Raw genomic sequence first — 70,771 nt, 5'->3', positions numbered from 1 at the left:
TAGCGAAGAGTCAGATGACCTGCTCCGGGTGCGCCTGCGGCAGGCGCAGATGAAGAAAAGGGTCGGCAATGTGACCACTCTACACCAGCAGAGCCCGTCAATGCAGATAAAGTTCGACTGGACAGACCTGCAGCGTGTTCAACTGCCTCATGACGACCCGTTGGTAGTCAGTTTGACAGTGGCAGATTGCTTGGTGCGCAGAGTTCTGATCGATCCTGGGAGCAGTGCGAATGTTATGCCGAGGGACACATTTGACAGGCTCGACATTAAACCAGAGAGGCTCAAGCCCACCGGAAATCCCTTATTAGGGTTTGATGGGAAGAGGGTGGAACCCGTCGGGATGGTGAAAGTGGAAGTTCAAGCTGCAGAACGAGCTCTTATGGAAACTTTTGTGGTCGTGGAAATTCACCCCTCGTATAATCTCCTGATGGGAAGAGGATGGATTCACAGAGTCCGGGGTGTACCCTCAACTCTGCATCAGGTCATGAGGTGCCTCGGGCCCGATGGAGATAAAGTAATAGACATTCGGGGGGATCAGGTCGCAGCCAAAGAGTGTTATTCCGTCACACTAAAGCATGCTGGGAAAGGAAAGGCGCCCGTCCGTTCGACAAACCCCAGATAGCAATTACAGAAACCTCCGCCCGAGCAGAATAGGGTGGAGGAGTCAGTCAATTTGACCGAGGAGCCCCTTCTGGATGTGCAGATCGATCAGTCCAGGCCAGAACGAACTACCAGAGTAGGTATAAGACTGACCAGAGAAGAGCAGCAAGAGCTAGTGGATTTTTTGTCCCACAATGTCGACGTATTTGCATTGAGTCACCTAGACATGCCTGGAATTAGTCCTTCCGTATCCTGTCATTCCCTGAATGTCAATCCCAGTTTCAAACCAGTGAAACAGAAGCAGCGAAGATTTGCTCCAGAACGTAATCAGATCATAGCGGAAGAAGTCGATAGGCTGCTTGATGCGGGATTTATCAGAGAAGTGCACTACCCTGAGTGGTTGTCCAACGTCGTCGTAGTGCAGAAGAAAAATGGGAAATGGCGAGTATGCATTGATTTCACCAATCTGAACAAAGCCTGTCCGAAGGACAGCTTCCCGCTGCCTAAGATTGATCAAATGGTGGATGCCACCACTGGGTATGAGCGTTTAACCTTTCTGGACGCATATTCGGGTTATAATCAGATTCCTATGGACCCCGCAGATGAAGAAAAAACTTCTTTCGTCACCGAGCGAGGTACATACTGCTACAAAGTTATGCCTTTCGGGCTAAAGAATGCGGGAGCAACTTATCAACGACTTGTTAGCAAAGTTTTTAAGAATCAAATGGGTAAGATTGTCGAAGCCTATATTGATGATATGGTGGTAAAGAGTAGGAAAAAGGATGATCATCTGAAGCATCTGCAAGATGTATTCGATGTACTAAAGCGATATGGAATGAGGCTCAATCCGGCCAAGTGCTCGTTCGGTGTGAGTTCCGGACAGTTTCTGGGACACGTGGTCAACCGCAGGGGCATCGAAGTTAGCCCCGCTCAAGCAGAAGCTTTGATTAAGAATGCCGAGCCAAAGACGATCAGAGAGGTGCAAGCCCTAACAGGACGAATAGCTGCATTAAGTCGATTTATTTCAAAATTGTCAGATCACTGCAAACCATTCTTTGACACGATTCGGAGCCATGGAAGGCAGGTCTGGGGGGATGAGCAACGACAAGCATTGACTCGTTTGAAGCAATATATGCAGAATCCACCAATCCTGTCAGCCCCAGAACCGGAAGAAAAGTTATTTCTATATCTTGGAGTATCTGGTGTCGCGACGAGTGCCGTTCTGATTCGTTGCAAGGAAGGGGTGCAATACCCGGTATTTTATGTAAGCAAAACGCTGATGGAGGCAGAAAAAAGATACTCAAAGGCCGAACGGGTGGTACTTGCACTTGTAAATGCAAAAAGAAAGTTGAGGCATTATTTCGAATCCCACCCCATAGCTGTTCTGACAACTTTCCCAATCAGAACGCTTATGCACAAGCCAGAGCTCTCGGGCAGAATGACAAAGTGGGCCATAGAGTTGAGTTCATTTGACATAACGTATGAGCCGAGAACAGCTGTTAAAGGGCAAGCGGTAGCCGATTTCCTACTAGAATGTGACGCCGAAGATACGGAAGAGGACCTTAGAAGCGGCTCTTGGAAACTTTTTGTGGATGGCTCCTCTAACCAGACGGGGGCTGGGATTGGGATCAAACTGCAAACCCCAGAGGGTACTTCCTTGAGCCAAGCACTCAGACTTGAGTTCCGAGCCACCAATAATGAAGCGGAATACGAGGCGTTGCTAAATGGATTAAAGTTGGCCAAAGAGCTACAGATTAAAAGTTTGACAGTGTATAGTGACTCGCAGCTGATTGTTCGGCAGGTAAATGGTGAGTACGCGACCAAGGATGACACGATGGGGGCATATCGTTCTGCCGTTCTGCATAGAGCCAAGGACTTTGCAACGATTGAATTCATACAGCTGCCGAGGGAACAGAATGCAGATGCAGACCGTTTAGCATGCAGTGCTTCGTGTTGCGGTGAAACATTGGCGAGGGTGATTCCAGTAGGGATAGTGACCCAGCCATCTATTTTCGAAGAACCGTTGGACTCTGACCCTTGGCAAGTCAACGTCATACCGTATGAACCGAGTTGGATTGACCCAATCATTGCCTATATTCGAGATGGCGTTCTGCCTATGCAAAGGGATGAAGCTAGGAGACTCAAAAAGAATGCTGCCAAGTACGCCATCGTGCGGAACCAGCTGTATAGAAGGTCCTATTCTGGCCCATACTTGAAATGTGTCACCCCCGCGGAGTCGCAGCAGGTATTGCGGGCTATTCATGAGGGAGTGTGTGGCAATCACTCTGGCGGCCGATCATTAGCGCATAAAGCAATAACACAAGGGTATTTCTGGCCAAACATGTCAAGAGATGCGGAGGAGTTCTCTCGAAGGTGCGATAAATGCCAACGATATGGACCATTGATCCACCAACCACCTGAGGAATTGCACGTAATGGCCTCGCCGTGGCCTTTCGCGCAATGGGGGATGGATGTGGTCGGTCCTCTGCCAACTGCAAGAGCTCAGAACAAGTATGTGTTACTGGCCACGGATTACTTCACTAAATGGGTGGAGGCAGAACCGTATCCTAGCGTGACTCAGACTCAGGTGAGACGATTTATTTGGAACAACATTATCTGCCGTTTCGGTGTTCCCAGATCGATAGTCATGGACAATGGCACAAACCTCGACAGCAGGCAAGTAAGAAAGCTGCTGGAGGAGTATGGAATCAACCAGAAGTTGGCTGCAGTAAATCATCCTCAGGCCAACGGACAAGCAGAAATCACAAACAGAACCATTTTCGCCTGCATTAAGAAGAAGCTGGAAGATCATAAGGGGAAGTGGTTGGATGAACTCCCGAACGTTCTATGGGCTTACAGAACCACCCCAAGGCGGCCGACTGGGGAGAGCCCGTTCGCAATGGCGTATGGTACCGAAGCAGTTATACCGGTTGAGCATTTAGTCCCCACTATCAGAAGCTTAGCATGGAGTCGAGATCAGAACGACAAGATGTTAAGATTGAACCTCGACATGATAGACGAAAGGAGGGACGCAGCGGCTATAAGGCTAGCATCGTATCAGCAAGTGCTGGCGAATAGTCACAACAAGAGAGTAAAACACAGGGATTTTGCCCCGGGCGATCTGGTTCTGAAAAGAAAGGTGGGGATGGTCAAAAAAATGATGCCACCCTGGGAAGGCCCATACAGAATTGCAGAAGTCATTGGCAAGGGGGCATATACGTTGGAAACCATGGCGGGAAGGTTGGTCAGCAAGCCCTGGAACGCCACGTCTCTGAAGAGGTACTACCAATAAAAGCTAAGTTCTGGCTTTAATTGGATGTTGTTTGTTGTCAATCAAATACGTATGAATGAGCAAGTTACTGGAATTTACAAAAAAGAATTTTCTTTTCCAACGGTCTACTGTAAAAATTTAAAGCCAAGTGGCCAGTGGCATTCTAGCCGAGCGCCAGGCACTTAAGCAAGATAAGTGGCAGCTGGCACTACAAGCCGAACGCCAGACACTTGCTAAAAATTTAAAGCCAAGTGGCAAGTGGCATTCTAGCCGAGCGCCAGGCACTTAAGCAAGATAAGTGGCAGCTGGCACTACAAGCCGAACGCCAGACACTTGCTAAAAATTTAAAGCCAAGTGGCAAGTGGCATTCTAGCCGAGCGCCAGGCACTTAAGCAAGATAAGTGGCAGCTGGCACTACAAGCCGAACGCCAGACACTTGCTAAAAATTTAAAGCCAAGTGGCAAGTGGCATTCTAGCCGAGCGCCAGGCACTTGCCGTACAAACACACGACAAAGCTAATATAAAAGAAAAAAAAAAGAGAAAAGATATGTATGTACTGAAGATGAGTTGAATAGAGCACAACACATAGGGAAAAAAGAGTTCTGTCATTTCATTAATATTGAACATTGAGTTTACAAAAGAGAGATGTCCATCATTACAAGAAGATATGAAATGGAAGAATTCGAAGGAGCCCTAGCTGGACGCCTCAGTACCAACAGCATCCTGGTCGTGCCGACTCGCCTCCTCGGCCCCGTCAGCCGCCTCACCTTCATGAGGTGGGGAATCAAGGTGAATGACTGAATCGTTCGGCTGAGGTTCAGCGTCAGCAGTGGCTATAGAAGGAACCACGGTTGACGATTGAGGAGCAGTCAGTGGCAGAGCGGTAGGAGGAGCTGTGATGATCCTTGAGGATGCGATGTCCTGGCACTCATCAAATATACGCTCCGCTTCGGTAGGTTCTGGGTCGACATAGACCCCCAGAGGTTCGATCCCCAGATCCTTGTCTACCTCATCCGGAGTGGAGCTGGTCTGTCCCTCATCCGGAACCCGGTCGGTGAAGCCTTCCCGGAATCCTTGAGCATACCTAAGAGCACCGACTCTTGAGAACCGGGCGTGAAGGGCCAGCATCCCACCACCCACTCTGCTGATCGCGTCGATCAGAGCGGTACGCTCGTCCAGAGCTCTTCTTTCAAAGGCCATCCGAGCAGATTGTTCATCAGCTAGAAGGCGCTGGAGTTCTGCCTTCTCTTCTCTAATTGATTCCCTCCCGGTCTGCCAGACGCTCTTCTCAAGCTGGAGGGCGTCCTTCTCATCCTGAAGGGAATCGTTCTCCTTCTTCAGGGCATCTCTCTCTTGCTCGGTTTTGTCAAGCTGAACCAGCACCTCGGTATTCTTCATGGCAAGGAGGTCGTTTTCTTTATTAGCCACCTCCAGGCTGTCAGAATACTTACGGGCCCTGGCGTTCCCCATCTCCACCTGCTTCTGCATGGCCATCATCCCGAACAATGTCTGCATAGGTGCACATTAAAAACGGTTAAACCAATAGTCAGAACGGGCGAAGGCAGGACCAAGTAATATGAGAGAATTCATGAGTTAGAAAATAAAAGTCACCTCCATAGCAGATTGGGGAAAGCGACTGAACACGTCCTTCTGGGAAAGGCCCTTTGCCGCCTCAAGGTCCTTCGGAGTCCACATGCTCCTGTAGTAGGCCATAGCGGTCTGGCCATCCTTCAGCATGGTCTCGTTCGGTTTCACGAACGTCCCATCCGTTCGGGTGTACCGAGGGGCCCATGGCGGTAAGCTGGGGATAGAAGGGGGGCCTGAAGCAGAAGCAGAGCCACCAGCTGCGGGAGGCCCAGAGGGAGAAGGAGCTCTGATCACTCGGTGCAAGAGAGTACCCGGCCCAGAGACCCGGGTCCTTCTAATGAGAGGCTCCTCCTCAGGATCGATTTCACTGTCAGGATGAGGCCTTTTGCCTCGTTCTTTGTCCCGACCGCCCCCCGCAGCAGCAGGAGCTATGGTAGCTGGGGAGGGCGCGTTCTGGTTGGCAGCAGGGGCGCTGGCAACAGGGTTAGTAGCCACTGCGCTCGGAACAGTGTCAGATATGGTGGCTGAAGAAGAAGCTGACGCTGGAGAGGAGGTCGCCCCAGCAGCAGGAGTGGCTGGGGGAGTATTTTTCCTCCTGCCAAAAGAGGGAATCTGAAGTCTGCTCATGTTGTAGCCGAGTGATGAGAGCGCAAAGAGGTTGTCTGAAGTGAGGAGATCTGAGCAGGAAGGAATATCGTTCAGAACGTATCTCTTCAAGTAGTTACTCCTATCCCTGCAAACACTATAGCTCAAGTCATCACAAGGTATTCCCAAGGAGCGGCATAAGTAAGTGCAAAAACGAGGAACGCATGTTTCACAGGGGCAGTCATGTTTATGGGATTTGAATTTTTTATAGGAGGAGACAGAGCAGACACCAAAGGCGCTCGGGATTGGGTAATCCTCTGCAGCCGGCGAAGACCAAGCCCCACTAATGCCCACTATGCTATCCCTCTAACCCTTTTCAGATTTTATTGTGTCAGTGCATATGGACATCTTCTCGAACGGGTAGAGGTGGTAGAAGGGCTCGTTAGTACGGATCTTACTGACCTTATAGCACAGAAGGAGGTCTATGAGGTCGAGGTCCAGATTTCTGTCACGCATCAATAAGAGCATAACAGATATGATCCTACAGAAGTTGGGGTTGACCTGCAGAGGGGATATCCCCAATCTATTGAAGACATAACTAAAGAAAGGGTGCAGAGGGAACCTAACAACATTCAATTGAAGGTTCGTGAATAAGACTTCGCCGGGCAGGAGGCCGGCGCCGGTCGTAATATTAACGTCTTGGGGGCAAACCCTAACTTCGATGTTGTCAGGAAGTCTAAGTCTCATACGAAGAACATCCAGATCTACAACCATGGTGGAAGTGCTAGAAGAATCTAAAAGAGGGAAAATGGAAGCCTGCCGAAAGTAAAAAGAACGAAACTAACCTCGGAGGACTGCAAGATCGCTGGAAGAATGACTCTCGAAGGATTTCACCGGAAAAAGCTTAGCACTGTTCTAGAAAGAGAGAGACTTGGCTGATGATGGAGACGGTAAAGGGAAGTGAAGTGGAATTCTAGAGCATTATAAAGGCGAGGGGGCCCGAGGGCCGAAGCGTCGGGAAGGCGAGAAATCCCTCGAGCCCCGGAACATTGATTCTGGATCTGACCGTCCGCTCCCCCACGTGGTTATCTCGAGCCGTCAGCGTCATGATGAGACGCCATCAATAATTACCCCTTATTAAATAAGGGGCAATTATGGGGGCAGTTGAGGAGGCCCCGGATGACATGGGCCAGGTCCGACTCGCAAAACACAACATTCAGTCCGAACAGCTGGGTCAGCCCATAGAAAGACACTGCCATATGGGCCGAACGGGAGTAAGCCCATCAAGGGTGACCAGGGCTTACAGAGGAATAGGCCCAGATCCAGCAATCAGTAAATATCTTGTAAATATCTTGTAAATATCTATAAATAGGAGTTGGAATGAAGAGGAGAGGGATCTTTTCGGGTTGAGGTGTAAGAATTCTAGAGAGAGAAAGAATAGAAGGAGTTTCTTGCATCTTCAATTATATATATATAGGCACTTACTAAGACCTAATTTTTAATTCCCAGCTAACTATAAGTCGGCTACCACAACCTCCTAAAATAAAACCCTAACTCTAAATTAAATATACGACACATAAAAAAATAACAAACAATTAAATTAAAACAAATAGACAATTACAATTAAGCACAAAACCAAACAATCACATTTAAATGTACATAAACCAAATAATCCACATCATTAAATAAAAATGAAATAAAATTCAAAGAAAACTTAATTTAAATTTCAATTATATCCTTTTTAAATATTAGGGGTATTACACATACAAACTTAACTCAATTCAGCATACTGTATTTGGTAATTACGCCACCATTTATAAGTACATTTCACCACCATTTATAAGTATCTTTACCCTCAAATTAAGGTGTGCACATAAATGGTGATGTTACTTGTAGACTCCTGTGATGTTAATTTTTTAACTCCTGTGATGTTATTTATAAATGGTGGTGAAATGTTACTTATAAATAGTAATGTAATTGTCAAACACGGTCTTAATTGTTAAATGGTCGTGAATGACGTGGCCAACTATAAATCACATAAGAACACACTGCAAGGGACCGCATAGGAATCCACAACAGAGGATTTGCGCCCAAACTAGAGGGTTCAATAATAGTAAGGTGTAAAATCACAAAACCCTAAACTAACACCCACCGAATTAAAAAAAAAAAATTATCAAGGCGTTCTACTCATGTGAAATGACAAAATTATCCTTATAATTTAATATTAAATTAAAAATTAAAAATTATTATTGTAAAATTACAAAAATACTCACGAGCTTTCTTCCTCAACACCATCTGTTTCTAAAACTCTCACCATTCCCGTTTAGGATACTATCACCTCACTCGATAATAATCGATCTCCATTTTTGAAGACCCATATTCAAATTATGATCTCAAAGAAATTCCAAGTAAAACGATTTACTCTCAAATTCAATCGTCACATTCATAGACGTCAAATTCAATCAAGTAATTGAAGCTCTATAATGGGTTATCATTCTCCACTACTTTGTCCATGACAGGGGCGGTTAGAGGCTTACGGTTTTGCTTGAGTACACTCTCTCTCATCTATGCCCACAGCAATTAGGGGCAAGGGTTCTCTGTTGATTAAATCTTTATTCTGGGTCTTCATCCTCTATTGTTTCATTGATGCCAGTGGCAATTAGGAGCTTGGGTTCTCTGCTAATTGAAGCTTTGTTCTAGGTCACTACTTTGTCGATGCCCGTGGCGAGTGGGGTTCGACTTGAGTTCTCTCTTGATTGAGTGTACTCTCTCATCGATACCGGCGGTGATTGGAGACTTAGGTTTTTTACTGATTGACTACACTCTCTCTCATCGATTCTGGTGGCGGTTGGGGGCTTGGGTTCTCAACGGATTGAAGCTTTGTTTTGGGTCATTGCTTCGTTGATGCCCGTAGTAGTTGGGGATCAACTTGGGTTCTTTGTTCATTAAGTATAGTCTCTCATCGATGCTGACTGCGGTTGGGGGCTTGGGTTAGTGTTGGGAAGTGGTGGAATACTTCATTGTTGGTGGCGGCGATTGGTTTGGGTGGTGGTTAGGGCTGTAGATGAACTGAGCTGCAAATGAACCAAGTAAACAACTTGGGCTCGGCTTGGGCTCGTTCCTGAAGCAAATGAACCAAGCTTGAACAATACTGAGCTCGGCTCGTTAGGCTCGTGAACAGGCTCATTTAGTAAAAGACCCAACTTTATTAATTTTATATACAATTGTTTAGCCCATTTTAATATAAATCTAGCCCAAACTTCATAAGCCCAACTTCATTTAACCTTTAGCCTAACTCCACTTAACTTACTGTATACACATCATCTCATACATGTCTTCTTATCTGCCGTTTGATTTGTCTGATCAAGTTCACTCTATTTATAATACAAGCTGATCATATGCAGCCACAAACGGACCTCGCAACATTCACCCTAATCCTTTCATCGTAACATTGTTTTTTTTTTCTTGCTAGCCAGCGACCGTCTCCAATAGACCTCTGAAATATGATGAAACATTAATTATAGGTAGCTGCAATAGATCTTGCACCATCAATACTCTAATCCCTTTCAAATTTCAAAACAACATCCCTTCTTTTCTAGCTCATCGACGATGGTCTCTAACAGATCTTAGCATCGCAATCCCATTTTCGTGTTGGTAGGATCAGAGGAAGATGATCGGTGGATGGAAGTCGGTGAAAGAGAAACAACAATGTTCTTCTATCTTTGAACATAAAAATGATCGGTAAAAGTTTTCATTTACCTTTATTTATTTATTTATTTTTTTCGGGTGTGGTTTGAAAGCGAGCCCGAGCTTGCCGAAATGCTAGCGAGTTGAGCCCGAGCACTCTCTTGGCACTGGCGAGCCGAGCTCGAGCAAGGTAAAGCTCAGCTCAGCTCGGTTTATTTGTAGCCCTAGTGGTGGTGGAACCTATGTTGTAACTGGTTGTTAGTGGTATTAGGTGGTGGTGGAATACATAGTTATTAGTGGCGGTGATGGGTCTGGTTTTGGTTTGGGAGCTTTGGGTGATGGTGGAATTTGTGTTGTAACTAGTTATTGGTGGTGTTAGTTGGTGATGGAATACTTGCTACCAACACTTGGTTATTGGTGGTAATGGGTATGGTTTTAGAGAGAGAAAATGTAAAATTCTAGAGAATGGGGGGTGAAGAGGAGGAAGAAGACCATGGGTATTTTTGTAATTTTACAATAATACATATTAGTTTACAATTTAATATTACATAGCAAGGTCAGTTTTGTCATTTCATAACCAAATTAGCGGGTCGGGTACAGGGCTAACTTGATAAAATTTTATAATTTAAGGGTGTTTTAATTTGAGTGGAGGGTTTTTGATTTTGATATTAGGGGTTTTGTGATTTTATCCCTAATAGTAATTGTTTTCTGTAAATAGATAAATTTTTTACTTATATTTTGAAAAATCTAATAAAAAATAATCAATTCTAGACAAATTTAATCTATTTTGTAAGAAAATAAATCAAGTATGAACAAATATACATCAACTATATGTATAATTTTTAACTTTGTAATTAAAAATAATAAATGGGACGAATTTTTATTCATTTCTCCACATTTACTCTTGCATAAACTGTCTAGAGGGAAATTCTCCCACCAATCAAAGGTACACCGTGTACAGTGCCAAGCTCAGATATAGGTCCATAGAAAAGAAGTTTGAAGCTAGAGACCCATTCATTAGGATTAGCCCCCTCGATAAAAGGCAAATAAATCTGATCCTGCACAGTATGCCGAATAGGCCTAAGGAGAGCTATTAGGCCATATGGCCCAGGTATAAGACCTGCCGAACACAGCCAAAGAGCTTGCATAAAAAAAGGAAATTGCATCCTATAAGGAAGCAATCTGTATAGTAAGGAGGAGGATTCTAAGGAAACTGGATTAAGGTTTTTTTGTAGATTATAAATATGGGCTAAAGTCCCCAAGAAATGATAAGCAATTCTCCGCCCTTAAACTCTTTTTCCTGAACATTTTTTTTTACCTTTCAACATCCATCTGTACTGAGTGTTGGTAGGCATCCCCTGAGGCAAACAACTTAAACCTCCAAAACTATGAAGTTTGAGCCCACTTCCGTAAGAAGATGGATGAACAGATAAGAAGACATGGCGAAGGAGTTTACCTGGTAAGTACCCCATTCACCGATGAGATTGCACAGGTAGAAAGGCCAGGAAATTCTCCATGCTAAAGTTTGTTTAGTTTGATGAAACTGGCGACCCTGCTCAGCATCTAAACACTATACTTAGGAGATGACGCTGGAAACACGCAATGATCTGTTCATGTGTAAACGATTCCCTTCCAGCTTAACGGGGGTAGCCTTATAATGTTTAAAAAAACAAATCGCATAAGTCCATCCAAAATTTTGAAACGTCGTGCTCCGTATTTTTGGCTCAATATTACGGTAAGACGAAACAAAAGACCATATTTAGTTTCTTTACCATATGATAGGTAAAAGGAAAAAAGCTGCAAGCATTCCTCACCAGATTCAACATGGAATCCTCAGGAATATCAGATTGCAACTAAACCACTGCAGTCAAACGTTCAAGATAGCCATCATCCAGGGAACGAAGTTCCACTCTTCCCTGATCAAGAAAACTCATTCGGACATGTCCATATTGAACATCATAGAATAGAACTACATAAGACTAGAGGAAGATGAAGCCACAAGGCAACAAAGAGCAACCTTAGTTATGGTGGAGAATCGATCAAAAGAACATGTGAGCATCCCAAAGGTTTAGAAGGATCTTCTAGGCGGTGACAATAGGGTTCTTAAAAGAAATTGAGTGTGATGGAAAAGAGCATTCCCCTCAAAACTACGCTGGCGAGACTGTACCAAAAGAATAAAGGGAGAAAAAAAAAATTCCAACTTCCTTCACCCATCAAACAGCCAATGGAGCAAAGGGATTGAAGTAAACATTGCACCTTCCATAACGATTTTGGTCACTTGATCAACGATTGTAGAAGCTCAAGAAAGTAGGTGAAATCACTAATAACACAGGGAGAGTTGACCAACCCGATCCCTCAAAAACCTACCAACAAGTCAGGCTTGGGCTGAAGGCACCATTAGACAATCAGCCCGTTCGAGTCATTAATATGATCCACGGTCAACCTAAAAAAGATAAAGGGCCGGAGAAGCTCAGGCAGGCAGACAAGCTATGAATCGTTGGAGAGGTGAATACAATAGAAGACCGAGTAGGGTCCATACAGATTACTTTCATTTCAAAAGAGTGCAATTATCGCATGGGGAACCCTTGGTAATAAGCTTGTTGGCGGCCAACTGCCTGGTTCAAAAGAGTTCTTGTGGACCCCGGAAGTAGCGCTAATATAATAACCAAGTGAACCTTTGAGCAACTGAAGTTGGATACCGGTTAGGTTAGGCCTACGGGTAATCCACCGGTAGGATTCGATGGGAGACAAGTAAAGTCAATCGGACATTAGTGCTTGTTCCGAAATTTCATGTATCTACACTGCCACACATATATAACCTAAATCTTACCAAAAAAAAAAAAGAAAAGAAAAAGAAAAATTAAGGGCGTTATCTTCACGTTGTGCATACACTTTTGTTCTCAATCTTACCATGTGTGGCATCTAGCATATTTTCAATGTGACTTAGCTTATAACCATCGAGGGTGAGGGTTAGAGACTAAATGAGTGAAAATTTGTTATCTTAATGCCATGACAATGAATTTGGTTAGATTAGAGAATGAAGTACAATCAAATCAATTTTAACAATTTAAACAAAATTTGAACTAACTGAATTGATGAATGGACTAAACTGACAATTCTAATAACATGTTTAATTCATTAACTTATTATTTTTTTCACAAAAAATTCAATCCACAAATAATTCAATCCATTTGCATATTTGCCAGGGGCGGCTCTAGCCTTAGGCGGCCGCATAAGGCCCCAGCCAATAAGAAGGCCCTAAAATATTATAGTTTCCTTATATAAGTTATATTGTAATTGTTTCCTAACATTATTAAACACTAATTTCATAGAATTTATCTCCTAAAATAACTTCTTCTTTTTTTCTTTTTTTTTTTCTCATTCCTCGTCATCATTCACACTTTTTAATTAAACTTTAACCAAGTTTATCTACTAAAATAACTCCTTTTTTCTCTCTCAATTTCTCTCTTTCATCCTCATTCACGTTTAGTAAACCCTAACCAATACACACACTTAATATGGGCCCAAATATTTATATTTTTAAATAATATATATATTTTTTCTTTCTCGGTTTTGTACACTTTTTTTTTTACACACATTTTTTAACACCAACACTATATATATATATATATATATATATATATATATATATATATATATATTCAGTAAGTTATACCGCAATAAATATTAAAGATGTTAGCCGTTGTATGGGGACGTTAAGAAACTTTCTATATTCTCTTTTTTTAGTTTTTATTTTATTTATTTATTTTTTTCTTATTCTTCACGCTTATTCTCTCATCTCTCAGCAAACTCAAAAGTTACAAGTCATCTCCCTCCCCAGTTCCCTCTCATTACAGCTTTACAATTTTATTTCTTCTCGACTCAATATTCATTAGTCTCAATTTAAATGCACTTTTCTAAATCAGGTTATACTATTCTTTTTCTTTAATTATTTTTTTAGTTTTACTAACTTTTGTTATTATAAATTTGTGTATATCTATATTTTTCATATATTTGTATATTTGTTTATGAGTTATGACTATTTTTACCCATATTGTACGGTTGAATATGTCGGCTAGAAAGTGTGAATTTGGATTTGAAAAACTGAAAAAAAAAAAAAAAAAAAAAAAAAAAAAAAAAAAAAAGAAGAAGAAGAAGAAGAAGAAGAGAATAATAGATCAACTAATTCAATCTCAAAAGGGAGTTATTGATAAATTTGTTATAACTAATAATCAAAACCTAACAAAAATATTAGGTAAAAGTTCAGCAAATGAACAATCAAATCATCTAAAAGAATTAGAAAATTATACAATATTGAAAGAAAAAAGTACCAGTGACTTGGTTCACAATAATAATCAAGAACAACAAAAAGGATCGGAAGAAAGTGAAACAAGTAATCAAAAATCATATTCTATTCCCACAAATATATATGATCCTGGACAATAGAAAAATATTGATACAAAAGTAAGAGATTTATTAGTAGAAAATGGTCCAATTAGATTTAAGGGTAAAGTACACCAACACCCCTCTGAGGTTTGCCAAAAGGACACACAGATGTAACTTACCCTATTTTGGGACAAAAACACCCCCTCAAGTTTAATACAGCTACCAAAGGCATCCCAATAGTAATGAATTGACATTTTTGCCCTTTAACTTTTATATTGACCAATTTAAATATTGAAATGACCTTTCTATCCTCTATTTGCAGACTCGTTTCCATTTCTGTCCTTCTCTCCGTTCTCTCTTCCTCCTTGTCGCCCCAACACCAACCGAGCCGGCACTAATTCCACCAAACCACTTATTTTTCCTTCTATTTTTTCCTTTTTTATATACACACATATATACATATATATATGTATATACAGATATATACATATATATATCCACACACATATAAGGATAATTATATATATATATATATATATATATATATATATAGTTTGGAGACCTTGCTCGATACCCGTTAGTAGTATCAGTATCCAACCGGCCGATTCTAGGCTCGTAGGATGTTTGTGATGTTTTCGGTGTAATTGATTCCGTTGCCTCTCAAGAAAAGTCAGTTTTCTTCTTGACCCTTTGAACATTGCTTCGCAGAGGATGCTCAGATCAGAAAAGAAAAAGAGGGCGTTATATCCACACACACACATATGGGCGGCAGCGACAATAATGTTGCAATAGAGGTGGTGACGATGACATTATAGTAGAGGCGGCAATGGTGGTTGCAATTCCGCTGTCCTCTAAGCTCACCACACCGTTGAGCCACCATCATCACCGCTTCGAACCACCGTCTGTAGCTACAGTTCCAATCCTTATTCATCGCTGGTCACTCCTTCATCAGCGTTCAGTCATGCCGTCGGTATCCTTGCTCATCGCCGCTTTTTAGTTCCTCACTACAGTTCTTCAACACCGAACCTACGTAAAGACTGTCTCATGTCGTCAATCATCTTCTTCCCCCAGATCGCGTGTCCAACACACGCCGATGCACCACCATGCGCCCAACAACTTCTACAGCAAACCGTCCTCACTGTTCATACCTTGGTCTTTAGAATCACCGACGTTGTCTCATCTCACCGTCGGTGATCCCAATAACCTTTACGTCGGCGATCCCACTACACCGAAACCATCTGTTCGTTGACCAATCGGATACGGCTTTGCCGGTGTCGGAATCTCTGGCCGCCATTGAAATCACCAATTTATCCCTTTAAAGTAGGGATTCACAGAGGCTGAGTTCGCTCGAACCGAGGCCGAGCTCCGGCGAGGTCGAGGAGGTGGTGGTGACAAAGCTCCTCTTCGGCGTCTTATTTAGTGGGTGGTGATTATGGAAGTTGGGGGTGGTTACTATAGAGGTTGGGGGTAGTGGTGACTCTAGTTGTTTGTGTATATATATATGTGTATATATATAGAGAGAGAGATGAAAAGGGTAAGTTAGTCATTTAAGTATTTTGATATTTTATAATTAAAATTAATAAAATAGTGAAGGGAAAAGTGGACTTTTCACATGTTTTAAGGCTCTGTTTGGATGATAAATTTCACAATGGGGTGTTGTTGTCCAAAAATAGACAAACTTTCATCTCCATGGCCTTACCATAAACGAGCCATTTTTCTGTCGTGCTTCTCTCCATTTGGTAATTTTCAAACATAATAAGAAATAAGTATAACACAAGTCAATTAGCTAATGATGGAACTAGAGATTCGCTAAAAAATAATAAAACAACAAATTAGCATATTACTAACATGAACACTTGGGTAGATTTAGAAGTAAGTTTGTTAAATAATAAGACAATTAATAAAAATATCCAAGATCAAATTAATAAACAGAAAGATCATTGGAAAAAGGTTTTACAAAGAATTATTGTTATTGTGAAAAAGCTTGCCAAAAATAATTTATCATTTCGTGGAATTTTTTTAGCCTTATTGAAATAATTGCAGAGTTTGATCCAATAATGCAAGAACGTATACGACGTATTCAACACAGTGAGACTCATAATCACTATCTTGGACATAACATACAAAATGAACTAATAAATATGTTAGCATTTGAAATAAAAAATTGTTGGAAATAATTTAGTCTTTATTTTTTTCCTTTATTTTATTTTACTTTTCTCCTTAATTTAAGGCTTGCTTTACTTCGTAAATTAAGGCTTGCTTTCCTCCTTAATTTAAGGCTTGCTTTACTCCTTAATTTAAGGCTTGATGTACTCACTAATTTAAGGTTTCATGTACTCCATCTATATGTGTATTAAGAGTGGCTAGTCTCATTAATAGACTAAGTTAATTACACACATTGTTTGTAATTATTAGAGCCAGTGCCGGAGATGACGGCATAAGCTTCATCTCCGGTGGCGATCCATCATCATCCCCTTCTTACATATTTAAAGTCTCTATCTCTGTTGCTATTCCATTTTGGTAGCCATCACCACTTGCTTGGTGTCATTTTTCAGATTTCTCTTTCGTCGTTTGATTTCATTGGAGCTCTCTGTTTTGGGTTTTTTTTTTTTTTTTGTTCTGGGTAGTGTGTTTTCTACCTCTATTTGGCTGCTGATCCATGGTCTGAGGAGACGTGGTAGCAGGCTATTTTTGCATTGTTGTGGCTGTCGGTATGTTTAGTAGCATCGTCATTTGCCTCGTTGTGGCTGTCGGTGTTTGTTTGGCAACATATTTGCAGGAAATCGCCGATTTTTCCAGCTTTGTTTTTACTCTTTCCTCCTACTTTGACGTGTGGACCAACCTTATTTTGGTACTACGACTGATTCTAGTAGCCAAAATGATACTTTATCCTCGATCTAGCATACTTTATCTTCGGCACTATCGTCCTTTGCCATGTTGGGCTGCCGGTGTGTTCGGTAGTATGGTGTTCACCGTTTCCATATCTGCAACAGTATTTATTGCCTTATTTGGGCTGCTGGTGTGTTTGGTAGCATTGCAATCTTATTGTGGAAAGGATACGGTTGTTTCACATCTTGATATAGTCAAGCTGAGCTTGGTAGATATCTTCTCTACAGCTTGAGGGGGAGTGTTGGAAATAATTTAGTTTTTTTTTTTTTTCCTTTATTTTATCTTACTTCTCCTTAATTTAAGGCTTGCTTTCCTCCTTAATTTAAGGCTTGTTTTCCTCCTTAATTCCTTAATTTAAGGCTTGCTTTACTCTTTAATTTAAGGCTTGATGTACTCCCTAATTTAAGGCTTCAAGTACTCCATATATATGTATATAAAGAGTGGCTAGTCTCAATAATAGACTAAGTCAATTACACATATTGTTTGCAATTTGGTATTAGAGCATAAAACAAAAGTGAAGAGAGAAATGAAACACGAAGAACACAAGGATATTACGTGGTTTAGCCACTAGGATCTACATCCATGACACAAAGAGCCCAAAGAACTATATTACTTTGTAATATTTTCTCTCTTAATATTTGTATACAATGATCACCTCTATTTATAGGTAAAAGAATAGAGGTGATAAATATGAAAAATACATTAATGGAATATTCCTTAAATTAATACCATAAATCACCCCAATCAATATTCTATCATAGTCTAAAATCTCTCATACGATATTTTCATATCAAATATTCTGTCAAGGAGTAATTTAAGGGTTTCTATAATAATATTTTTCAAATATAACATATTCTAACACTTTTCCTCAAGCTGAAGGGTGTATCAAATATAATTATTAAAAAAATAAAAGAAGCAAAATATTTTTCAATTATACTTGATTGCACTCCAAATGCAAGTCATCAAGAGCAAATGTCTTAATGAGCGCTAAAAAGTGCGTATTTAAACCCCTTAACCTCGAGTATTCTAAGACATTTATCTATCTTACTTTCCCATTTTAGACTAATTTCATGTTATTGCCCTTTTCAGGTGCTTATCCCCAAAATAAGTCAATTTAGCCAAATTAGAGCATAAAAGAAGCAATCTCAAGCTGAATAGAAGAATGGAGCAAAGTGGTGGAAATCAGCAATCTTCGATTGATCAGGAATACTTTCGATCAATCTCACCTCACCAAGATGGATCAGACCCCTTGTCCTTATCCTCAAAGAATTTCCATCTTCGATCGATCCAACTTTCTTCAGATCGATCGAATTTCCTTGATTTTATCCTCACCTACCACTTTTGTCTTTTTCCCAAAATATCCCAAAAATATCTTAGATTTGTCTTATTCCAAAAAAACGCCACCAAGGATTGATCGATCTGGCCTAACTTTGATGGATTTGGCCACAGTTCGATCGATCTCATCTGAATTCGATTGATTGAACCTCCTCAAATCCGAATTAAAATAGAGTCCAGCTCATTAAAAGATGGCTCATGGTGCAATTATTGAAGGGACCCTAGTGCACGAGACCTGACCATTGGGTGTCACACTTGAGCTACCTATAAAAGGATTTTGAGTCATTTTTACATCATAATCTTGATATCATCGTATCTTGAGAGAACATAACTTAGAATCATATATCTTGGAGAGAAGGCTAGAGCTTAGAGAGACATACACTATTTGGGAGTTCTTCCATTCTTCTAGGGTTTCCATCAAGGAGAAGAACATTTCTACCATGGAGATGGCCCTTGAGGGTTGGATGACTACATCAATGAGTGGCTAAACATCTTCTTGGGGCTAGAGTTAGCCCTAAGCATGCCTTCTAAACCTTAATGCTTTGTATTTTGAGGGGATTTGTGTTGTAATGTTGTCTTGACACTTGATTTATATATGAATCTTGTTCTTACAATGATTTGTGTTGATTAATACTTCTAATTGATTATTTCATTCTATCCATATGTCTATGTATGCTAGAGTAGATGTTCATGTGTTTATCTCTTGGTTTTTGTGATATTGATGCATGTCTATGTGTATTGATGCTATAAATCTAGAGATTGTCAAGGCATAGTGCTTAAATAGAATACTCTTGTGGTTTGTTTGATGGTTCATACTCATTTCTTGATGGATTGTGCCTCTACCTTAGTTTAATTAGTTTAATTTTCATGTCTTTAGCTTAGAAGTAGTGTAGTTGCTTTATTTTCTTAGATGTGAGGACAATCCATGCTTGTTGTTTGATGTTCCATACTTATGAATGCAAGTAGTATAATTCTCTAACTTGTTAGTGTGTTGATTGTGAGCTTAAAGGAAAGATTAATGGCTTAGTTTGATATATTATGCTATTCACTAGGTTGTTTAGACAATGTATGTTTAATTAGTCAATCCATGCTTGCTGATTTAATTAATCACACATCTTTGTATTGCAACACATGTTTCCCCTCATTCATTACACATTGAATGTCTAGAATGGTAATGTTTAGTGGTGACCTCTAGATCCCAAGACCCCTCTCTCTTGTTTTCTACCCTTTTATTTACTTTAGTTGTTTAGTTTTAAACTCATTTACATCGTAGTTTAATTAACCAACAAACAATCTTTTGATCATTCGACCTACTAATCCGATCTTGTTTCCATATTAACATAGCCCTCAATCCATTGGGACGATCCCTACTCACCCTAACTATATTAGTAATTAGAGGTAGTAGTGGCTTTTTATAAATTTAAACTTGACCACACTTTCATTGCAACTTTGGTTGGTCGACACGACTAGAGACACACCATGTCTCTTATATTACGATGTATGGATATTTCGACAACTCCAATAAAAGTACAAAAATATTTTTTAGAATTTCTAATAGTTTTTGACACATCTGAAAAAGGCCTTTCTTATGAACTTATAAATATAATAATAAATCTTAAGCTCGATATTAATAATATAAGAGGACAAGGATATGATAATGGATCTAACATAAAAGGAAAAAATCAAGGTGTATAAAAAAAACTACTAGACAGAAATCCTAGAGCATTCTATCACCATGTGGTTGTCATAATATTAACCTATTACTTTGTGATATGGACAACTCTTGTCCCAAAGCTATATATTTTTTTTTGGAGTAGTACAACTTATAGATTCATTATTTTCTTCTTCCACAAAATGGTGAATTTTTTTAAAAGATAATGTAGCCGGTTTAACTATTAAGTCATTGTCGCAAACCCATTGGGAAAGTCGAATTGAAAGTGCTAAAGTAATAAGATTCCAAACTCCACAAATAATAAATACTTTACTTCAATTATAAAAAGTAAGTGAAAATCCTAAGACAAGAAGTGAAGCTAAATGTTTAGTAATGTATGAATTTGAAAATTTTGAGTTTTTATCGGGGGTGACTATTTGGTATGACATATTATTTGTAGTTAATTCAAATAGTAAAAATTTGCAATCTCAAGATATGCACATTGATGTTGCCATAGATCAATTAAAAGGTCTTATTTATTTTTTCACAAAATATTGAGAAAATGGATTTACATCGGCTATTATTTTAACTAAAGAACTTGCTAATGAAATGGAAATAGAACCTATTTTTCATGAAAAATGTATAATTCGTAGAAAAAAATAATTTGATGGGAATGTTGATGATAAGCCAACTCAATCAGCCGAAGAATCTTTTAGGATCAATTATTTTTTATATATAGTCGATCAAGCTATTTCTTCAATTCATAGTAGGTTTGAACAATTTAAAATATACGAAGATATTTTTTTATTTTTTGTTTAATTTTAAAAAGCTAAAATCATTGGATGATGATAGATTGAAAAAATATTGTCTTAATTTAGAACTATTTTTAAAACATGATGAGTCTTATGATATTAAAGATTTAGATTTATTTTCAGAATTAAAAATTTTAAAAGAAATTTTACACGTAGAAACAAACACTCCAATTGAAATATTAAATTATATTAAAAACTAAATTCTTTTCCAAATTATTGACAAGAGGTTTTTGGAACATTCCCTTCAAAAGACTCTTTTTGCCGCGTGGACACGAACTGTTGAACGTTGTAATCTAAAATCAGACTGTGTTACAGCGAATGAGTCCTCGTGATCTCTAAAGGGACCGCGTCACAAATTGGGGAACTGATCGGATGGTTTCACCGAAATGAAATGAGGAAAATCTCCTCCAAATAGACTACATTTAAATATAAGAATTTAATTATTAATTTGCATCTCAAAAAACAAAAAATTAATATTTAATATATTATATATTATGATATAAAAATACCATTTTTTATTTTTCGCCAAAGCCCAAGTTACATCGAGAGCCGGATATTCTTAATTGCATTGAATTGAAAATTTTGTTAAAAAATTAATATTGAATTATTCACTCTTATTAAAAATTGTTTCTAGCTCATAATAACTCAATAAAAATTATTATTTTAATTTATCTTTTAAGACATGAGATATGCATAAGAGAAAAAACATGGACTACAGACTTAATACAGAAGATGTATTCACTGATGCGCAAAACAAAAGCAATGACATGCCTAATCCCCCACACACTAACACAATTACTTCCTTCTAGTTCTAGTTTTATCTACAGCACCAACAATTTCAATTCCTCTCGCTCTCTCCACAATCTCTCTCCCATTCCTCTTTCGGTAACGTACTTTTTCTCTTTCTACATATATGTATATATATGCACACACATACATATATCAAGTACGTCTAGCACATGAAATTCAGATTAACTATGAAACAACTGTTAATTTAGGGTTTATTCGGACAACAATCGAATTCTGCAATTCTAAGATATTGTTGGTGTTCTGGTGAAGTGAGAAAAATGGGGGATAGATTGTTTTCATCGTTGCAGAGCATTCAGAGTACGGACTCACTGTCGTACCTATCACAGCGCGAAGCGGCCGATATCGATGAGCTCCTCATGGGTCCACTTGGATTCAGCGTTGATCAGTTAATGGTCAGTGTTTGGTTCCATATATATCTTTTCCTACATTTCTCAAGATGTTTCCTAGTTGTTCAGGTTTCAATGAAATGGTTTAAATTTGCAGGAATTGGCAGGTTTGAGTGTTGCAACTGCAATAGCAGAGGTAAGGGTATTGAATTGCCTTGTGTTTTTTTCGTTATTATTATTATTATTTATGTTAAGCTGTGTAGCTAAATATAATATTCCAACAAAATTGTAGTTTAGCTGAATATATAAATTGTTGATATTGGAAGTTATTGATTAGACCCAAAGATTTGTGTTTGAAAATGTTTTATTGTTTACATGGTGGTGTTTCCACACGGTCGGCTACATGAATGCTATGTTTCTATTCCGCTCTATGTAATGCTATAACCTTAGTCAATCCACATGTATCATATCCTTCCTTACTAATTCTACTTTCATTAAATTTGGTCTTCCTCTCCCCAGAGTATTACTCTCAATGTGGACTGTGTCACTTTTCCTAATTGACGCACTTAAAGTTCTTTCTTTGCACATGTTCAAACCATATTTGCTTTAGTCATTGTAAGATAAATTTATAAGTTAGTCAATGTGTTCCCAACAACATACAATTTTCACGCCACGTAGTTTTCCACTTTTCCCCCTTTTGCCTTCTGAAATTCAACCCCAAACAAAACTGTGACTGATGATCCTTGCTGATGATGATCTAGTTTGAATCTTAGGATGATGTTTTTAAGGCATATAGAACATGAATCCAGTGCAAATGCATAACGTGCTGGCCTAATGCTTTGTTTGGTTAGGAGAATGGAATATCAGATGTGAAGGTAGGATGGATAGAAGAGGTATCCATAAGGAACAGAAATCTGTTAACTAAGTTTAGTAAAAAGAAAATAAGTAGGGAAGAATTAATGCATGATTTGACCATTATACCATTATGCAATTGGAAAGATGCTTCTTTTTGTTTTTTGAAGGGTAAAAATATAAGAGAATGAGAGAAGATGCATTCTGTTAAGCCAACAGGACTTAGGTTGAAAAATATTTGTACAAACTGGAGGCTTTAATCTTTGATTTATGTTTGTAAATATTTTTAGAAGTTGGTCGAGTTTATTTGGTGTTACCCCAATCCAAGTATTTCAAGGATTTAACAAGCATAGAAAGGTAATTTCACCAATAGAGTTCTCACTTTCTAATTTAGGTTTTTTTATCATGCTTTCAATGATTATTCATATTAAATTGCATACTTGTACCTTTAAAAAGGTGTTTTGAATGCATAAAATTGTTTTAAAAAGAACAAACCTAAAGTTTTCTTAGTACAAGGGCTTCGATCAATCGAATGCATCTTCATTGGATTAGGTTTGGTTGAACTCTAGATTCATATTTGATATCAAACTCCTAAAACTGTACTTAATTCTGTTTAAAAATTCTATGAAAAGACTTATCAAAAAAAAAAAAAAAAATCTATGAAAAGAGAGGCATAAATAGAGCAACTCAAGGCATATTGATAGCATAAAGGCAATCAATAGCAACCTTTCTTTCATCAATGTGTATAAATGCTGAGTATTTTTCTTGAGTGTTGATTCTAGACTTCATCAAAGAATATCAACACCAAGATTCCAGACAAATCTGGACTTGGTGACTAGGCGATTGCCTAAGGACATCAATCACAAGAAGAAGAGTGAATTGCATGCGGGGTGAACTCATAGACTGTCAGCAGAGTTGGTGGAGGCTGGCGTAAGTCTGGATTTGAGGTAACTAGGTATTCTAGGGTTTTAGGTATTGATACTTTTAAACCTTCTATGCGTAGTGGGTTTGATCTACTTGGACTAGGTCCTGTAGTTCTTTCACATAATGGTTTCCGCATAAAAATTAGTTTTTTGGTTTGGATTTTTTTATGGTTTAATTTTTTACACTTTATTGGTTATTACTGTGATGATTGATTGTTAGTTGAGATTTAAATTGTTGTTAAGATCAATTACTTACAATTTGAATTCCTGTTAGATATCATGAATATAATTTTGACACCTATTCAGCCCACCTCTGGGTATTAGTCTGCGGTTTAGCATAGTTTGACGTATTAGCGCTTAGGGTGGTGGTCCAATTTCTCACTTTTCTCCCTCTTCCCTTCCACTACGTTGGGCTTAGAGGAAAGGGTTTCTCTCCTGCCATCCATTTCCTTTCTACTGCCCATTTTTGAAAAAAGGAAGTAAGTTTTATCCCTTTCCTTTATTCTCCTCTTCGTCCCTACCATATAGGCTATAGGAGCTCAACACATTCCAATTTAGCGGACATGCCTCTTCTATTGCACAGATACAAATTGCATTTCCTCTCTTTTTAGTGGGGTGCTTTGTCTTCTTTCATTGCCTTCTATGGATGTGTTGCCATTTTTATAGATCTTTAATGTAGCGTGAGTTAAACGTGCAGGAATAGTGTTTCTAAGGTGCTGGCTTCCAGTTGCTACTGAACATAATTAAGTTTATATGTTCAGTTAATGTATATTAGAGAAGGTGTGACTTACCATATAATTTTTTGAGCCCCCTGCCCCACCAAAATATATATATATATAATTTGGTGCATCTGTCCTGTGGCGTATGATTGTTGGAACCTTATCTTTGGCATTTTTGGCGTACACTGGATCATGCCTCAGTCCTCCATAGGACTGATTAATGCATGGAGAAGATGCCCAGTGAAAAGTCACGCTCGTGATTATTGGAGGATAGTTCCACATTGTGTTTGGTGGTGCATATGGAGAGAGAGGAATAGCAGAAATTTCGAAGGAAAGGAATCGTCTTTGGCAACCTTGAAAATTCATATTCTTCGTTCAATTTTTTGTTATGTGAAAGGAAGCGCTTGCTCCTCAACTGATGACTTAATTGATCATTTGGACTCTATTGGTCCTTAGGTTCAACTTTGGTTTTTTGTATTAGGGACGCGTTCCCCTTTTGAACGTTTTTCTAATCGACTCTTACTTATCAAAAAATATATATTATTTGGTGCATTAACAAGGGGAACCATCAAAACAATTAACGAAGAACTACTGTCTGGTCTTTCTTTGAGGTGTTAAACTTCTCTTGATGTTAGATGTTGACCTATGTATGCAGTTTTCCCAGTTTCATTTTTTCCTTTTTTTGCCCCCTTTAGAGATAGATGAATTTACATAGTTAGGAATGAAATAATAAAAACATTCTTGAGAATTCGAAGGTAGCACTAATTGGGGATATGATGAGAGAGTGGGAAAGTTATTGAATGCTTGTAGGTTTAGGGTGAAAAGGTAAAAGAAAGATTATATGCTATGAGAAGTTGGTTGGTCTCAAAGATGATAGGCTGTTGGAGTATGCATTCTAGTTGTGACAGGTTGGTTGGTTTGAGAAAACTCTATTAGGTGAGGTTTCAACACTCTCTAGCGGGATTCTTTATTTTCGCTTTGGCAACGAAGGTGACATACTCCCATAATGAGAAGTGTTATAGTTTATGCAGGCCTAGATTGGGTAAATTTACAACTATATATACATATATATCCCTTCATCCTTGTCGAGTTTAATTCCAGGAAACTAGTTTTAAGGAAAGAGGACCTTGTCACTGAATTCTTAAGCATGTTACAAGTTGTGGGCAGATGCAATGGGTTTATTTTTTAACCCAACCCCCCTCCCCCTCCCCCTCCCCCTCCATATCTATCTCTTGGAAAGAAAAATAATGGGGAGGGGGTGGTAAGATGGTAGTTATTGTTGAAGCAGAAAAACAAAGTCAATTCTGGTTCAAATTGTATGATACTTTTTTCCGTGTGATATTAATCTTTTGACAGGTGTACAAATCAAGTGAGTATAATCGCGTTCTTGCCATTTGCGGTCCAGGGAACAATGGAGGTGATGGTCTTGTAGCTGCTCGTCATCTACATCACTTTGGATATAAGCCATTTGTTTGTTACCCAAAGCGTACTGCTAAGCCTCTCTATGCTGGCCTGGTGACTCAGGTCCAGAGATGGGTCTCAATTTGATATTTCTACAAGATAGTAGCTTATATATTTTTGTGGGAGTGCTTATCTATTGTGAAATTTTGTAGCTGGAATCACTATCAATTCCATTCCTGTCAGTGGAAGATCTGCCTATGGACTTCTCAAATGATTTTGACATTCTAGTAGATGCAATGTTTGGATTCTCATTCCATGGTAATCTCTCCTCTTCAATTTCCGCTAACCTTTTTGCCCATATGTACTGAAATATTGTATATTGTTTTTTAAAGTTATCTGTTTACTTGTACTGCAATAAAGAAGTTGAAAAAAGAACAAGCTTTTCAAGGTATTGCATTAAGAATAGATAATCCATATAGTTATACATTCTTCAAAAAGTATTCCAACAACATTATTTTGACGCATATTTCAAAACTATATGAATATGCAATAGGAGCCCATTCTTCTATTCCTGCCCTGCCCTTTAAGGGCACTCCATTCAAGATGATCATCATGTATCTCCTCATAGCAACCCAACAAAACAAACCGAAGTCTTTTTGTGGTAGTTACGTGCATCCTTTCTATAGGTCAGACTAAAGCTATGTACAATTTTATCTGTCAAAGAAATTTATATTGACTATTAAGGTTCACTCAATTAGTGATTCCAACATCTAATTCTTAGTATACTAATATCTAAGTCTAGGATTTGAAATCCTTCAGGTGCTCCAAGGCCACCCTTTGATGATTTGATCCAAAGGCTGGTGTCTCTACAAAATCACAAACAAATGCATCAGAAATCACCTGTTGTTGTCTCTATAGATATTCCATCTGGTTGGCATGTTGAAGAAGGAGATACCAGTGGCGAAGGGATCAAACCTGACATGCTGGTATACTTCATATGATAATCTCTGTTGTGTCTTGTATCCAACATTTTGGCAAAGGACACATCATCTGGAATATTTTTTTTGGTTTAAAAGTATACTTCCAATTTGAGCGAAATGATCTTATGGATGCAACTTGGTATATTCTAGGTTTCTTTAACTGCACCTAAGTTGTGTGCCAAGAAATTTGGTGGTCCGCACCACTTTCTAGGTGGGAGATTTGTTCCGCCATCAATCGTGGAGAAGTTTAAGCTTCGACTTCCACCATATCCTGGCACTTCTATGTGTGTTCGAATAGGAAAGCCTCCACAAATTGACATATCAGCTCTAAGAGAAAACTATGTTTCACCTGATCTTCTTGAGGAGGAGGTGGATGCTAATCCTTTTGATCAGGTATGGGCTCACTTAAAAACAAAATGGCTTGTCATTGATCTTTCTTTTCATTGCTTTTACCTGAGGCTCTTAGAACTAAATATGCAAACCACTTTAGAATTGTTGGTTGCAAAATTGCTTAAATAATATATCAAAACAGATTTATCTGCTATTATCCTGCCATAAGAGCTTGCAAATCTCTTGATTTTATTAGAATAAAGGATTTAGTAATCTTGCAGTTCCAAAAATGGTTTGATGATGCTGTGGCTGCGAACTTGAAAGAACCAAATGCTATGGCCCTATCAACTGCTGGCAAAGATGGGAAACCGTAAGTTTCTACCATTTTGCTTATTTTATTCATGATGGTGGTAAGTGCAGCTGCATGTTCAGTCTAAAGACTGAAGTATATTGTTGAGTACAGATAATCATTTGATTCTCTTCATTGCTTCCAATTCCTTTTCCTTTAGTTGCAATTATTGAGATCCATTGTGGATTAGAAGGTCATTTCCAGTTGGTAGTCCATGTTGATTCATAAGGTTAGGAGGCGGTACAGATGTAAGCTTTAAGTTATTTGATGAAGTGGGTGACTCATACTCAAATATAACATGGGAAGGATTTTTGCTCATTTATTATGATATTCAGATATCTTTACAAATATTTTTGTTAATATATAATGTATTCAACATTCTTACATTAGTTATCCAAAAAATAAAAAATAAAAAAATCTTAAATAGAATTATTGTATGCTTTATATATTTGTTGTATGCCTGAGTTCGACTTTTTCGAAATTGACAAACTATGTCAGATACTTGTACCCATATTGAAGCAACATTCTGGCATGGATATCAAGCAGTGAGCTTTTATGTATTGTTTTATTCATGGAATGTCTATTCAGAGATCGTCAAATGTGATTACTGTTCTCAACATCATTTTTATGATTATATATCTATTGAAGATGGATTCTGGATTTCTTTTTTATAAAATTCATCGACCTTTCCAAATTTGTCATAAATCATGTTCTTCTTTGCTGCAGTTCATCACGAATCGTATTGCTAAAAGGAGTTGATAAAGATGGTTTTGTCTGGTTAGTGCTGTTCTGTATCCCTTTATGGTAGAAGGTATAATATACTTTTCTGCTCACACTGATCAACTTTTTATACCATGGCTACTCTTCGCGTATGTAGGTACACCAATTATGGAAGTCGAAAGGCTCAAGAAATATCTGAAAATCCTCATGCATCACTTATCTTTTACTGGGATGGTTTAAATCGCCAGGTAAACCACATTTCACTCTAATTCCATCCAAGCATTTTGAGACGGGGATTCTGTTAGTAGGATGTTCTTCTGCAAAGTTAAATCTTATTCAGTTGATGTGAAAAACACACAGACTAACTTTAATATGCATTGGATCTGAATTATCTTTGTTTACTTTCCTAAGCCTTGTTAGAACGGGCAAATGGCGGTTGAAGAAATTTATGGAATCGATTATGACTGATTGTGAAGAAATGACTTGATTCTTAATTTTTATGCCTTATCAGCAGAATTGTCATGAGTTTTAATAATCTTTCAAGGAGAAAATAATAATAAAATAAATAACAGAAGAAAAGAAAAGAGCCCCAAGCCTAGGAGTGGGGCTGGGAGGAAAAAAAAAAGGAAACTAGGTTAAGGAGGCTTATATTGTTGGATTGCTGTACTTTTATACTGTAAATCGTGCTGTCCATGGCATTTGAACTGTAAATAAAATACAAACAATTTGATCTGGTAAATGCATTAAATACTGCAGGTAAAGCACCATGGATAAGTATGACTATGGTACTAGAGCTTGAATATCATTTAACTTCTTGTTTTCAAGCTTCCAACTGCAACCTAATCTACTATATAAGGTTCCTAGTTATCAAGAGAAAATTTTGACCAACCTAATAGTGTAAACCTCTTTCAATAATGTTTCTATGTGGGACAACACTAAATATCACCATGATCTCTAGGTAAGAGTGGAAGGATTCGTGGAAAAAGTTTCTGATCAGGAATCTGAACAATACTTCCACAGCCGTCCTCGAGGAAGTCAAATTGGAGCAATAGTTAGCAAGCAGGTTTTCTTTATTTATTTATTTCTTTCTTTTTTCCTGTAAACATTTTTTTCCCAGCTTTTAATGTTCAATTTCTGCATCATACTGAGACCATTCTCTTGCTTATCTTCAGAGCACTATAATACCTGGACGACATATTCTCCACCAAGAATATAAAGAATTAGAAGAAAAATTCTCTGATGGGTCAGTATTTCTAATTTGTAGTTTTTGGATGACTCTGTGAATCAATCTTTGATAATTTGGTTCTGCAAGTGTTCTGCTGAATGTGCTAGCTTTGTCAATTTCCTTTAAATATTGGTTTTTGGTTTATAAAGAATCGTCTTTACCAGAAAAAAAAAAAGAAAAGAAAAAAAAAGAAACAATTATGTCAGTTTATGTTACCCAATTAACTTTTAAGTCAAGTATTTAATCTAAAACAGCTTTGCAAGCTTTGTGTGCATTTATGTTACCAGAATTACCATCTAAGTGGATAATTTCCTATGACCTTATGAATTAAGGTAGCTACCTTTGCGCATTATAGTAGATATATTACATTTGAAACAACCTATGGGGTTAATTCCATGCACAACCTACGGGGTTAATTCCGTGCACAACCTACGGGGTTAATTTCATTGATTATCCTTTTAAGAACACTGCTGTTTTTGTTTTTTGTTTCTTGTTCTGAACTATGACCCAGCTGCTTGCTCTTTGTAAGAAACTCTATCAAAATCCATTTTGTTTTTCAATGTGCAGAAGTTTGATTCCCAAACCCAAATACTGGGGAGGATACAGGCTTAAACCAGAGCTTTTCGAGTTTTGGCAAGGACAAAAATCTCGCTTACATGATAGGTAGCTGTATCCCATTCTTTTTGCTAAACTATCATATGATTGGTTTATATAGCTGAAAATGGCGTTTGTCCAAGTCCAAGATCAGGTCCTGACTTGTGTCTACATATATATACGTGTGCGTGTGCGCGTGCGTGTGTGTGTTACATGTTTACGTTCTCTGTCAGGATCCAGGTATTAGGATCTAAAAAGAATTCAGGTTGGATGTGCATCATTAGCTGCTGATGAATCGGAAAACATTTTTTTTACGCTGATAGTAGCATCATTGTCTGTAATTTGTTCTACGTGACTAAAATCACCCTTTCAAAGATCGCAAAAAGTTTTTATTTTTCTTTGACCTGACAGAATCCCAAGTCGTATATTGATCCTACACTGGATCTTAACCATGAATAGATATAGTAGAACTGAACCTTTGCACAAGAAGTTATGGACTTGGGCTGAAAATACAGGGTTCTTCAATTTGATCCTCTTTCATGACCTATTGGCCTCGAAACCAATGGGTCTAGCTTGGAAACAGATATAAGATTAATGCAAGACTCATGGCAAACATGTCTGAATATTGGAGCTAATTATCGGTCTGTGTTTGAAGAAACTCATAGGAACCTAACAAGAAACAATGTCAAAAGGATAAGAAGTTTGATTTGGTCGAATATGAGACCTATCCCAATGGAGCTTAAAGGTTCCGAGTTGCAGTTTTAAGGATTCAAAATAAATGTAACACTTAAACGAATTTTGCAACATGGAACAAATTTCAGGTTTTTCAGATGACATTACGGTTTCATTGCTAATGTGCATATTATTCCATGGCAGGTTGCGGTATTCTCCTTTAGAGACTGATGGAAAGAGGGTATGGAAAATCGATAGGTTGGCTCCCTGACTATTACTATCAGCATCCTCATTATGAAGTTCGTCATTTATTGTATCTTTTCGATTGTTTTTTTGGTGTTTTTTTTTTCTTTTTTATGTAAGTGGAAAGATGCATGTGCATTGCAGTGATGATTCATTTCTGGGGATGCATGTTTGCAATGTTTTTCTTGGTAACATTACTAGATTCATTGTAAGCATATTGTGAGACAATTAGCACATGTTGAAAGGAATAAGCACCTCAAAATGATATTGGATAACCTGTTGAGGTTCTTTTTTTTTTCTTTTTTTTTTCCTCCCCAGTGGCATGAAACTTCATTGATTTTGTAGCCTAATAAATTTCTCAACCTACAGAACTTACGAAATGGTTTGGTAGTAGATGGAATCCACTAACTCAATGGGGAATTTGATGAGATCTCGATCAATTTTTGAGCTAACGATTAACCCTAAAATAGTGGGTTGTACACCCTGTTGCTGTGACCATTGTTTCTGGTCGTGAAATCCCATACAAAGTTAGTGTTTTCACCTTTTCTCCAGGGATGATTCCCCAACATAAAGTCGCAAAGTTTTTAAATTCATGCTGCTAAATGTTTGAGAAGTGTTTATGATGGCTATATGGACTTAACCTTTAGGTAGTCATAGGAGCAGATTTTAGAAGCCAAGGCCTTAATTGAAACATAGAGAATTATGATAGTTACAAGTTACAATTGTATGATAGTGTGATAAAAGGATTAGCATATGTTGATTCTCCAATCTCTCGTGTTATTATGCTAGTGTTGGGCCTTACCAGTGTGTATTATCATTTATCGACCCTCGTTAATAAAAAAAAGCTGAACTTTGTTCGGTGCTTCCAAACGCAACATTAAATGTCTATCGACTTCCTTCCAAATCAGTATTAATTAGGGATTTTTGTTTTTTTGACCAAAGACTCAAGTGTGAACTGCTGAACATAAGTATGCTAGAAATTTTCTCCACTAATCTAAGTAAGAGAATACATAAACAGATATATCTGAAGTTGTTAACAAAACTTAAGCCTGGTTGACAAATGAACTGTACTACATGATGACTAGACTTTCCTATCTTTTTGTTTGTTCTTTGTTTTTTTTTTTTTTTTAATCCAAGATGAAATAGGTTTGCTTTATTTCATTTCAAGTAGGTGTAAGCAGTAAAACTAGGCTGAAATTTTGGAGGGTTCTTTATGGATGCTTATTGATATTATATATATGGTTGGTTTGAAAGAGTGAGGCTGACCCTGACCAAACTGGGGTCCACCATGCAAATCATCAGAGATTTCTTTTGTGAGTTCTTTTGACCAGTTGAAGCTGAACCTGACACTACTTTTTCTGAAAGGCCATTTGGTAAGAGAGGGTAACCACCCCACTTTCATGTGAAAGGGTGGGCTTCTTTCTCAATGAGTGGAATATCAAATATCTCTTTGGTCTGATTGAATTTCAAAAGACACACGCTCTGCCCTATCTATTTCTTACTTTCATATCAACCAAAAGATCCAAATAACTGGAGTCTGGGGATCTAGGGTGGAATAATTTTTTTTTTTTTTTTTTTTTTTGAAGTAGGATTTTCTTTGTTTTTTGAGTTATAAAGGAGTGCTATGATTAGAATATTCATCCCAACCCATGAACCTATCAATGGTTTTGATCAAATTTACAAGTTTCTAAGCCTTTGACTTGAAACAAGGTTAATTTGGTCCATTTTCACTTAACATTTGACTATGGAGAACATTAGTGTTTGAAAAGCCTATGAGCAACCATTAATGGAGAGTGACCCAAGTGCTCAACTCAAAGGATGGTGGCCACTGTGGCATGCCAAGGTTGTATTTGTTCCTATTCAACTAATTGTCCATGATTTAAACACCAAATTTCCATCAATTAAGGGTCTGTTTGGTAATTATTTTTGCTTTGTGTTTTTGTTGCCAGATTAGTGAAAAACATAAGCAAATGGCAAAACATGTTTGGTAAACATACGTTACGTTTTGCATAATATAACATTTGCGTTAAAAAAAGCCTAAATCTAGAAGCAAGAGAAAGGTCTTTTCACTTGTTTTAGCAGTAGCTGAACAACAACTGTTGAGAGATTCTTTTTAAAAAGCTAATAGAATGTAAATACCATTATTTTTTACAATTAACGAAGCATCTCTTTCATTTTTTCTTTTTTTTTTCTTTTTTTTTTTTTTTTTGGCTTCGGAAAAAAAATAAATAAATAAATTGTGCAACAAATTTAGTTGCAACCAAGAACCTTGTGAACCGTGTCTGATGTGAATTGGGTAGGTCACCATTGGCATTGGTACTATTTTTGAGCTTTTGGGTCAGTCTCAAACTGACTTTTGGATACATGTTTAATCTATTTATTTTCAAGAGGGAAATAATGGGGGTGCCAAACACAAAATGATGGAATTGAATGGAGCAGTTGAGGACTGAGGACCCCCCCATCCATATATATACCTAGAATTCAAACCTAAGCACAACACTCCTAACTTTCAATAATCACTCTCTATATTGTGACCAATCTAATGATTCTCATAACTTGGAGTAAAGGTTTATTCCTCTTGGAGGGGCCTTAAAATTAGATTTCACACCCTACATATGCAACAAGTGTTACTAATTGTGATGCTAGTGGTAGTCATTAGAGCAGATTCATGTATTTATGAATTTCACATCAATTTATCAAACGACTAAACTAACTTCGTTCGGTTTTTGTTTTCGACGGTTTTTTGATTATTTTGTTTACGGTTTATTTTTCAAGATAATATAGTTGTTTCATACTTTTAAAATTTGTAAACTCTAATTTGTTTTCTGTTGTTTGATTGAGAGGGGCTGTGTTTTGTAATTGCAGAAGTTACAGGATTTGTATTAAAAGACTTATGCCTATTTGGATTGGCTTTTCAAACTCCACTTTTGTCTTTTTAAACTTAGATTATAAAAGAGCTTCTATCTCTTAGAAGTGCGTTTTGAAGAAACGGACCCCAACTTCGGCATTAGAATCTAAACAACAAATTCAAGTCATACATCGCTTGTGTTAGACCTTCATTATATTTCTTTAAAAACTTTATCATTTAAGACTTAGAAATGAAATAGCAAATTCAGGTTACACACATCATTTGCATCAGATGGTATGAATTCATGTTATTATCTCCATTCTTTTACTTCAAAAACCCTATCCGGTTGGTTCGGTTCAATTCTCTTCGACTCCAAACCGGAGTCGAATTGTTCTCAATAATTCTTTAATCTTCATAACCGAAATCAAACTTTATCAAAGAATCAAACCAAATTATACAATTCAATTAAGTCCGATAGTAGAGTGAACGCGTTTTGAGTTTATCAACCCAAATACTAAAAAGTCCTCCATTAGATTAGAATGATCTTGTGACATTGACATCAGTTTTAAAGTTATACTATCAAGTTACCTTGATTAAATCCAACCCTTTGACATTGATGTTATGATAAGATGCTGTCAAACTAATCCCACCTTAAACAGTTGACATTGTGCCAACCCAGAGAATATATATATATATGTTATATATATATACATATAGACAGAGAGATTTGACACCATAGTGATCCAGAGGGAGAGAGAGGAACTCCATTTTTGACATTTGAAAATTGAAACCATAGTAATCCAAAGAATGCAAGTAACAATAGAGAAAGCAACCACTAGTTAAATCCTATCATGTTTGAGCACATCTTATTAATTTATTAATTCACTACCTTCCCATAATTGTCCACAAGGAACAAGGACATGACCGTGACTCTCTCAAGATTTTCACTGGAATACGATCCTCACGTTATATGTCACCCAAGTCAAATTTAGGTTTTTTTTTTTTTTTTTTGTGTTTGTATTATAAATTAATTATTCTGTGTGCCCACAGTTTCCAAAGCATTTGTTATATATCTTTTTCTCTACAAAGAATCTCTCACATACACTCACATGCCTAATAAATTCATGTCCATTGCACTTGATTAAATGATCAGCCAAACCAAGTCTTCACCCTTGTCGCCACTCTCAAGAAATTTTCTATATGTGGGGCAAGAGGATTGCATTTGATCCGGAATAGATAATGAGGTATTCCGACATTACGGACAAAAAAAACGTATGTGTGTATATATATATACCCACGATATAATCCTAAATAGATAAAGTGAGAAAAACACTGTTAATATTTAAAATTTGAGTAAATAACACATTTACCTTTTCACTTTGGGTATATAATTTTTTTTTTTTAATTAGTACTCACACACACATGCCTCCATTGAAGTTTGAATCCTTGACCTCCCTTTGGAAAGTAGGGATCTGGTACCGATAGGCACCGGACTGTTGGTTAAGTCCATTAAGTTTAAAAAAATGGGCAACTAAGAGTTTAATTGGGCAGAAAATCACATTTAAGTAGTCATGTGCGTTGCACATACCTATATTAAATAATAAATTCCCTAAACGGCCCTTTTGGTCTCCCCAACATGCCCTTATACCGTTTTAATACACACCATTCCCCTCTCTTTTAGTTAGAGTACTTTTGTCATTTTAAATTTATTTTGTTTTTCACCTTTTTTTTTTTTTCAAATAACTTTAGTTTTTTAATCACTATGAGGCCCTTGTTTGCACAAAAAATAAAGATTAGAGACTTTTAAGAATCTATACGACGTTAGAACAATACGTGAGGATCTACAATATCTTCACCTCTTATGTGATTCAACAAAAATAAAACATGTCATCTTTTGTTAAACAAGTCAGAAAAATAAAGAAAGAGAAAATAAACCCGATCCTACTCAAATGAAATCGGGTAAAGAGGTTTTTTATTTTTGAAATTTTTTGTATTTTTAGGGTTCAACATCCGGTTCTCTCTTTCAGACACTAACCCTCTTTCTCCACCATCTTCTTCCTCTCAAGTTTCTAGTCCTGAACATCATCATTCAATTGCCAAGAATATTTGAAAGAGGTATGATCTATTTTTTTTTTTTTTTTTTTTTTTTTTTTTTTTTTTTTTTTTTTTTTTTTTTTTACATATTTAGGATTCTTTTTCTAGAAAAAGGCTTTCCAAAAAGATTATGTGTTAGAATGCATGTAATTTGTAAAGAAACTCAACAGAGAGGCCAATGATTAGCTTGCCACTTTAATCATTCATGGAAAGCCATTTTCTAGAAAAAGAATCTTAAATGTGTAAATAAAACCAAAAAAAATAAAAATAGATCATACCTCTTTCAAATATTCTTGACAATTAAATGATGATGTTTAGGACTAAAAACTTGAGAGGAAGAAAATGGCGGAGAGAGGGGGTTGAAGGCAACAGACGTTGACCCTAAGAAAAAAAATAAAAACAAAAACAAAAAAAAAAAACCTAAAACTGAACCCTCTTTATTTGATTTTATTTAGATAGGATTTGGTTTATTTTCTCCCCTAAGAAAAAAAATAAAAACAAAAACAAAAAAAAAAAACCTAAAACTGAACCTTCTTTATTCGATTTTATTTAGATAGGATTTGGTTTATTTTCTCTTTTTTTATTTTTTTGATTTGTTTGTGTTTTATTTTTATTCGACCACATAAAAAGTGAGGATATTGTAATTCCTCACTAGTGAGTATGCATGAAGTTATATGTCATATTTGCGTACTATAAGAGTTTATGGCTTGCAACCCAATCCTATATATATAGAAGTTCATTTTTCATCCTTATCTAATTTTCTTTTGCTCCAAACAAGTACATAAATAGTTTTCGGTAATTATTCCAAAGAGAAAATCAGAAGATGGCATATGTTCAAGTTCTAAATTCTAAGATACTTAACATCACCATTGTCCCAAAAAAAATAATAATAAATAAATAAATAAATAAAAATCTTACCCACAATGTATCCTAAATATATAAGTTTATTTTCCATCCCTACCCAATTTTCTTTTGATCCAAACAAGTACATAAATAATTTTATGCACCGGCAAGAAAACGTGGGTCATGCAGAGTTTGGCTCCATAAAAAAGCAGCCCCATCAATCTTAGGATTTAAATAATGATGATCGGATCGGATGGTAGCTAGAATCAACAAGGACAGACTCATACTGTACTTGCAATTATTAAATAACAACATTAACTTTTTTACTACTAATTAATAACTTCATTTTATTTTATTTTATTTTATTTTTGAGACCATTTTAATTATGTGGTGTAGTATAAGTTTAGAACTGATCTCACCAATGAATTTTTTGCGATTCCACCCAAGAGAACCAAGACATAACTTGGAATAACATACTTAAACCTAACGCTGCTTAATTCAACTTAAACAATAATAAAAGACAATACTCATTTGAATCCCATCTCTCTAAGAATCATTTATATATATATATATATATATATATAACAAGTTTGTCATGACATACTATTCCTCTATGCATGTCCTCTTATTCAATTAATTGAAAGGAAAAAAAATAAAATCTCTATTTATACGAGTTATTATTAGGTGTGACTCATTTGATTATGATCTGTCTGCACCTATTGCCCATCGAGTTGGATGCGATTTAACCCTACCCCTTTAGTATCCGATCCACTTAAGACATGATTTGAAGTAACCCGCTTACACATAACACTAATTAATTAAAAAAAAAAAAAAATCAATTCAATTTAAACATGTATAGAAGAATTCTAATTTGGTCTCACACGATGTATCAATGTCCATTGGCAACTTTTCCTCACTTTATATATACACTGTATGGCAAGTTTGTCATGACATAAGTATTATTTGATTACTCAATTCAACACTTAATTCTAAATGTATTAATATTTATTCAATTAAGTACGTTTGATTATGTATTCTGAAAGTGAGAAGAACATCACTTATCACTAAATGCTGAAAATTTAAAAAAATATTATTTATTAATTATTACTAAAAAACTTTATCACTTTGAATTCAATTCTTAAAATTCTCAGTCTTATCAAACAACACATATACTCTTATTATGTGATTCTACAAATATGCTCATACAATTTAATCAAGAAAAAACCCTTAATTTATAAAAGATCCATTGAGTTAGATGTGGGTTGACCCGGTCCATTTAAAATCTAACCCGCTTATGACCCGACTTACACAAGTTGTTATTAGGTCTGACTATCTGTCTAAGTCCGATTTATTAAATTGATAGAAGTTTATTAATTTTATAATATGAGTATATAATACAGTATATACATACATATATATATATATATACAGACAACACATGAACACAAATATAAAAACACTTATAAGTGTGTGCAAGTGTGTGTGTGATTAACTAAGAAGTTAATGAAGTGGTGCACCACGAGAAAGAGAGCATACTTTAGTGGTTGACCTCGTGCTTAGTTCAGCCATGAATGTGCTTAACAGACAAAAGTTGTGGAAAAACCCAATCCTCCTTTTGTGCTTCACCGACTTTTTTCCTCCCACTGCCCGCCACCACCCAATTACTAATATCTTCCTTGTTTGTTATTTTGTACGTTTCCACTTTTTTTTTTCTCTCTCTCTCTTATCTTTATTTATTTTATTAACATCACAAGTACAACCAACAATAGTTTCTCATTCAATCTTATTAAATTTATAATTATTGAAATTTAAGATCATGTATTAAAAAGCATTAATGCATTGAACCTCCCTCACCGTACACGTGTCCCACCAATTTATTGTTCAGTTTGCTGGCTTCAGATGACTCTCTTCGGTAGGGTACTCGGCATTTTTCACAGTGGATATGAATTTTATGCAAAATGGAAATTTATGCTGTTGTTAGATCTGTCTCCTGTTAGAGACAAGCGTTACGAGTTTGAATGGAAGAATTTGTTATGAAAGTTTTGTTTCATACTGCAGATGGAGAGTCTCTTTAAATATTTTCACCTTCGATATGAATTTGTCACGAAGTAATAAATTTATGTTGAGATATTCGAGTCTTTCTATCATTAGGGTAAATCAATTGAATGGAAAAAATAGTTATGGAAATCTTGTATCACACCAAATACGGAGTCTCTTTGAGTTTTTTCACCTTCGATTTGAATTTGTCACGAAATGATAAATTTATGTCGAGATATTTAAGCCTTTTTGTCATTAGGGTGATGAAGTTGAATCGAAAAAATTTTATCGCACCAGATACAGATGGAGAGTCTCTTTGAATATTTTCACCTTCGATATGAATTCATGTCACGAAATGATAAATTATGTTTAGGTATACAAGTCTTTTTGTCATTGGGGTTAAATAAGTAGACAAAGTGGTTCAACTAGAACGCAATGTAGTAAATTCGAGTGAGTACGACCGCAAGGGAGTGCTAGCGGTGAAAGCATCCACTCTTGGCGGCATTTCTCTCCACGGAAATTACATTTTTATCCAAGAATAGATTGATTTATGTTGATGTGTTTGACTCTTTATGTCATTAGGGTTAACAGATAAACAAAGTGATTCAACGAAAACATTGCGAATTCGAATAAAAAAAGTACAGCTGCGGGGGAGCGCTCACAGTGAAAGCATCCACGCTTGACGGCATTTCCCTCGGTGCAAATTACATTTTTATCCAAGGATAGATTGAATTGTGCTAGGTGAAGTAGGTCCATCAAAGGACGGTGCTTATAATCTATGGGGTGGCTGAGATTGAAAGATGCTCAAGGCCCTGTCCTTATTGTGAGGTCATTTTCGATATATTTTCTCTCTCTAGTCGCTTCATTCACTTTATTTTCCCTCAAAGGGACAAGGATTTTGGAGAGAGGAAAGGAAGTCAATTTGGGATGTGAGAAGATGCAAAAGTAAAGGCTCTCATTCCTCTCCCTCCAATGGTCGTCTATTGGACTGTACCCACCGTAAGCAATATGGATAAGGCATAAGCCCATCAGCAATGGGATATTCAATTTCCTTCTAATGTCTTCTGTTGAAACCCACCCCCCCTCTTCCTTATCTTTCTCAGGCCCCTCAAATGACACTCATGAGTCATGAGAGAGAGAGAGAGAAAGTTGGAGAGAGAAAGAGGGAAAGATGTGGCCTTTTGTCATTGGGTGTTTGGCAAGCAGGAAAAACAATGGTTTGGTCCACTTACACCTACAAATGGTCAGACAGGAAAGGCAAGGCTAACTTGCACCCATCACTTACACATTCAATTGCATAGTCAGATCCCACTTAGATGATAACTTTGCTTTTACAATCCTGCCATGGAGAATACCAACAAAGAAGGCAGGTTTCTCCTCTAATTATTACAGGAGAGAGAAAGCTAGAAAGCTAGAGAGAGAGAGAGAAAGGGGTTTGTGTGTGTGTGTGTGTTTGTGGGGGGGGGGGGGGGCGGGGGGGTGGGGGTTGGCTGCTTTATAACGCAAACACAAGGGGTGTGACATATCATCAAATTAAAGGTCCCACAGTCACCCATGGACAATAGTACTAATCAAAACAAATCTAGAACACAATGTATAGTAGATAACGAAGTGGCCTAAAGCTCAACCATATCCAAAAGATGAAAAATAGTTGCAACAGATCATCATAGAGACACAGAGAGTCTCTCATCAATGGACTTATAAGAGAGACTGTTGAAACCCTCTGCAGACTCCATCAAAATGGAAGAGAGAGAGACTGTGTGAGAGAGAAAGCATCCATGGAACCCACACGGTGAAGACGATGGAGAGGGGGTCCTGCAATGTGTACTTGTACAATACTTTCCATACATCATTAATGGGGCTCACTATCAAATTCATGATTCCATATTCAGAAAAAAAAAAAAAAAAAGCAAGACACTTGCACTAATATCTGGTCCAATGCATATTTGGCATTTATTACCCATCTCACATTTGCTACCAATAACAATAACAAATTCAACAGTCAGGTGCTAAGAACCAACACATCTGAAAATAACAAACATTTTTTGAGAAAGAGGGAGGGAGGGAGGGATCATTCTGGGCATATGAGTTTGTCGTTCTCACCTGCTACACCTTTGAAGTCCTGAGACTAACATTTGAACGAAAATAAGACGACTCAGATCTATCAAATGAAAATAAATGGCTCCTTCATCCGCGGCAACGCAAGGGAAGTTCTCGAAATTCATGTCCGTCTCCAATTCTTCATGACCCGTCTTTGATTCTTCGTCACAGAATAATTTGATCCGGTTTTATAGGCAGATATCCATCAAGCCTCGGTGCAGTTCAACGATTCTTCCCCTTGCTACTACCTCCAGAAGCCTCTTCTTTTACGAAATGAATACAAAAGAGAAAAGAAACATAAATTTAAAGGCGTACCCATACCACAACAATGGATGATTACAGTGGCATCCATCTTCCACATTTAGCCAGCTTCTTCAAACCATGTGGAAGAACCACAAAGCATGGGGAGTAAACAGGTCCTTTACAGCCTCTTCTTTGAATGCTGTTACAAGATCTCGGGCCAAGTGAAAATTTGGCACACTCGTCTTTGTTTAAAATAAGAGTGCAAGAACCTTCTTGCAGGTTATGACTTATAAAAGCTACTCATCATATCCAACTTTCCTGCAAAGAAGTTTATAACTTGCTCAGTAGCCAACATAGAGATGAAACATCCTCCCATTTAGCAAGTTTACAGGATCTTCACAAAGCTTGGTGCATCAGCCCTAGGCCCTTCAAGAGATGGATACATGTATAATATGTCAACAGAGTCGCCCTTGTAATCCTCTTGCTGATTCCCATCAATCATTTCCACCACCAGACGGGGCATTTGTCTAGCAATCTCCTGGCAACCTTGGCGAGTTAATCTACATGTCGACATCCAGAGGAATCTCATGTTATAATAGTGGTGGAGACCAGAGAGCAAAGCCGAATCTCCAAAGGGGCTATCTCTGATCTCAAGCTTCTGCAACCTAGAGCAGCCCTCTAGCAAATACTTCAGCCCCATATCACTGTCTCCAGCAAAAGCAACCGACAAAGTCCTAACCAATTTCCCATACTGTCCAATATAACTGAATGCCCTATCAGTTAGTAAACCAGATACAGCGAGCCGGGTAAGCTTATTGCAGTTCTTGACAATGGCACCAAAACCCTCATCCATTGGTTCTAAAGTAGTGTGGTCAGGCCGAAGCCGCCCCATTATACAGAGACGGAACACCACCAGATCTGGACAATTCTTGGACATGGCTATCACAGCTGCATTTGTCATCCGCTGGCAGAAATATAAAATTGACTGCAGTTTTCTACACCCTTCAGAAATTGCGAGGAGACCCACTTCGGAAACAGGGCCATCACTATCCTCGCTAACATCAATAGGGAATACTCGAAGCTCCCGGAGATCTTTACATGTAGCAGCCACTGCCTGAAGTCCTTCATCACAGACTGAATCCAGTACCTGCAGAAACCGATGGTCAGCTTAAAAACCCAATATAGGCCACAAAGGTCACTAAAAACATAATAACACAACAAACACATACCCAGAAAATCTGGAGCTTATGGCAGTAGCAAATGACTGATCTAAGTTGTTCTGCATTAATGTTGGCATAGCTAAAATTCAGAGAGGTGAGATTAGCACAGACCGGATAGATGACAGGCAGATAACCCGGTATAATTTCCCTGAAACCTGAGAGACAAACTAAAGATTTGGAAGCAGCAAAAGCGGAGACATAATCAGGTTCTTGGTCACCTTGAGCAACAACTTCCGAGGGACTAAATGAGCCTGTCCCAAGATGGGTGAGCTGTGGAGCTTGAACCATCACACGGTAAAGCTGCCCAATCGAAACATATCGGTTCAAACTAAGTTTCTTCAACGAAGGTGATCTTGCCACCAGTCGCTCCAATGCCTCAAAATTTATCGGCCACTCAACACAGTCAAATATGAGAGACTCCAGACAAGTTTCTCCATCTGGGAAACAAGAAATCCAATCCACCTCATCGTCTGCAACCTCATCCTCAATCAGGTCAAGAACTCGAAGTTGCCTGTGATTCGATCAATAGATATGTATAAGGATCTCCCATTAAAATTTAACACCACCATTTAATCTTCCACTCTAAAATTTTAAGCTAGCCAAACCCATGTCTGCGTTTCAATCAAGTACTCAAATTTACATATATAAAGTATCTAATCACTCAGTTTTTGCTGCAATTTTATATCATTTTTGTTTAAGAATCCAATTGGGTTATAAGAAAGGCAAAATGCCACACCACAATCTATCAGAACAATTGTAGATCTAAACATGAACAGGTCGAGCTAAACCCAATTCATAACAGCACCTAAAAATCATACTAGCTAGCAATATAAAGATCAAATACTAGATAATTGAAATGTGAAATGGAAACAAAACCCTAGAAATTTTCACTGACCTACAGTTGTTGGCAATGAACGCTAGTCCACTAGTACTGAACCCTTCACAGCAGACGAGCACGAGCTCCTTGAAACACGGGAACGAATTAGCCAGGATCTCAAGATCGTCGTCCGTGACGGTCATGCGCTTGAGGTAGAGCTTCTCGAGCCCACGATAAGACTCGCCCATGGCTTTGACCCAGGGGGTGAAGTGCGCACCCCAATTGGGCGGCATCAGATTGAAGTCAGCAAACCTCGGCTTCCCCTTCAGCGTCACCGCCCTGACCCGCTGGAACCGCTCCGTCACGCGGCGGGGCGACACCGCGTAGCAGTTCCCGATGAAGAGCTCCGATCGCATGAGCGCCTCCGTACGGTACCACGACTTGCACACCATGGACACGGCGTTCCGGTCCCGCCGAGAGCTCAGGAACAAGAGCACGTTCTCGAGAACGTTCTCCAGCACTTGTTCTGCGGACGGAGAGACGTAAAAGCCGCCGCCCACGACGGCGCAGCTCCGAGATCTGTTAGAGGATGTCTCGGTGGCGCAGGCGCCGAGATCCGGTGGCGACGGGCTATCGCCGTCGTCTTCGGACATTTCCGAGCGATCCTCTTTCATGGGTCGGTGTATCTCCGATCTGGGTGGGTCGTTTTGGAGATATTATAGGAAGATCGAATCTATGTTCAGATCATAGCATCAGAGCGGAAGAGTAGAGAGAGAAATTTTACATAAATCTAGAGAGAGAGTGAGAGAGAGATGAGATTTTCCGCGGCATAGGGAGTGCCAGCACTCCCTTTCTATGCCTTTTTTGCCCAGAAAAAAATAATGAATAATTGGTGACAAGGCACAGAGAGTCCACACAGTACACACTCAGCTGTCTCTCTCTCTCTCTCTCACCACACTCAGTTGTCTCTCTCTATATGTATATCTCTATATCTGTGCATTGGGATTCTTCATGCTCCTCTCTCTTTCTCTCTCATCTGCAATATCCGATGGCCCTCCACACTTCTCCTCCATTATTTGGGGTTTTCTTTTCAAGCTTTGTCTTTTATTTTAGTTTTTTTTAGAAGTAGTTCTCATTTTCTTTTTCTTTTCTTTTTTATTTTATTTTTAGTAAAGTACTAGACTATATTGAGTTTCTTTTTCTTTTCTTTTTTTTTATAAAAAAAACCCTTCTTTAAAGCTATTCACAAATATGTCCTTTTAGTTTGCAATTTTACTTTGTAGTCCTTGGAAAACATTGTCCCATTTCTAGCCTATTACAGATCTAAGGTTATCTAGTGTTGTGGCTATTAGGGGTGGACAAATAATCTGTGAATTCGTAAATCTGATCCGGTCAGAGTCATATGGATCGGACCGAATCGAATTGCGACATCCACCGATCGGTGGCGGATTTAAAAAAATCGAATCCGTAACTCACGGATCGGATAACGGATTGGATTGTTAAAAATCCAATCCGATCCATGAAATTTATATAAATTTTTTTGAAAGAATATATTAGTTAATTTAATTAGTTAATGATAATTTAATGGAATCTAAAGATGTATTAGTTAATAATGATTTAAATATATGAATTAATATTAATAAATTAAAATTTTATGTATTGGGATGGTTAAAAGATAAATAAATAATAAATAATAAATAATATTAATTATAAAAATAATAATAGATAATTTAGATAAAATCCAATCCGCGGATCGGTGACGGATTAAGATTTTTATAATCCGTTTGGAACGGATCGGATTAGGATTGATACCTAATCCGATCCGATTCGATTTGTGACCACCCCTAGTGGCTATCCTCTCAAATCGTCACTTTTGGTGGCTAGCGAGCCACTTCATTGCACTAACGTGACTAGCTACTTAAAATGATCATCTCAGCGAGCCGATATAGTGTTGGTTGGGCGGTCACTTGTATATATATTTTTCATTTAGTTGACTCTTACATAGGTATAGTTGATTCTAAGGTAATTCTATTTTATTTTAATTTTTTAGTTAGTCAAGTCTTTCAAAAGTTTAATCGATTCTTACATGGCCTATGTTTTTTTTTCATTTAGTCGACGTTGGGCTCAAAGAAGTTCTTTATTAAAATAAAAAAATGGAAGCCACCCTTTGGCTCAACAACTATGGCGAGCACATGGCTATGCCATGTGGCGAACCCCACACGACGGGGTTATGGTTGGGTTGCCATACCGATGCCTTAATAGAAAGTAAGTATCAAGACATGTGATCAAGTGGTATCTCATTTTCTTTTAAAGTAAAATGTAAATGGTTTAAATCTCTCAAGAGGAGAATTCTTTGTCTAAGCAAAATATATGTATATATATTACATAATAGACAATAGGTTAAGAAAACAATGAAAACTCATATTTCAGAGAGAGCATCAAATATATATTTGTGAAAACCTTAATGGTGAAATAGTTGGTCAAATTAAAATGTTGAGGTTACCAATATAATACGTGATAAACTAAAAAATCTTCAAATTACGATTATGCTAGTGGTTATGCAGGTTCTAACTAAAAGAAAAGGAGCATGAGCATTTCTGAATTAGTTAAAGATGCTCGATTCAATATCCAATTATTTCAAAATTTTAGTCAATTTTTTTGGCCCTCACTGATACCTTGGTTGACTTCTTGCGTTTCAATTTCTCTCTTTAAAATCTCTATCTATATATAAGTGTTCTCTACTTATAAATGAACTACAAATATATATGTATGCATATCTATACTATCTTTTGTTCGTGGGGATTGGGGTCTTTTAGGCAAGTCAGACGCCATCACTTGTCTTTTTTTGTCTTTTTGCATTTTTTTTTTTATATCATTTTGAGGGGTATTTAAGTCTTTTAAAATATCCACTAACGATAAACTAACTTTAGGCTCCCAAACGCACCAAAAGTGAACATGTAAAGGTATTTTTAAAACAAAAGAGGATTATATACACTAAATCAATACCGTATGGTCTTTTTCTCACTTCGCCCTTTATGTTTTATAAAGGGTTAATTACACAAATCTCCTATATGGTTTGCTATAATAATTACAAGAACCACCCCTATGGTTTCAGAAATTACATGGACCTCTTTTAAAAATGAAACATTTTTATACAGACTTCCCCTACTAGTGACAGACTGTCAAATGGACTAACAGACCTGTCTAATTTACTAAAATTCTCCAACTACCATATACTTTTAGATATATATATATGTTACCTAAGAATTGACTCTAAAGGGGGGTGAATAGAGTCAATGGCCAATTTTCGCAATTTATAAAAATACAATTTCTAATCAACAATCTAACCAATTATGTAATAATCAAGATATGAAAGTAAGATGTAAAAGTAAACAATTTAAAGCATAATTGTAAAAGAGATAAGGGAAGAGAAATTGTAAACAATGACTTGGTGATTTTAGCGAGGTTCGGAAACTCATACTCCTCGGCTCAAGATCCCTCTTGAGACTTCCCAATCCACTATGGCTTCTCCTTATGGGTGGAAAGCAAACCTTTACATGAAGCAACTCATTGCTTCACCTTGCTAAGAGACAACCTCTTTTAGTATTCCTTTGGGTTACACCAACCTGGTGGGTCATACCAACCTTTACAATTGATAGGAATAATAACAGTGAAGTATAATAAATCTCTCAAAGATAGTAGTACAATTTTCAGCTCACAACTAGAGTATTGATGAATATAAATGAAGCTCAAACTCTATGAATGATACGAATGAGAGAAGATGATTTAAATGAAGAACAAAAGCTCTTATGAACTCAATAAGATTTCTCAAGTGTAGAATAAAGCAAAAGCTCTTTGAGGATTAGAACTAAAACAAAAGCTCTTTGAATCCTTAGTTGAATATCTCAAGATTAATATGAGAATGAAATGAGAGAGATGAAGAGAAGATGAGAACAAAAGCTCTCTAATGCAATATAATGTCTTTTGAATGGTGTAATTTTGTCTCGACATTCCCTTGGTATTTATAGAGGTTTTAGAAGCTTAATAATGACGAAAAAGGAGGACAATTCGAATTTTGAATAAAATGGCCGTTGGAATCAGATCATAGGAGCAGAGCCTGCTCTGTCCTTAAAGGAAGCAGCTCCCTTTGCTCTGAGAGCCTTCTCTCCATTGCATGGAACAGGCTCCCTACCTCTGAGAGCCTGCTCCCTAAACATGGAGCCTACTCTGTTGCTGGGAGTTGGTATTTTTCGTTGAAAATTGGCTACTGGAATGTCAAGAGCCAGTTCTATCTCTTAGGGAGACGACTCTATTGTTGGGCAAACTTCAAATGGACATAACTTGGTCCATTTAACTCCAAATGAGGTGAAATTTTAGTCTAACTTTATTTCCTTGAAGTCAGCTTTCTAATGCCACCAGCCTTACTCAAAAACTCCAACCACAGAAATGGTTATAGCTGTTTTAGTGCAACCTGGTCAGAAATTTCGCAGACCAGAAACATGCATTTTGTGATGTTCATATCTCATTCAATTCAAATCATTTTTAGGTGAAATTTGAGTCTAAACTCAAAGGCTCGAAGTCAACTTTCCACTGGCCTTACTTAAAAATTCCAACTATAAAAATAGTTATAGCAATTTTAGTACAGGCTGGTCTGAAAATTTTATGGGCTGAAAATTACTTTTTATGAGATAGCCATTTTTCTAACACCTAGGTTTTGATGTATGGTTCAATTTAGTTCAAGTCCAAATTCTAAGAGTTTAAGGACATATAAGGATGATAAATATCAAGTGCATTGTGTCCTAGAGTCATTTACCAAATCATGGTAACAAAGGTTTTAAAGATGAACAAATTAGTTCTAAGCCTTACTTTTACTTTCTAGAGACTAAAATAAATCTTATGATTAATGTGCATGGTCTTAGCATTTCTAGCTTAAATGTTGGGTCCTTTCAAAGCTTAAGCAAGCTTGAACTAACTAATTCTTTAGCAATGACTTCATATGTCAATTAGATGTGAATGAAGTTCATAATCTATTACTAATAGTCATAGGAAATTATGAATAATGTAATGATGCATGGTCCTATAGAGATGAGCTTTAAATGTATTCATAAATACTTTGATATTGAATCATAAACACTCACTATCCTATCTACCCATTTTTTCGAGCTTTGACATGATCGTTTAGGTTTTGAGGTATCCTTGCTTTCTTACTTCCTTTGAGTTGCTTTCTTGCTCATTGTAGTCCAAGCTATCTTTGGACGAACATTGCATTTTGTTCCTTGCAACTCTAACTCTTCTTTGTTTCCATTTCTTTCATTCATGTGATCTTGAATAATGAAATACTTGGAATGAAAATTGGTGCTTCATTGAGGTCGTTCTTTGAATATGAATAATCTATATAACACTCAATGTAAACATTAATCCTTAAACACCATTAATGGTTTATTATCATCAAAACAACTAGATTGTCATTGGATGAAATCCTTAAAGTCAACAATATATATCAAATATATTGATATATATATATATATATATATATATATATATATATATATGAATACACATTATAACAAGTCCTCACAATCTGCAACAAAACAATCGTCGTGTATCTGTAACAGCAACACTGACATCCCCGTTGAAACATCATCCTCAAAACCAATAATTTAACCCACTCATCGCCCAAATCTTTAAATTTACATACCAATTCAGTCACTTTAGCCAACAACTTCTCCTCGGAGCCACCGGTGGGGTTCGATTCACCGTGGAGGAGGCCATACAAGTGATCAATTTCTAAACACAATAAAGACCAAGTTCGGTAATCTTAAGATTTTCGGAACCATAAGCTTTGATAATGCGACCGAGAATGAGCTTGGAGTCGGCAAGGGAGAATTCAGTAGCACAGCCGTTGTCGAGGATGCCGGGGAGGGACGAGGGGTCGGGCTCTGATTGGTCCGGTGAAGTGGGAGTGAGATGTGGCTTTTCTGGGGAAGTGATTTGCTCAAGAAAGACTTTGCATTGGTGGACGAGCTTGGAGTGTTTTGCGCCACGAACCGTTTTTTATGATCTTTTCTAGGGTTGGGATTAGGAGCTGATTTAGACGGGAATGGGCTTTCGGAGAAGCCATTCTTGGTGGGAGTTAAAAATTGGGTTAAGATCTGGAAATGCATAGGTTTTTGGTAAAGTTAACTGTTGTTTAGATAGAGCTAGATCATGGTTGCGTTGTGTTTCTTCTTATTGGAAGTCTAAAGTTTACATATACAATAATAACATGATGATTTTCCTTTGCTGAGAATCGGAGAGAATAGCCAATTGAATAGAAGAAACCCCTGTATATACTCTACACTGTTTACACACGTATGTACATGTAGTGGATAATATGAGGGTATTTTAAAATTTTTAATTTATTCCGTACATGACATTAGCAAAATCCATCATTAACTCGAGTTGACTGTCACATAAGGGAGGTATATGTAGGTTACTTTTATTTTTAGGAGAGGTCTGAGTAATTTCTAGAATTATAGGGGAGGTTCTTATAATTATGACAAATCATAAGAGAGGTCCGTGTAATTATCCCTTTTATAAAAGCAACTGAAGAATAATAATACTCTTGTATGGTGTGAAATATATATATATATATATATATTATGCCCCTCTTTAAGATTTAGGGTAGAAATTTGGTGTCATTTTAGAAAATTCCAAAATATATTTTCATATGATTTAGGGATGAGTGTGTAATAACACAAAAATAAATAGGCTTACCAATAAATGAGACAAAAGAAAAGGACTTATTTGCAATGAACCGTGTATATATATATACACACACACACATACAATATATTACTATCATAATTTGTAAGAACATATAGTAGAAGTAGAGAAGACTTTCAAATCTACTACTCTACTTATAAAAGTGGCAAGCACGGTCCAATCTCAAAAGAAAAAGGTTAAAAATAAACAGTTTGGCTTCAGAAGCTTTTTAGCCTTTATTACCCTTCAGGCTTCAGAGAAGTGATGGAGAAAAAAAAACAAAAAAAAAAAAAAGCTGACACAGCTCATTTTTAAAACACTTAGTTTAACTGCAACCTACGCGCTATATACTGGCGCGTGGGATTTATTTCACTATTTTTATATATTTTTCTTGCTCTCATGTCTCAACCTCTCCTCCAATTCTTTCTCCGCTTGTTGTGTAGTGATTGAAGATAATAAAAAATAAATAAATAAAGAAAAGAAAGTGGATGTCTGAAGTCACTCTATTCCTTTAGGTTTGTCGCTTATTTACCTTCATTTGCCCTCGCCCCCCCCCCCCCCTTTTGTGTTTTTTTTTTTTTCACTCTATTCCTTTAGGTTTGTCGCTTATTTACCTTCATTTGATCTCTCTCTCACACACATTTGGCTCATGTAAGCCCCCTTTTTTTTTTCTTTTTTTTAAAAAAAAAAAAAAAAATTATAACAATGAATCAATTCACCGTTAGTCAGTTTAAATTTGCCGAACGACTTGTAAATTTTGGAATGTATAATCATTCGCAAATCACATGCATTACTAAATTCAGACTTCATATTATTTCAGTTAATTAACAAAACAATAAGACTACTTTTATATACATTACGTTGTAGATTAACAATTCATTTAAGTTGTTTATATAGTCAATTTTATAAAATGTCCAAAAATTATCTAAATGTGTAATTAGGGTTATAAAGTTAGGTACAGAATAAATCATTCCCAATTTACAAATTGTAACCAAAGTGTTCTTATCAAGCCAATTGCCACCACTTTTCATTTCAAATATCTTGAAGCACCACTTTAGTACATGAGAATGCCTCACTTTTAAAGGTTATAAGGGCAGTTTGGCTTATATTCTTTAAAATGAATGCCTCACTTTTAAAGGTTTTACGGTGTGTTCGGTGGTATGAAATTAGAGTTTTGGAATTTGAATTGGAATTGGTGGAATTTAAAAAAAAATTCTTGTTTTTCTCAAATTTCACAAATTTCAATTCTAAGACTCTAATTTCATGCAACCGAATACACATAACATTTTGGCTATATACTTCAAATGAATAGTGACTTTTTATAAAATTGTAAATATTTTAAATAAATTGTATATTAAACTTTGAGTTCATGTAAAATTGGGATTTGAGGTGTCAAAATGCACATTTAGATAAATTTTGGGTAAGAAAATTAAATTATTGAAGGTAATACAATCAATGGTCAACAATAAGAAAATTTTCATTTCATCCTTCTCTTTTTTTGCTCCCTTCTAACTTTTCATCATAATGTTCTAAATATGTTTATCATTTGTAATATTTGCTTCACCAAAAATTAACTATGCTAAAAGGTATTAATTATATGCTCTCTCTTTTTTTTCCCCCTTTTATCTTGCTGTCTCAACATATTTAGTTGGCAATTGAATCCACCTATTTTTGGTAGATAAAGAAAAAAGTGAAAAGGAAAATAACCGCTAGTGAAATCCTTAAGACATTTTGATGATTCACAAATCACAACTTACCTTTAGGCAAAAAAATAAAAAATAAAAAATAAAAAATAATAATAATAATGCTGATTAGGCCTATTTTCATTGAAAGCTTTGAATTAGTTATGATTTACAAATGAAAATTGACAAAAGAGAAACTAAATTGTGTCTTGATTGGAAAACCTAGAAAAATATCTCGTGTTGATCAAAATATAAATGTTGAATTAGTGGAAAACAAAAAAATAATAATAATAGTGGCTCGAAGTTTTTGAGTTTTAAAATTGGGATATGATAAATGCACTATATTTTTTAACTAAATGATATAAATGCCCTTATATATATATATATATATATATAATTTTTTTTTGGGAAAGTAAATGCCCTTATATTTCATTATCATGAATTGAATTAAGGACATTAATGTTATTTCGCATTAAAAGTAGGGTGTATTTATAAAAAACGTGAAGTGTATTTATCACCTCCCCTAAAATTTAAGAATTTATCAAATTAAATTGTACAAGCACCATTAAAAAGTGTGTTTTAGTCTTTATGGGACAAAATATAATAGTTTGGAATAATGCTACAATGTTCGATCTAAAACAAAGGAAAATAATTTTGGATCTAAAACCTAAAGAGCCAAGGTTGGTCGAACTCGTCACAATGGGAGCGGTTGAACCCACCAGAAATGTAACCACCATTTAACATGAAATAATTTTAGTCCATGGGTGAATGTGTAATTTGCCAAGAAAAAAAAAAAAAAAATTGAATCACTTTCATTTTCCTAATTTCAGACACTTGCTAGTGTAACAAAATATCTCCGTTTGGAAGTTTGTTGGACAAACCATCTGTCAAGCAATCAAATCAAATTGAAAAAGCACTTGGTTGAACACCTAAATAATGTTTTAATTTAAAAGTTCAATTGCTTTTATTTTTCCATCAAAAAGGAAAATATATGATTTCTATATTTATAAATTTTGGTCCAATTATCATACCTACACATTTGAGAGAGAATACATAAGATTCGAGACCAATCAGTAAATTTCCAATGGAAGTGGGACCCAAATACACCCCCAAGTGTTGTTTGGCTTGATAGCTTGACATTTATGTGGGAACAATGCTAGCACTGGGGTTAAAAGCAAGCATATATGATTATCTCATAAATTATGGTACTTTAAGTGTGAGGACATGAAAATAGTTTGGTGTTTAAAATAAGGAAGATCTGCTGCTGCTAATAATTAAAATGATAACTATAATAACAATAAGGTAAGGTTATCATTGATCCCACTTCACTTATAAGCATGTAATCCCTTGGCATCATTATGTTTCTAAATTAATGCCATCTTCAATCAGTGTGCAATGCGAAATTAGGGCTTCAAACATTTATTGACATCTTCCAAATAACTTTACTTCCACAATATATATATATATATATATTCCTCGTTGTGTGTATTGTTGTTGTTGTTGTTTTTTTTTTTTTTAATATATATGTATATATGTATAATATCTCATAAATAATGATCAATTCTACTGACATGACAATCATTGAGATAAATACTTGAGAGGAGAGAAATTCCATCATTGAGATAAATACTTGAGAGGAGAGAAATTCCATCCTCTTAATACTGAATAAGAAAGAATCATTGTTAGACAATGTTTATTTGATCGCACTGGCGGTACCGAAAATATGGTACAGTAAGCCAATATTGAATTGTTATTTGTTATAATAAAGGAAAATGAGGAATTTTCAATTTACGAAAGTACTACATTATAGGTACCGCGAGTTATTTTTTCCACTAGCCATTGTCTCACTCCATTCATAAATGAGCTATAATGTGAGAAGATGAGGTCATAATTTGCACCATTCAAAGCTGTAACACACAAGGGAAAGAAATCATTGAAAGTATGCAGGGGTTCACAACTCTTTAATGGTAAATTCCATTTGGCAACTGTTGGTATACTTACCAAAGGACCAATGGTTTATAACCTCCCCTCCTCTTTGAGGGGAGGGGTTCATGTCCAGGCATGGGCAAAAGTGTGCGTTTGCTTTAAATAAATAAATAACTATTACTATGCTAGTTGAATTTCCTGTGTGTATAAAAACAAAGCAAAACAAGCTCAAGACACTGAAATAAGAAAATTAATCTCAACCTGACTATTTGTGTTCTGTCAGCATATATTTCAACCTCAGCATATATTTCAACTATTTAGTTACATTTGAACTCTGACAAAGGTTTTCCTACAGCAATGAAGTGAAGGTCCAATAGAGACTTGAAACCAAGGTTTTCAATACAACCTTCAACAGACTTCCAAAACAATTCAATTTACACATTTAACAGGGACAAAAAAAAAAAAAAAAAAACCTTACACCAAGGATATGGATGATCTGTACATCATTGGCTTACTGGGTGTCTGAACTTAAGCAACAACTCCCTGAAGCATGGTGGACATCAGAATCAAATTTGTAGTGTTATTATAAGATGATGAAATAATTGATTGGAACATTAAAAACTGACAAGGCAACCAAATTATAAGATGATGAAATTTAGTGAAAAAACAAAATAATTATATCTGCTGCACCAGGATACATGATAAACGATCAAATCTAAATAAGCAATAGCATTTTTTTCTCAAAATGAATGAATGGACTAATAAAAACCATGAAAAATATATCAATATTTGATGTATTTGTGGCACTCAATGTGGGGCCTACTAGTTTTAGGAAAACAATTCAAAGACTTAGTTGTAGTATGATTGAGAGATCAAGCAATTTTTGTATTATTTTACCAAGGTTTTATAAAAAAAAATATATTAAAACAGGTCATCCAGGTTTTAAATTTCAGAGACAATTAAAAAGTATGCTAACCTGGCATAACTCTAACCTACAACAATACTTCTTTTTTTGGCTGAATGATTCAAGTAACCTTCTATGGTTGTGCAACATGTACAAAGTGTAGTAAGGCAATGAATGTTTTTTTCTAACGAGAGATTACAAAGTTCACTGAATAGTGATTCACCAGCCAAAAACTCAATACAAATTTCATATTTCAACTACAAAATAAAAATAAAATAAGGCTATAGTTTACCTTCAGGATATTCTATAATCCACCAATTTCTGTCCAAACATCGAACATGACAATAAAATGCTTATCAAATCACTCAAGGAGATTTTATTACTGCCAATAATGAAATTGATGTTGACATGAAAGTATATATACCTTCCTTCTTGTCGACCTTTCAAGGATACATGAAGTAGCTGTAATTTCAAGGTCTTTCTCTTCATCCTTCCTGTACCCAAATTAAGATGGCAATAACATGAGAAAACAAACTGAGTGCAACAAGCACTAAAAGATGAGCATCCTTTAAAATTTTATCCATTTCTAAGCATGGACAGCTCTACATGCTTGCCACTAAGTAGACTGTTAAATTTTTTACACAGGAATTTATCTTATATTTGAAAACTTGCAATAAAAAAAGATGCTAGTCCACTCAAAGAAAGCAAAAATGAAATCGTGGAATGCATTTTACATATGACCAAATAGATTAACTTATCAGTTTTGATTGATCACTTGGGAGTAACCATGATTTCCCTCGTCATAAGCACATTCACAAATTAGCAATTTGTTCCACAACAAAAACCAATTATACCATTAATTGTGAGGTTGACTTTCTTTCTCATCTATAGTGGATAAGACATGTAAGGGCCCTTGGGACATTTTACGTCCAGCTTCCAGCACTTCCCTTACCTCTCTCTCTTTCTCCAACTGATCCTGTAGTCTTGTCAGCTGTGAGTACAAGTCACGCATTTTGTCGATGAAGTCTTCTCTGCCATGTTCGGACATAGATGCAGAAGTATGTAAGAGCAATTATTGAGATTAACATCCGAGCATTAAAATGAGAAGGAAATGAAAAAGAACATGCTAGTTTAGATGAAACTATTCAAAAATTTCCATCATCAAACAAAATGGAACAGAGTAATTATGCTCCCATGTGATTAAGAAACTAATTTGAAGAAGAATATAGAGTATAAAATGTATTGATTTCAAACGATTACATCAAGTAAACTGTATAGAAAATTTTAGTTAAAGCAAACAGAGAAACAACTCTCTTAGGAAAATAAGAAAAGACTGATTTAACTCCAATCAGTGTCAAAGCTTCTATTTGTGAAGGAAACCATGGGAACAGCCTCAATAACAGTTTATAAACTAAGAAGATAAAGAAATTATGAAAACTTGTTACAACAGAGGAAGGGGCTATCCCTTATATAATACAACAACTAATGACACTCGACTTTATCTAGACAGACTCTTAAGCTTCCCACACAATCTGTAACACCTTTAATATTTATATATCACTCCTCACTTCCCTATGCTACATTAACAGACACTTAGTAATAACTCAACAACACTTTTCTCCCAACTACTTGGGGTACGCCAATCGCACTATATACTAAACGGTCTCCTCCATGTAACCCATTCTACCTTGATTCAATGATTAACATCGTGTCCAATTTTCCTTTATTATGAATGATTGAGCCTAAATAAAGGAAATGTTCATTTTTTTGTACCTCTTGATCCTTAATTTTCACTTCATCCCTATTTGTATTTCTACATTTATTAATATATTCAGTTTTATTCCTATTTATCTTAAACCCTTTTAATTCTAGAGCTTCCCTCCAAACCTCCAGGCTCCAATATAGCATTTACTCCTTCTCCAGTCACTTAGTAATACAAACATAATTACTTCTTTATGGGACAAAAAAATAAATTGACTTCTTCATAACATGACAGTTCGTCAGTTCCAAGGCACCATTGTTGCATCAATAGTTCATATCCATTACAAGCTCACAATCTGCAAACGTGCTACAGCACCACAAGCCCTTTTTGGGTATTCCATGCGTCGAGATATTTTTCATGATGATGCCATTATCTCAGATGTGACTTAGAGCACCAGATAAATTTCAAGGACTCAATTTTTCTCTCACCCATCAGCCTCCATTAATTTATCTGTTTCAAATCAATTCTCCTATGTTTTTTTTTTGTTGGGGGGGCTGGGGGGGCGTGCAACACTTCAATATCAATCAGTGGCAATGGATTACCATGTGCTATTTGATCATATAGCTGAAGCAAGTTCAGCAACTATTATTCAACTACTGGCTCCACACTTGAGAATCCAGATAAGTGCCTCGCCCCTCCTTCTTCCCCTGCTCCATGTCTTTCAAAATTTTCCTGCCCCATAATAATACACCTGCTAAGTTGGACATTTCTAATAGGATAGTCTCACTATGAACAGAAGAAAAGTGAAATGAAGGAAATTTTATAACAAGAAAGATTAATTCTAGGAGTAATTTAAGTAAAAAAATTCAATGAAGTTCTCAATTCTAAATTATAATTTAACAAATTGATTTGTTGTTTGTAAATTTTAGTTACTGCCACTTTGTATTTACTATTTAATATGTTAGGCACCAAAGGGAATGCTCTATGTATAAGCTATCCCTTTATTCTATAGATGTAATGCAAGTCTTACTTGGCAATCCAACTCAACATGTATAAACTATCCCTTTATTCTCTTTCCTCGTATCGAGAGACTGAATTGAAGAAAAAACAAGCTACATATAAATATATGACAAACAATCCATAATAGAGAAGATACCTCAATTTGGAATGCTCAATAGAGATTGCCTAACTCCAAATTTTCATGCAGAGCAACTCACCTAGAGGTTATTTTGCTGACCTAAAGGTTTAACTGAAGCAAACTAAGGTTTTTGAGAGCAAAATTATGCCCACGTCCATATAAGCTTAGATCATTCTAGAAGCATAAAATCCCCCAAAAGAAAATATAATCAAAAGCACTATCATTAAATGTTACTATATTCATTGATCTCCTCCAACGTGGTGCATACCTCATATTCCTCTTTTAATTTTAGTTCATAGAATGGACATTGTGAGCAGTCTCCTTAAATCGATACCTGAGTTTTCCTCAAATAGTTCATGTTTCTTTCATTCAGCCAAAGATTTGCTTCATCAAGTTCCTCTACTCCCTTTTTCTTTCAACCTAAAATTCCTCCACATTCATTTGAAATTACCTTCTGTGCTGGAGAGACTCTAAGGTCAACCATGTCCCATGGTGATCATAAAAGTTTTTCTTCTTGCTATATATTCCAACAATACAGCAGCAGAACCTGCCATAACATTGATAATTAACATAACACAAAGGACTGCAAAAATAAATCAGATGCAGATAATGTCAGAACTGGAAAGGAAAATGGAGTCTTGGAATTTTGACTATTTCAGAGAGGATTTCTCCTGTTTCTCTCAACAAAGAAATCTTTCAAGTGGATTCCTGTTAGCACTGTAAGTCCATAATAAAAACGATCAGAGGACCAAAATCGTGATAAGAGTAACCTCTGAGAAAAAGAGCACATTAGTTGAATATGAAATAAGAGTCACCCCATGAGGATCACAAAATTAGAGAAAGAGCACTATAAAAGGTTCGAAATTGTACTCAACTTATCATATCACTTCTGGAAGAATGGCCATTTAATTCCTGCATTAGAAGAATTACATGACAGCAACTTCAGATAAAGATATATCACAACAATAGGAAATTGTGTATTTTTTTATGTGCACCTTGTTATGGATGTGCTATAATAACATCTTATAGAAGAAAAAAATTGATAAGCATAAAAGAGATCAGCATAAGAGCAAGTTCACAAAACCTACAATTTCTTGAAGATTATACAATTAAACAAGTATTTTTTTGTCCAGCTAGATACGTATTATTTCACTGAACTGGGATGAGCAGAAAGAATTCTTGCACATCTGAAACGAGTGTAATCAGTTCAACTCAGCAAAAGAGTTCTTGCATATCCGACACGGGCACACACACAATAAAATCCAACGGTACAGCTGTAACAAAGAAGATTTGTAGAAGAATGCATATTTAAGGAACTTTGCTTATTCTTGTAGTCACCTTATATTTATATCTAATAATGATTTGTAATGCACAATAGGGTAGGTTGCCCTCTACACCAACTGGCATCAGCCAATGTTCATAACATGCCCTTCTCCTGCTACTGATAGCCTACAACAAATTTGAAATTGTTAAATTTGGATGCGGAAATAAGAAATGCAAATACGAAAAGGGAAGAGAGAAAGATGGAGAACACGTGCATATACATGGTTCGTCACTAAAGCCTACATCCATGGACAAAGAGTCACTAACGGCTACATTTCTATTATTCAGATCTGTTTATTGCTTGAGTACAAAGAGCCTATATATAGGCATGGTAAAGATAAGAATATATATGGAAGGTGTAAAATAGTCAAAGGAGGCACCGTGATTGGTGGAGGATTTTGCTCTACCGTTATATAGAAATATTTATAATTGGAAGGAAATTGACTGGATCACTGTGAGTGGTGGAGGACTTTGCTCCACGATTATAGAGAAATATTTATATATTTTAATGATCCCCCTCAAGTTGGAGCATGAATATCATGAATGCCCAACTTGACAAAGAAATGACTCAAAAGATGATGAGAAGGTATCCCGAACAAAGCCAGGGAATTTGTGAGATATAATTTTTGTAATTGGCAAATTTTGATATCAAAACAAGTCTGATCGAGTTGTAATTTCAAGTTACCATATCAGGATCGAGATCGGCTGCGGAATTGGAAGGTTGTTCATACTGAGATTTACGAACAAGGAAAGAACAACACTTTAGGAAGTTGTTTCCCACTTAAGACACTATACCTATATGGCATATTCTTTAAGTTACCAAAAACATAATTTTTCCAAGTTTTTCAAACATTCTTCAAAATTCTGTCAAGTGAGAACCGGTACCAAGCTTAGGAACCGGTTCAAGAACCATAGCTTCGAAGAAACCATTCTGTCCTTTGGGAACCGGTTCCACTTCCTGGCTACCGGTACCAACTGCTGATACAATTTAGGATTTTAGTTTCCTCATTCTGTTCAAACTTCCTATTTGGTTTAGAATACTACCTAAAGTCCTATGCACGAAAATTACATTTTCATATGCATATCTAGGTCTTTGAATATTCTATATAAACCTCGATTTACATCTAGGTTGATACGGCTTTTGCACTACAACTTCATAATTCTTAAAAGCCTTAGAAAGATATCTTTGCATAAAATCAAAGTTGATTTTTCTGTCATTCTTTCTAGAATACACACATAAACACAAGAGTGAGTTTAAAGTGTTGTTCAAATCTTGATCGTGACCAAAGTCTTGCATCTACAACAATAAAAAAAGCAGATCTATACTTCTCCTACAAATTCAGCTATTGAAGAACAGGGGTGAAGTGATCATACTTTGAAAGGGTCAAAGCATTCGAGGAGTGTTGTTTAATCTACCAACAATCCTTCTACAGAGATCAAGAGTAAGCCTAAAGTCAAGTACCTTTGGACGAGACGTCGCAAAGCCAGAGGATTGTCAGCTATTGGTATTTGGTAGAACAATAAGGTGTGAGCCTGAGTCAAAATCCATTGTACTTCGTTTCAAAAATAGTGGATCGGTTTACTTTGGATTGCATAGTCTACGAGCTTTTTCCCGCGTAAACAGTTGGTCTATTTTACCAATTAGGGTTTCCTAGCTAAAAATCATGGTGTTATCTCTAAAAATCCTGGTGTCATCTCTAACTCTAATACAAAACTTTCTACGCAAGTAATCTTCTGCTCCACAACTCACAAATTGGTATCAGAGCCAATCTCTACACATTGAGTTGATCCTCGTGGAAAGTTTTGATTGTTTTTTGTTTCATCATGTCTTATGCGTTGAAAGAAGGTGGTTCTAATCAACGTGTTCCTTTATTTGAAGGAAACGATTATAATTTTTGGAAATCTAAGATGAGGGCCTATTGGCAAAATTCAGGAGGTAAAACTTGGGCTGTAGTTGAATCTGGTTATACACCACCTACAGAAGATAAAACTGTGGATGGTAAAGAAATCAAAGTTTTTAAAGATGCCTTTACTTTTGTTGCTGTTGAAACTGAGCGTAATAATGCTAATGGAAAAGTTTATATGCAATTATAAATTCTGTTGTTCCATCTGAATATACTATAATTTCTGATTGTAAAACTGCTAAAGACGTTTGAGATATTTTGCAGGTTACTCAGGAAGGGACTTCAAAAGTGAAGCTGTCCAAAATTCAAATGATTTCTCATAACTTTGGAAACATTGTGATGAGAGAAGATGAATCATTTTCTGATTTTTATTCTAGTCTTCTTGAAATTATTTCTGAACTGCGTCACTTAGGCAAAAAAGTTAGTGTTGGGGCAACGGAAGCACGCGAACAATGAGGATCCAATAAAAGCCAACAAAGCAATCACACATAAACACAAGATATACATGGTTCAGCCAAAATCTGCCTACGTCCATGAATGAGAAGAGATTCCGCTATGATTCGTAGAGAAATCACAACAATAGAGTACCAGTACCACGTACATGTCATTTTATCATGTACCACTCCACGAGCCTATCTCCTCGCTAACAGTGTTACCGGTATTTTTCTCACTTTATTAAACCATAAATTACCTCTACCCATCAACTCTCTCATGAGATTACATCTCTCTCATTCTCATAAGTCTCAACCCAAAGCCTACGTATCTATTTATATAGTTCCAAACCCAATTCCTGGTTGGACAAGGATTACAATTTCTTAGAGGCCAAGACTTGCCAAATAAGAAATTACCAAACATAATACAAATCTAAAATAGAAACATAAGTAGAATAGGAATTTGTGTCACAAATTCCAACAATCTCCACCTTAAATCAAATTCCATCCAGCCAATCATCGCTTCCACGACATTGATGAAGACAATTCTGTTGCAGCTTCAATCTTGACGATTGCAAAACTTCGATTGTCCACACTATACGCTCGATCAGTCAAACCTCTAAGGCTCCACCTTGACAACTTGAGCTCCATGCCATGTAACCAAGCCGATTGACTCCACCTACAACTGAAGCCCGTTGCAGCACATGTTAAGACTTCTTGTGTTTTCTAGATCTCCTTTACCTTTGGCTCTGATACCAATTTGTTGGACAACGGAAGTGTGTGAAACATAAAGATCCAACAATTAGTGATAAGAAAATCTGTGAGAAAATCTTAAGGTCTTTACCTAAAAGATTTCAAATAAGGGTAAAAACTATCACTGAACATTGGGATTTGTCTATTTCTAAAGTAGATGAAGTTGTAGGTTCATTAAAAAATTTTGAGATGCAGAATTTTGATTTAAATCAAAAGGAGAAGAATCTTGCTTTAAAATCAACACAGTTTGATAATTCTGTCGATGACAATTGTGATGTTGAAGTTGCTTTTATGATAAGGCAATTCAATCAGATTTTGCCAAGACAACAGAGGAGAAGGAATGGCAATGGGGCCAATCCTAATTTTTTTGATAAGGGGTCAAAATTGAGATTTAATGAAAAGAAAGTAGAAGAGCCAAAAAAAGTTGAATTCACTTGCTGGAATTGTAGTGGCAAAGGTCACGCAACCAATATTTGTCCTAGTCATAAGAAAGATCAAAATGATAGGAATAGAGGAAAAGCAATGAAAGTTTTTATTTTTGAAAATTCTGCTTCTAGTGATAATGATTCTCCTCATGATGATTGCAATGATTTTTCTTATGTTGTTTTTCTTGATAAAGGTCCTCATGTTGTTTCTTTGTCTGACTCTGACATTTTAGATGATGAAGCCAATGAAGTTCTTGATGAACATGTTCAAGAGGATGAAGAAAAATTGAAGAAGATGTTCGAAGAAACTACTGAAGTCAAATTGACTGTCAACAAGTTAGCAAAGGAGCTTATTCAAGCAAAAGAAGAGAATGAATATCTAAGAAAACAGATTGATGAAGGAAAAAGAAAAGGTTTTAAAAGTGATTCAATCATCTCTGATCTCAACTGTAAAATCATCACTCTTGAAAATAAGGTAAGTAGTGCTAACTCCTTGAAAGAATATTTTGCTCTGAGAATTAAATATAGTGAACTTGAATTGAAAAAGGCACAAGATAGACTAATAGGGTTCACTGCTGGTCAAGTCAAATTGAATAAGATAATTAACATTGGTAAGAATGTGAATTATAAGGGTTAGGTTTTGTTAAAGGCTCATCTAGTAGTTAAGTTAAAACAGTTTTTGTGAAACTTGTTGATCATACTATGCCTAATCCGAGTTTGATTGATGAATTGCATTATGATATGTCATATATGCTTAAATTGTTGCATTGCACTTTTTGTGGTAAGAATGGACATAACCATCATTCATGTTTTCATAGGAAAAAGAAAGATTTTTCTAAAATTCATTCTCATGAGGTTCATGTTAAGGAAAAAGGTGCATTCTAAGAAGAAAAAAAAAATTTGTGTCACCTAAGAATTCTAAAGCTAGAAATTTGCCTAAGAAAGAGGTAAAATCTGAAAAATCTTTTCAGGAAGTGAGATTGAAAACTGTGTGGATCAAAAAGGATGATTTGATCAATTATGTGCCAATTGAGCCCTTGGAACTAGTTTCCAAAAGGACTTTAACTTCAAACTAAGTCCTAGGATGATTAGTGATCATGGATTGTGTTTAAATGAAAAATTTTGTTGCCATTGGATGACTTGTTAGGATTAGGGTTTCATTCAGGTTTTGAGTCATTGATCATATTCTTCATGATAATATATGTAAAAATTCTTTCAGATTGAATCATGATCTATCTTTGAACTGCAAATTGAGACACATGATGATTTGATAAAAATAGATTCTTGGATTGTAATCTATACAATGAAAATTTGCATTGATTAGGAGATTTTTAGATTTAAATCTCTTGAATTCATAGTTTTTTATGCACTAGTCTCTAATTGAGAAATTTGATTGAAAATTATTCAATTGTTGACTAGGGTATATTGATCACAAAAACTATAAAGGTTATTGTCTGAAAAAAATAGGAGCATGAAAAAAATAATGAAATAAAACAATATTCGGCACAAAAAAAAAAAAAAAAAAATGAAAAATTTGCTAAATTCTTTGTTAAGGAAAAGGCTACCTATTGAGTTTGGGTCGAAAGCTCCCATTAGACTTTGAAGTGGAACTATTTGAGTAAAAAGAAAGGTGGAGACAAATTGAATTGGGGAATTGTTGTCTGCTCTTTAGAGTGAAAGGCACCTTACCAAGAAAAAATTGCTCAAAAACAATCTTATCTTGATGTTTTTCGATCCATATGGTTTGGACAATGATTTGATGAAATTTGATTGAAAATTGATGAGATTGGATTTCACACACGCATATGAACTTGCTAGATTAATTTTTAAATTTTTTAACAAAATTTGCAAGTTGAATTTTATGTTGTGATTGCTTTCTGAGATTTGAAATAAATTGAAGATTCTGTGGAGTCAAATATTTGTGTTTTTAGATACTCAGAAAATTCTCTAAAAAATTGAATCATGTGTTGACTTAAAGAATTAAATGATCAGTGATTTGTTATTGTTTTAAGATAAAAAATAAAAATAAAAAAAATTGATTGAAAATTTTGAAAAATTCAAAAAGATTTTTTATTTTTAGATTTTAGATTTTTTTTTTTTTTTGGGGTTTATTTTGATCACTAAGTTTTGAAAAACTGGAAAGAAAAGTTTTTTTTTAAAACATTTCTTCTTGGATTCAAGTCTGCAGCACTTGAACCGGTTTCACATGCATTGAACCGGTTCAAGGCTAAAAAGGACTCAATGGAATTGGATCTGCCATACTTGAACCGATTCCAAGTATTCTGAACCGATTCAAGGAGTCTTTTTGGCCTTTTGAAAAAAGACTGTCAAACTTGAACCGGTTCCACTTTGGCTGAACCGGTTTAAGCCTACGAGATAAGGCATTTAAAACCTGTCATGTGCGCGCTATTGGGTTACTCTACACCCTCTCTTGTTGCGATTTTTGAGCTCCTCTCTCATAACTCACATACTCACTTGCATACATAAATATCATCATATATCACTTCATTATTTGTTCCTCATTCCATACTTAATTGTCATTACATGCTTGGAATCTAAAAATCATTGAAGATTGAGAACAAAGATTGAAATTTTGTATTTGAAATTGAAATTGGGTTTAAAGTGGAAGACGGAGTTTGGGAATTGAAACACTAAAAGGATTGGTTAAGTGATTGAATTCTTGGGTTGCTGAAGCTTCTAAGTGTGATTGGGATTACACTCTTGTTGTGGTGTTGATTTTGTGGGGAATTGAAGATCGAATCAAGCTTTCTCTATAACACCTTTGGGGTTGCACACCAGGTGTTCGACAAAATTCCCGAAAGAAGTTTGAAAGCTCAAACCAAAAAATCCTATGAATCAAATGGCACCAAAGATATCTAAGGAAGCTAAAGGCAAAGGAGTTGCGATTCCAAAGCCTCCCAAAAGAGCAAGAACGGGCATTGTCATCCGAGAACCCCAAGGTGGTTCTAATGCTCTGAGAAATACTTCTCCCACTCCTATGGCGACTGATTCTCCATCACAAGAGATACCAGCTGGGTATCCCTTTGTCTCAGCCACTGGGAAAGTCAAGTTTGAAGAAGCTCACTTCTATAATGAACTTGCAAGGAAGGCATACACCGACGTCTACAAGGATGTCTACAGGGCCTGCTCCTCCAGATCCATCTTTGGTAGCTGAGGATGATGATAAGGAGTGATGAGGTGGTGATGAGGGTAATGAGGATGATGGTGGTGATGAGATTATTGATGTTCTTCAAACTTTATTTTTGGGAGTAGATGCTTGATATTTTGTTCTCTAATCATGCATCATGACATCATATTTTATTGACATAGTCATTATTATGTGGATTTTATTATCTTTTTGGTTGAATGACACGTTTAACTGCTTTGACTGTTTCTCTATATTTTCTCTACTCTAAAATTGTTAACTTTGTCAATTTGTTCCAAAAAGGCCGAGAACAATGGATAATTAATGGCGAAAAAATTTGAAAAATGGATAATTTATTCAGGGGGAGTTTTTATATATTAATTTATTAAATTTTCACCAATAATTTTGCTTGATCTATGTGCAGGAAATAAGGTAAAATTTTGTCCGAGAGAAGAAGAGAACAGAGAAGAAAAAATTATGTGTTCTTAACAAATTGTAATCTATTATTTTTCTGCTTAGGTAGATTATATTTGTTTTTAGGGTTTTGTCACGAAATTGCCAAAGGGGGGAGATTGTGAGATATGATTTTTGTAATTGACAAATTTTGAAGTCAAAACAAGTCTGAGCGAGTTGTAATTTCAAGTTACCATATCAAAATCGAGATCGGCTGCGGAATTGGAAGATTGATCATACTGAGATTTACGAACAAGAAAAGAACAACATTTTAGGAAGTTGTTTCCCACTTAGGACACTATACCTATATGGTATATTCTTCAAGTTACCAAAAACAGAATTTTTCCAAGTTTTTCATACATTCTTCAGAATTCTATCAAGTGGGAACCGGTACCAAGCTTGGGAACTGGTTCAAGAACCATAGCTTCGAAGAAACCGTTATGGCCTTTGGGAACCGATTCCACTTCCTGGCTACCGATACCAACTGTTGATACAGTTTAGGATTTCAGTTTCCTGATTGTGTTCAAACTTCCTATTTGGTTTAGAATACTACCAAAAGTCCTATGAACGAAAATTACCTTTTCATATGCATATCTAGGTCTTTGAATATTCTATATAAACCTCAATTTACATCTAAGTTGATACGGCTTTTGCACTACAACTTGATAATTCTTAAAAGCCTTAAAGAGATATCTTTGCAGAAAATCAAAGTTGATTTTTCTGTCATTCTTTCTAGAACACACACAAAAACACAAGAGTGAGTTTAGAGTGTTGTTCAAATCCTGATCGTGATCAAAGTCTTGCATCTACAACGATCAGATAAGCAGATCTATACTTCTTCTACAAATTCAGATATTGAAGAACAGAAGTGAAGTGATCACACTTTTAAAGGATAAAAGCATTCGAGGAGTGTTGTTTGATTTACCAGTAATCCTTCTACAGAGATCAAGAGTAAGCCTAAGGTCAAGTGCCGTTGGACGGGTAGTCGCTAAGCCAGAGGGTTGTCAGCTATTAGTGTTTGGTAGAACGATAGAGTGTGAGTCTTAGTCAAAGTCCATTGTACTTTGTTTCAAACATATTAGATCGGTTTACTTTGAACTGCACAGTCCACGAGCTTTTTCCCGCGCAAACAGTTGGTCTTTTTTACCAATTGGGGTTTCCTCGCTAAAAATTCTGGTGTCTTCTCTAACTCTATTACTTTACTTTATTTTATTATTGCATGAGATTAATTGATTAATTGCTAAAATAAGTAAAGTTAGAAAGACACAGATCTGTTTTTAAAATACAAAACTTTCTACTCAAGTACTCTTCCGTTCCATAACTCACAGAGTTGACCAGATTTTGTTGGTAAATGACCAGATCTTACCAGGGAAAATAAACTGGAACTCGCCAGGGAAAATGGCTGGAACTACGCCAGGGAAAATGGCTGGAACAATGCCAGGAAAAGGCCAGAACTATGTTGGGAAAGGAATGTGAAGACATAGAGAATATGCTCCATGATAATAATTTCAATACTCCCCCTCAAATTTGGATGCGGAAATAAGAAATGCAAATACGAAAAGGGAAGAGAGAAAGATGGAGAACACATGCATATAGTTTGGCACTAAGGCCTACATTCACGAACAAAGAGCCACTAAGGGCTACATTTCTATTATTCAGATCTGTATATTGCTTGAGTACAAAGAACCTATATATAGGCATAGTAAAGATAAGAATATATGGTAGGTGTACAATAGTCAAAGGAGGGTGATTGGTGGAGAATTTTGACCACCGTTATATAGAAATATTTATAATTGGAAGGAAATTGACCGGATCACCGTGATTGGTGGAGGATTTTGCTCCACGATTATATAGAAATATTTATATATTTCAAAAGAAATCAATCCATGAAGGTATAAAACCAGGCTGAGGCTAGTGATAAAAATAATCTCAAACCATGAAGTTGATCTGATATAGGTGCATTAAAAAATGCCGAATGTGGCCCAGGTGGATTGCATTAGCTAAAAAATGGGACAGCAGAAATGACCGAGCTAAAAAAAAGGGCATTCCTTAATTAAAATAGATATATCTCGATGATCTAATGTATTCATCATGTAGTAGCAAAGACTAATGAGGGACAGCACCTTATCCCCACTACCATAATTAACGAAAACAGTTAAAAGGAACAACATATAAAGGCAACTTTTGACTTAACTTCTGCTAGAATATTCTTTTTGCAGTCCACACACACACACACACACAAGATTTTATAGAAAGAAAAAAAAAACTTATAAGTTGATTGGTAGGATACTAAATAAGTGTTTCTTTCGTTCTTCAACAACATGCAGCATCCTGTTTATTGATTAATTAGACTTACAAGCCCAAAATTAGGATTATGAACTCCAGGCTGGTCAAGAAGCCGTTTTGATCCATGGGGAAGTGTATATAATAGTTGTTCTAATTCTTACAATTTTTAAGTGTACCAAGTGACAATGAACTAGATGCAGATTTAATGTAACACTTTTTACAGAAATTTTCAGTATATAGAAGAGTATTAGCAACAGAGCATGCTAAGCCCCTACATATCAATTACTCAGCCAGACATGAATGATTTGAAAACACCATTCCAACTTCAAGATATAGATTATGACAGCTTTAATGGTGGTGGAATAGGATCTGGATTTTCGTAGTGTTCCATATATAGAAACTCTACTTCATATGGTGTACAGCTACCAAAGTGTAACTAACTATTTTAGCACTAAATATCTAAAACTTATCTCAAAATACAGTGAAACATCTAATTATTTATATTTTGAATGTATTTGAAGAAATGGGTGGAAAACAAAACACAAAGCTATAGGTCCCAAAGATAAAGCATTCATCCAAAATTCAAAATGAAAGAGAAAAGCATGTGAATTTCGGGGCTTCAAAATATCTTGTGATTAATTATTTTCTTTGTAAGCAAATGAGTAACCCAATTAAAAAGTAAATAAGACATTTTGATGATATAAAATAGAGGCCTGCTCTTAGAAAAAACTGCAAGACAGTTTGAACATTACATCACATAACTTTTCAATTTCTTGGAAACCACAAGCATAGGAAGAACAAATCTGGAAACAGAACCACTAAGCATACAATACATTGTGCATATTTGTGTGTGTAACTACATAATGATTAGCTTAAGTACTGAATGACTAACTCACTCAAAGGTGACAACACTCAATATGATGAAATATAGTGCTCGCATATATGATAAAATCACGATTACACAAAATAAAGTTCGACACCATTTTCAACTTTAATGTTTTTGTCCAACATTGTAAACTTTATCATTGTCATCCACTAGTGAACTCACATCCAATATATATATATATATGATTAGAGAACATTTGAATCACTTAGATATCTGGTGCCATTTCAATTGTTTGGCCCAAAAATAAATAAATACCCGGTACAAAATCCGCAGTCAATCCCAAATTGTGGTGATGTATAGTTCAAGAGCAACATAACACAATACAAATCAACAATGTAAATATACTTAAAGGATAACAAAGAACCAAAGGCCCTGTTGCCTAATGGTATTTCCTCTACCTCCCAAAGTGGAAAAGTCAGGGTTTGGGTCTCAGTATGGACAAATGGGTGAATGAGTTTCTTGCAAATGAAAAAAAAAAAAAAATTAAAAAAAAATTAATGCATTGTGAATTCAAATTCAACTACACTGTTCCAACAAAGAGAAGGAGAAATTAAGTTTACATTATTGCCAATTTTCCACCACAATAATGCAAATAATTGGGCGGTCCAGGTGGGATACCGCCATTGCCCTGAAACACAACCTCCATTGATCATCATTTTTTCACCAATCAGCAAACCAATATCTACTAAATATTGTGATTTCATATCCAGTGACAATGCATATATCATTAAAAATGTTTACGACTGATATCGTACCTCAAAGGGCTTCGTGATTTGGGCAGTCATCGTGTGATTGAAGACTAAAACTCGCAGATTCAATCATCGAAAACCTTAAATCACATTGATCAGATTCGAATCGATCAGAGTGTAGCCAGCCATAGAAAGGATAGATAAATTGAAAATATGGTCCGTATACGTAAAGATTTAGGAAATATGAGGATCAGAGGCGTAGCTACAATACGTACTTTTGTACATAAACTATTATCCCCATGTAAGAATATAGCAAATGTATACGTATAGAGAATGATTATATATATATATATATATATATAGTATATAACGTAAACGGGGGATTAAGAAAGAAAGTGGGAAATAAAATAGTACTCCTAATCCGGGCGAGAAATATTTCCTTTTCCATCCCTCTTTCTCTTGAAGAATCAACCATATATTAAGTAAGTTTATAAAAGTTATGTGGGTCCTAGCATGATACATAAAAAGTATAAAATAACCAACTAAAATTAAATAATTCAAAATTTTTGTGTAAATCATGACATATCAGATTTATACAAAAAAAATATATATATACACACAACGATTGAAAATACTCCAACCAAATTATTTTTATAACAAGTAAATTACAATTTTAACTTAGGAAGGATAGTTCGTGTATAGGATATTCAGATACGCAAATACGATTCTGGCATGTGTAAGATACGATTATAAGTATCTTAAATAGTAAATATTTTATCTTATTTTCTGAACAGACATAGTTGGGACACGACATAGACACGTTTTGAACAAATTTAAGATACGGCGGGGTAATTTTGTAATTATTATTTTTTAAAAAAAATTGGAGTTCAATGGTATCTAAAATATATTACGGTTAATTAGAAAAAAATATAAAATTTAAGAAAATAAAAATAACAAACAAAATTTGAATGGACTGTATATTGCATGAGAAATAATTGACTGGACTGTAACTAAATGAGTTAAAAAAAAAAAAAATTGAAGTTCAGGTAAATTACACACGGTAGACCTTTGGTAACTGTCAAAGGTGACTTCCTTTTATAAAATTTAGTTAATAGACCTTTAGAAAAGCAAAAGATAGGGATGTTGTTGTCTCTTTGAGCATACACGTTAACCTAGAGGGAGGTGAGCGTAATTTACTCATTATATTTCATTTATATAAGCATCATTGTGA

The 70,771-nt window shown here is 36.1% G+C and overlaps 2 protein-coding genes and 1 long non-coding RNA gene across 10 annotated transcripts; 1 reads left to right on the top strand and 2 right to left on the bottom strand.

The window, feature by feature from the left end:
* The first annotated feature begins 21,512 nt into the window (after nucleotides 1-21,512).
* Nucleotides 21,513-31,246, top strand: LOC132274124 (pyridoxine/pyridoxamine 5'-phosphate oxidase 1, chloroplastic). The gene is made up of 14 exons (XM_059775294.1): nucleotides 21,513-21,688; nucleotides 21,802-22,005; nucleotides 22,097-22,135; nucleotides 25,790-25,957; nucleotides 26,047-26,152; nucleotides 26,654-26,820; nucleotides 26,965-27,207; nucleotides 27,426-27,514; nucleotides 28,220-28,270; nucleotides 28,371-28,461; nucleotides 29,172-29,276; nucleotides 29,386-29,456; nucleotides 30,006-30,101; nucleotides 30,909-31,246. The coding sequence occupies exons 1-14, from the start codon at nucleotides 21,536-21,538 to the stop codon at nucleotides 30,973-30,975; spliced, it is 1,650 nt and encodes a 549-aa protein (XP_059631277.1). The 5' UTR covers nucleotides 21,513-21,535; the 3' UTR covers nucleotides 30,976-31,246.
* A 9,454-nt stretch (nucleotides 31,247-40,700) lies between these two features.
* On the bottom strand, nucleotides 40,701-44,260 carry LOC132274123 (transport inhibitor response 1-like protein). Its single transcript, XM_059775293.1, has 3 exons — nucleotides 43,228-44,260; nucleotides 42,342-42,843; nucleotides 40,701-42,259 (listed from the first exon to the last, which is right to left on the bottom strand). Exons 1-3 carry the CDS (start codon nucleotides 43,821-43,823, stop codon nucleotides 41,498-41,500), a joined length of 1,860 nt encoding a protein of 619 aa, XP_059631276.1. The 5' UTR covers nucleotides 43,824-44,260; the 3' UTR covers nucleotides 40,701-41,497.
* Nucleotides 44,261-53,864: 9,604 nt separating this feature from the next.
* Nucleotides 53,865-69,862, bottom strand: LOC132274122 (uncharacterized). Of its 8 annotated transcripts, none has more exons than XR_009470338.1 (6): nucleotides 69,607-69,862; nucleotides 58,584-58,694; nucleotides 56,710-58,157; nucleotides 55,260-55,436; nucleotides 54,830-54,899; nucleotides 53,865-54,044 (listed from the first exon to the last, which is right to left on the bottom strand). It is a non-coding gene; the product is annotated as an uncharacterized LOC132274122 (long non-coding RNA). The 8 variants fall into 8 exon arrangements; XR_009470341.1 differs by lacking the exon at nucleotides 58,584-58,694 and adding an exon at nucleotides 54,698-54,726; XR_009470340.1 differs by lacking the exon at nucleotides 58,584-58,694 and having other exon boundaries at nucleotides 56,710-56,839; nucleotides 57,580-58,157.
* Nucleotides 69,863-70,771: the final 909 nt, after the last annotated feature.

Source organism: Cornus florida, unplaced genomic scaffold (assembly GCF_030987335.1).
Source record: "Cornus florida cultivar Cherokee Brave unplaced genomic scaffold, ASM3098733v1 CherokeeBrave_3.0.0_Hap2_Chr09, whole genome shotgun sequence".
NCBI lineage: Eukaryota > Viridiplantae > Streptophyta > Magnoliopsida > Cornales > Cornaceae > Cornus > Cornus florida.
Note: the sequence above shows the minus strand (reverse complement) of the source record. Positions and strands in the feature narration are given on the sequence as shown.

Coding starts and splice junctions, on each gene's coding strand:
- LOC132274124 (XM_059775294.1), top strand. CDS start 21,536: ATGTATTCACTGATGCGCAAAACAAAAGCAATGACATGCCTAATCCCC. Junction 21,689..21,801: donor TCTCTCCCATTCCTCTTTCG/GTAACGTACTTT, acceptor CTGTTAATTTAG/GGTTTATTCGGACAACAATC. Junction 26,153..26,653: donor GTTTGGATTCTCATTCCATG/GTAATCTCTCCT, acceptor GAAATCCTTCAG/GTGCTCCAAGGCCACCCTTT.
- LOC132274123 (XM_059775293.1), bottom strand. CDS start 43,823: ATGAAAGAGGATCGCTCGGAAATGTCCGAAGACGACGGCGATAGCCCG. Junction 42,844..43,227: donor TTCATTGCCAACAACTGTAG/GTCAGTGAAAAT, acceptor ATCGAATCACAG/GCAACTTCGAGTTCTTGACC. Junction 42,260..42,341: donor ATAAGCTCCAGATTTTCTGG/GTATGTGTTTGT, acceptor CGGTTTCTGCAG/GTACTGGATTCAGTCTGTGA.